The 72,089-nt window shown below is 41.5% G+C and overlaps 3 protein-coding genes across 3 annotated transcripts in view; 1 reads left to right on the top strand and 2 right to left on the bottom strand.

Annotated features, from left to right (window-relative positions):
- Nucleotides 1-15,675: 15,675 nt before the first annotated feature.
- CCDC170 (coiled-coil domain containing 170) lies at nucleotides 15,676-51,412 on the bottom strand (the record flags this gene model as incomplete). Its single annotated transcript, XM_084261046.1, has 12 exons — nucleotides 15,676-15,876; nucleotides 21,205-21,441; nucleotides 22,300-22,542; nucleotides 23,627-23,800; nucleotides 25,465-25,665; nucleotides 29,963-30,280; nucleotides 34,216-34,401; nucleotides 36,166-36,310; nucleotides 40,457-40,713; nucleotides 42,171-42,350; nucleotides 44,224-44,355; nucleotides 51,053-51,412. The coding sequence occupies 12 exons, from the start codon at nucleotides 51,410-51,412 to the stop codon at nucleotides 15,676-15,678; spliced, it is 2,634 nt and encodes an 877-aa protein (XP_084117172.1).
- A 10,584-nt stretch (nucleotides 51,413-61,996) lies between these two features.
- On the bottom strand, nucleotides 61,997-67,681 carry ARMT1 (acidic residue methyltransferase 1; the record flags this gene model as incomplete). Its single annotated transcript, XM_084262519.1, has 5 exons — nucleotides 61,997-63,050; nucleotides 64,047-64,212; nucleotides 65,722-65,963; nucleotides 66,495-66,600; nucleotides 67,632-67,681. 5 exons carry the CDS (start codon nucleotides 67,679-67,681, stop codon nucleotides 62,283-62,285), a joined length of 1,332 nt encoding a protein of 443 aa, XP_084118645.1. The 3' UTR covers nucleotides 61,997-62,282.
- A 3,221-nt stretch (nucleotides 67,682-70,902) lies between these two features.
- RMND1 (required for meiotic nuclear division 1 homolog) overlaps nucleotides 70,903-72,089 on the top strand; it is a gene marked incomplete at its 5' end in the record, with an annotated part of 21,433 nt that continues 20,246 nt past the window's right edge. The window contains one exon of the mRNA XM_084261836.1: nucleotides 70,903-71,430. Coding sequence (XP_084117962.1) covers nucleotides 70,903-71,430 — 528 coding nt within the window. The remainder of the gene's footprint in view (nucleotides 71,431-72,089) is intronic.

Here is a 72,089-nt window from a genome sequence, read left to right on the forward strand (position 1 = left end):
GGATGTTAAAAAAGTACATAGTTTACCTATTAAGACAGAACATCTAGTTGGCATAATCATTTTACTCGGGAGCTGTGAGCTCCTGAAACTTCTACAGAAACAACAGCTACACAAGGTCTTGCAATACAGTTTGCTCCCTGGTATGAGGAACACCACAACAGACACAAAATCCCCCCTCAGGGCAGACGCAGCATGGAGAGGATTAGATCAGTGGGTGATGCAACTGTTCAAGCTGACTCCGGAGTTAAACATGTGTCCAGCTGATGTTATCCCAGGCAATTGCATTTAGAGAATGACTTTTTAAAAATTACTTTCTTAATATTAAATAAAACCCAAGAATATGAAGGAGTTTCTATGCGCTGATGAGTTATCCCTACGTAAAATCCCTTGCATAGCAAAGTTACTCCACAACTGTCCCCTGCCTGTGACACCCAGTGCTGGCCCTTTCCTTCCGTAAGCATCAGCCATGAGAGAGCATCGATCAGCTCTGTTGCAGCAGGTCATGCAGTTGTGTTCCCTGGGGCATCTCTAGAGAGAGTTAAACTAGTTTAAAAATCTTTTCCAATTTAGGTAAAAAAAAAAAAACCTGTTAAAAGTTTTATTCCATGATCTGAAATGTAAATCTCTATGAAAAATAGTTGCTTGTATAAGGAGCAGTCTCCATATTCCTCTTTTCTGCTCATTTTGGTTTTATTCAGCCAGTTTTAGCATCAGGAAGAGTTGTTTGACTAAGCAAAAGTAAACGACATTTTAAAGGGATTAAAACATGCCATTTAATTTAAGACAAGTTTGTGGCTGTCACAAAACCCAAAGACCGATGAACTAGAAGTATCACTGGGAAAGCTGATATTGATGTTTCCACCATAACATTTCATCAAAGGCTTTGTAATTGGTGTGCAACAGATGCATCTATTAAAATAGTTTCTTTTCCTTTCAAAACAACAAACGAGCTTATGGCTGCCCAGGTCACTCAATTTGTGTACTGACAGGCTGGATTTTCAATAGTTGACCTTTATCAGATTGGCTGACTGACAGCGATTTAGTCGGTCATTCTGTTAAAGGTAAATGCATGTTTCTTGGCCCCAGAATAAAACTGTTAATTGTTGAAGGGTATACCAGGCCCTTTTCTAGTTCAATACCCTTTTGTTGTAATCATCGTTGCTAGAATCAAGTTTGTTTATCTTGATATTTAGCTAAATTACTGGCAATAAAATTAAAGTAAATTTAGATCAATAATCGCGTTAAGAAAATTTATACCAAAACTATAAATAGAACCCAGTGCTATGGGCTGTTTCTCAGAGGGACTGCAAATGCAGGCTACTCAAAAAAAGAGTCTACTCCACTAATCACTGTGCTATTCTTACTAATGCCCACGTTTTCTTAGCACAAGGAACAAGACTCCACAATGGAACTCTTTTTGATGCCTACATTGATTCTTAATATAGTTTGATGCTTTTGTCAGGATAGACTCACCTGGCCCTAACAGGGCAAACTCTGACCTCCTTGGGACCAAATGCCTTCAGCTCTTTGGGATGTCGCTTTCGCCAGAGGTACACTCGCTAAGGGACCAGCCACTGCTGGCCCATGGTGCTGGATTCACTTCTTTGCATCAGGTAGATGGTCTGAACCAAACGGCTGGTTGGCATATGATTTCAAGTACGTTGATCCTGTAGTTCTGTGATAGCGACCAACTGATTGAATTAGTTCAGCAACCTTCTGAAGCACCAGCTGAGCATCCTCAGGAGTACCGACACGAGACTGTTAAGCAACAGCCTCCAAGTCTCGCTGCGTGACAGCAGCAGCACTGGTAGCGTTTCAAATCCTGATTCTTTTAGCTGGTCTTTATTTATACAGTCAATATTTTCCCATCACTTGTTCTGAATTTGCATTGTGTCATTGACAGCTGCTGCCTACTTCCCAAACAGTAGCATGGTGCTGACTTTGTACCTGCTACTGGTTTACTTGAGTAGAAAATTCCCACAAACAGGTGCATCATCTCTGGAAACATATCAGGCAAAAGAGTTCTCAGACTTTTTTCTACACAGGCAACTTCTACATTGAATTATGCACTGCCATTCATCTGCCTAGATTATGGCTGACATTATTAGCACATTTTCCTGCTTCGCTATAGCTCTTCACACTAGTCCAGCTAGTAGAATATGATATCTGGAGTAAGTGCCTGTATTGGTTTCCTGCTAGTATTCAGTAACAGACTAAAGCACACAAGTACATGTAGACTGTAACATATGTAACATGCTAAAGAAACAGCACTTGAAAAATTAAGGGATTTTTGTATTTCACTTGCTTTGGACTAGCTAGACTTCTGAGCACAGGAAAGAACACCTAGAAACAGTTAAATAAGAAATCCCACAATAGCCAAAGTATTTAACTTATTGCTGGAATACAGGTTTCTTCAATTTGAATTTGTCAGCTTGTTTTGTTAATCTTTAAAAAGCTGAAGTGTTACTCTGTTATGAGTAAGAATTTTTAAATAACTACAAATGAATTCTGAACTACAGCTTCTAACTGTAAAGCTGAGGGTACAAACAGCATGGCTAGATACTGCTACAGCTAGTTCTATTGTTCAAAAACATTACCAACCTCAGACAGATCTCTAACCCATAATTAGGCACTTCTGGATGGAAAAACCCAAAATCCATCTACTCCAGTCCCTTTCTTGTGACAGGAACGATCAGATCCTCTCCAGGCGTGTACACATCTGTCCCACGGATAGTCCTGTCACCTCTTGGTCACAGCCACTGCCACGAGTTCACGTGACACATTTTCCCAGCCTAATGACCATTTTGGTAAACAAGCCCCTCCTTTTCTGACTGTTTGTCACTGGCCTACCAGCATGCTCTTTAACAATCTTTATGCAAGCTGTTGCCATTTCTCTGCTACTAGTCTGTTAAAGAGAAACAAGAATTAACCATTGGCTAAATGAATTGCCTTCAGTGGGAGGAAGAAAGCAAAATACTGAAAAATCCCAGTTGTTTCAAGCAGGCATTTATCTGGATTTCAAAACCAATAAATAAATAGGCATGTAAATATGAAGCTTTCAAAAAAATTCTGAAGGCTGTTTTCTGGGTTTAAGAAGGCCTGTAAATTTCTTTCTGGCATTACCCTTAGAATTCCTTATATAAGGTTGTACTTGGTTCAGATGTATTGCAGACTCTTTGCACATAACAATGCTTACTGAGTCACCTTTCACATGGTACAGAACTCACCAATTCATATTTCTTAGAAATTATATTTCTCTATCATTTTGTCCCCAATTTCTTGCCTGTGACAAAATACTCCTTTATGCTAAACTGCGAAACCTGTGACCATTTTCTTCTTTTAGAAGCATAAATAGCATTTTTTTTACATAAACTGGATTTTATCGTGCCTCCTGTTTATATTTCTGATTCTTCTGGGCCTAGTGATGTCAATAAATGCCCTCTATTTGAGATTATTTACAAATATTTGTGACAGTGCTATTCAGATATTTTACAAGGACGGGTGAAAGCCGTGTTTAAATTGCTAAATGCAACCCTTGCACAATCCCAATTCCCTTTCTACGTGGCCCAGCAAACAGACTGGCGTTTAAGTGATGGCATTTGGACTGCAACTGCACTGAGCCGTTTCACCCAGAAATGCATCTTCTTTCACTGAAGCGAACACATAGGTCCTTTAGCAGTTGTTGAACTGGAGGTTTTATTGTAGTGCAAGGTCTGTGCTCTGCAATTTTTCTTGTCAGGAAATGCAGCTGAAAGAAAAGCCCAGGCAAAGCAGAGAGGGATCAGATCCAGATGCTGCACAGATGTGTGGCTTCACATCAGGACAGAATCAGAGGATGCAGCGATCCATCTGCCTTGTACTTTGCTACATTTTTCAGCAAGTTACTTCACTTTGTTGTGGTTTCTCTGTAAAGACAGAAACAACATGGCAGCAGTCTGTTGTCAAGCACTTCTAGATCCTGCCATAGAGAGCACTGTCAGAGCACAGCCTTAATAATTACTCACAAGTAATTGTTAATTGTTTATTTGACTGCAATGTATCATAGCCAAATTATATTTGTAGCTATAATCAAAGACTCACTAGGTTGGAAAAGACCTTTGAGATCATCGAGTCCAACCATACCCGTCCTTTACTAAACCATACCCCTGAGCACCTCATCCACCCGTCTTTTAAATACATCCAGGGTCGGTGACTCAACACCCTCCCTGGGCAGCCTGTTCCAGTGCCCAAAGCTATTGTTAAAACATTTGCAAAGAAATGTGTTTATTAGAGTAAGTCAGCATTACTATTTTATCATCACCAGCAAGACTGTTACTTGCAGACAGCACAGGGGGTAGTTTCATAGTTTCATAGAATCATAGGATGTCATGGGTTGGAAGGGACCCCAAGGATCATAGAGCTCTATCCCCGCCCCCCCACCACCAGGCAGGGACACCAACCTCCAGCCTGGATCTACACAAGGTTAACCAGGGCCCCATCCAATCTGGCCTTGAACACCTCCAGGGACGGGGCATCCACCACGTCTCAGGGCAGCCTGTTCCAGCACCTCACCATTCTCTCTGCAAAAAACTTCCCCCTAGTATCTAATCTAAACCTTCCTTCCTTTCATTTTAATCCATTCCCCCTTGTCCTGCCATTGTCTACCCTTTTAAAAAGTTGATTCCTCTCCTGTTTGAATGTTCCTTTCAGGTACTGGATGACTGCAATGAGGTCCCCCTGCAGCCTTCTCTTCTCCAGGCTGAACAAGCCCAGCTCCCCCAGCCTCTCTTTGTAGGGAAGAAGAAAGAGGGAAGCCTCTCTTTCTGTTCATCACATCAGAGCGATTTTGTATTCTGATGCTTTTCCTTATTACATCAATTTAATTTACATACAGGCAGTGGTGCTAAACCTGCATTTAAGGTCTATAGAACAAGGCACCTATTAAGAGGGTACATTACCATGGCACTCTGTAGCTACAGACTTGGTCTCAGCAGGTTCTAAAAAGCAATTAAGTTGACTGGAAGGAAGGTATTATAGCAAGTGTCACCCAAGTCCCTTGTAAACCTCTATTCTTCTCCAGGAGAATAACTGCAGCTTCCCAAAGCACAAGGGGGAATGGCAGAGGCTTGGGCAGTCGTGTGGCTGCCGCAGTCTCTCACTCACGTCCTTATGAAAATAGGGATGCTATCATGAGGAGGGGTTCTCTGTTTAACGCTGAATAACAAGGTCACCAACCCATGCCTACCTCAGAAAATGCAGAGTGGTAAAACCAAAGGAAGTGCCAAATTCTGGCTACACCACCAGGACAAGCATATTGCAAAATGCTGATTTAAAGTGTCCCGTGTTCAGAAATTTATTCTCCAAGGTAACCCAATTTCACTGAAAGTAAGTGGTCACCTATAAGAGGCTTTTCAGAACAGCTTAAGCACGGGTTCTTTTGACATCAAAAAACCTGCAATTTTGGGGGATGTGAAAATTACAATCCATATTAGAAATAAATGTCATTACATTTTCTTTAAAGCTAAAAGCAAATCTAGAAGTAAATAACATAGAAGAATATTTCTGATTTTTTCCTAAAGAAAAAAAAATCAATTCATATTAGGCAGCCTCTCATGTAACCAAGCATAAAATCATAATACTCTAGTGCTTCACGTATAAAAATTTTAAAGACATTTCTTAAAGATGGTTGGGCAACTGTAATTACCTTCCTTTAAAGCAGGAAATAAAAACTTCTATGCTTAATGTTTCCAGAACTGGAGCCTTGGGCCACAGAGCAGAAAGGAACACTCTCCTATTATAAAAAAAAAAAAACAACAATAGCTTGTAAATGCATTTTAGGGGGTTAACTATGACACAGATGAAGGCCAATGTAAAACTCCCATATTCCTACTCATTCTAAAGTATGATAAAATTCTGATATTCCAAGTGTTTGGCAGAATCTGATTAACACAAGTACTAAATTATAAAACCTGTTTATAACTAAATAGCTGGCAAACTTGCGGGATTTGGGGTGGCAAAGGGGAAATATCTAGTTACTAGAGCACTGGGATTTGTAAAATAGAACAATAAAATATTTGACATCCATGAAATTTTCCTTTTCAAAACAGTAGTGCAAACAGTAATTTTACATTGTGTGGATTACACCACCGCCAAATGATGTGGTAATTGCCCATAATTTTTTTATTCCTGTAAGAAGCATTGATTTATAAAATTTACTATCTTGCTCTGTTGAGTAGAGTCTTTGTGATGGCATAGTACTCATCTTTCATTGAATACACACAGAAAAGGCTTTTTAAATCCCATTTCATTTAGAAGCTACAAAACAAGTTTCTCTGTCATGTGGAGGAGACACAGAATTCTCAGCTGCTGTCCAAAGCTGCACTTCCTCCGATCTTCTGGGCTTAATTATGTACTGAACAGAGATCCTTTGGTGAAGTGCTTCATCCACCTGAAGCTGTCTGAGCTCACAGAGAACTGGACCCAAGTCAAGAGTGACAACTTTCTGCGCCTGCTTCTCTCCACCTTCTCCCACCACTGGAATGGGAAGGGCCAGGAATTATTCCAGTGGGAAAAGTGGCTTTTTTTTCATGATAACTCTTTTTCATGGAGAAGGCCACCTTGTGAACATTTTGCAGTTTTCCAGTATTTTAGCTGTGTCTCTGGGAGGCTCATCTCTTCCAATGGCCAAGCAGTGGAGGACAGTCAGGGACCAGCCACCTTGATGGGGAGAGCCAAACCACGACACCCTGTTACCACAAGGTGAAACTGCAGTTTTGTCACCTTTGTCACCTTTAATGGGTGAAAACGAGAAGTGGGAAGGATTTCCCATTGTTTCCTCACCTTCTCAAGATGAAACACTGGTTGCCATTATAGTAGGCAAGAAGCTGAAACACACTAGGAGTGTGTTTAACCCCTCCTCCCCCCCTCCCCCAACCTCCCAATTTTGACAGTACTGCTGAAGTCTGCAAAGGCAGAAAGCAGATTATATATTCCCCCTCAGTCTTAGACACAGTCTCCCTTCCTTGGCCTTCCTCCTGTCTTAGGAAGCTCCAAACAGCTCCATCCACACCCACTGCCTGCTGCTCACTTCCCATTCCTCAGTTCTTCCAAACCCCTATTCCTACACTCCTACCTAGCTACTCTGCTTATTGCTTATCTCCCATGAAACATCCTTTCCCTTCTCTTCCCCATGAAACCTCCTCTAACTAGCGCCTTCCAGGCCTCATCTCTTCTCCCTTGTGTCTCTGAGCCGGACCAGTCCTTCCACTCCCACTTGTTTCTGGTGAAATGAGCACTGGGAGCAGACAGAGAAAAAGACAGACAGCACTTTGCTCCAGCCCAGAGCAGCCAGGAACACTCGTTATAAAGAAGGTAATTTTTTACTCTGTCCTGAATCACTCCAAATTGCCAGATTTTTATTTATGAATATAGGCAAATTATGGGTTTTCCATTAGTCTTGTTCTCAGGAAGGACTGAACCATTTTGGCTTCAACTTTCAAATGAATAAATTCTGTCAGCTGTCATGGAAGGCTTCACTCCTGCAAATAAAAACAAAGCATCACATTGCAATACAGGCAATGATGCTAGTGCTACAGACATATATCAACTGAACTTCCAAACCAGTCAAGAATTTCTTAGGAAAACCACAGAAGGAACATTTTTGAAGAAATACAACCTCTTCTTCGACTTTCAGGCCAGGAAGACACTATAAAGAGCTATATTAGAAGCATTCAAAAGCATGCTGCTTAAGAATAAAAGAGCTGTTGTAAACAACCGTTAGCCTAGCTGGGGGATTTTGAATCTCTGATACTTGCTGGCACAGGCACTGCCATTCGTAGAGCTTCATGAGACTGAAAGGCATCTTACCTGCCTTGATTCAAAGTCCAGCTGGGCAGCAGTCCTTGGGCACTCCGTCAGCCCTTCCCTCTGCTGCAGCTTCCATTTTTCCCTCTGCAACAAGGGCAGATTTCCAAGGGCAACTAGCTCCTCTTGTTTCTATCCTGAAGCTCATCCACAAGTCAGAAGAAGTTTATAAAGCTTTGCAGTTAAGATTTATCACCAGAGACCTAGTCTGCGCAACTCTGAACCCATAACATTATTTTCCGTTTAGGTCATTAGTCTAAATCCATCTGTTTACTGGTTGCTTTTTCAAATATTTATTCTTTTTTGATTCCTATGCTCTCCACAGCCTGCTGTCTTGAACTGTTGAGATGAATAGTTGCTGACAGTAAAAAAGGGAAAAGATCTCCAAGTATATTTTAGCCTCTTACATCAATTCAGCTCCGAGACTTTGTGAGATGCATCTCAAATACTCTCTGTCCCCACCTCCTGTCGGGCCACCAAATGTCATCAATACATGCTCAAAGATGAATCCCTAGACGTTACACGAGCCACACTACTTCTCCATTCCCGATGGACACTCCTCTGTTCAACTGTTCTCAGTCCCTATTCTTAAAGGCGGCCAGACCTAGCTAGCAGTGTCACAAGCCCAAGTGACACCACAGCATCTGCGATCCCAAACAGTATCACAGTGATTAGGCATCAATATTATTGTGATAATCTCAGCACTAGTCCAGGAGTGTTCTGCACAGCCTGGCTTGGACTGACATCTAAGGAAAGCTCTAAGGGACTCTTATGCCATAACCTGCCAGATTCCTTCGTTTCATAGATGGCTGTGGTACTTCTACAAAAGTGCTTGCAGCCTGCTTCACAAACAGCCGTACCTGCACCTGTCTGCTTCATCTGCTGCCGTCATTTTGCCCTCCTTGTTGCAGCTCCACCTCCCCACCCACAAAGCAGCCACATGGTACACATCTGTCCCCTCGTGGTCACACACCTGGTGCTGCTGAGCTACCTCATAGGATCCCTTTAGCTTGACAAAAACCTTTCTGCTCTTTCTCCTCCCCACACAAGCGCATACTTACTGCTCCCATCCCAGCAGATCCAGTAAGCCACCTAAAAGAGGTATGAAAAACATCTTCAAGTATCTGCAGCAGTCTAGTCTGAAGTCTTCCACAAGAGAATGAACTGTATCTTGGTGTCTGCTGAACTCCACGCCACACCGCAAAGGTCCAGTCACACCCTGGCCAGACGCAAGGAGCGTAGAGCAGGAGAGGACTGGAGGACAGAAAGCAGCAGCAGCAAAGCAAGAGCGTGGGCAGGTTTCTCCAGCTGCCCAACCCAACTGAGCTGACGCTGGAGCTCCCGGCAGGGGACAGGCTTGGAACCTGGCTGGATAAAGAACAGGGCTGGCCACAGAGATGTCGCTGCGGGTTAAGCGATCTGTGAAACATCAACGTGAGAAAGATATTGTTAATGACAGCAAAGTGAACAGAAGCACGTGGAGGTCAAGGGAAAACAACAAAGGGCTTCAAAGAAAGGTCTAAGAGTTGCCTGCCAGTACTGTATTTCTGCTTGCCCACTGGGATGCCTGCTGGGGTAGTAAGGAGTCTCTGACCACCCCTAAGGGCGAGTTTTGGTTATATTGCTACTTTGTAATTTATACTACACACTTTTACACTGTTACTGCAATATGATGGATACACAGATGAAACATTTTGCAGTATTTGTGCAAAAGCTTCTTACTCCTTCACTGTGCTGGCTTGAGCCCAAGAGGAGTCTGGCTGTCAGTCAAAGGGGAGGCTACAGAGTGCAGACTCTCCTTGTCGGGACCAGAGGTGCCTCTTCAATCTGCCCAGACTTACAGCCCCAGGGTTGCAAGGCTCCCCCTAACACCCAGCCACAGACCGCAGAGCCGCTGCGGTCATGCTCTTCCTCACAGTACAAAAACATGACCAGAAGGGGAAAAATCTGAGTCAGCACCACTGGCATGTCGCTGCTTTCACAGCAGCTCTGGGGAAGGTCTTCCTTCCAGCATCCCACAGCTACCACCACCTATTGGTTTTGCAATCAGAGCTCCCAGAACACAGCCTGAGGAGCAGAACAGCATCCAGGGTCATGGCTGAGGAGGGCACTTGGCAGCTGATTAGGAGGGAGCTAACATGCAGGGGCATGAGCACTCCCAGACAGGCTGCCCAGATGCAGACCCAGACCTGGGCAGCCCTTGGCAGCGGGCTCTCCTGCCTGCAGGGCTGCTCACTCTGCACAGGTGGAGGTTGGCTACAGCACCTGGCAGGAGCAGTTACCCACAGCAGGCAGCATCCTGGTTTTGGAAAGGGAAACAAAGTTTTTTGTCTGGATTGAATTCAGGCCTCTTAGCATCCTAAAGAGCATTTGTCACAACTATAGTGTAGTAACAGGAATATTTTGTAGACCAAGGGTTTTTGTTTTTTTTTTTCTCAGATTAAACTCCATTTAGTGGTCTATTTAAAAATATTATCAATAATAAATTGAATGCTTGGGTTTTAACCAAGCACACACCTTCTCCACCCAACACACTAACACTCCACTTACAAAAAATGGTCTAAATCATCATTTTATAAGCACGCCTGCGTACATGTACATATATCCAGAAATCTATTCCCAGCTCCCACTTGACCAGACTTCCTGTGCTCTGGCCCCATCCCCAACACTATCAGAAGCCATCTGACAGTTGGTCTCTCTACCTGGGAGTTAACAGTTTGTACCCCCTTTGCTCACATTGCAATCGTCTTTTTCTTATTTATCCAACTTACCAAAAATATAAGTAATCACTGGGAGCAGGGAAGAAAGCACATCTCAACTGTCTCATTTACTGCCTTCCAAAAAGAAGTGTTGTTCTTTGTCTCATGGCTCATTAGCTGACACCAAAATCGCCCCAAAACTTGTCTATTTTGTTCAAGCAAATTGTCTCATTCTGTAGATCTTTTATTTCTGACTCAGTTATTCCCGAGTAATTACAAGCACAGCCTAATAAAGTCATCCTCTTTTTCTTCCAGGAAAAAAAAAATTAAAAAAAAAAGAGCATTGGTATAGAAGATTCTTATTTGTTTTGTTAGAACAACAAAGCAATCTGAAATCTTCCATTTGAAAAGGATTATGTTGGAACTTTCTTTCCAATTTCTATTCTGGCAAGCTATCTTTTTTTTTCTATTTATCACACAGTTAACTTGGTTTTTTCTGTACTTCAGGAATATCAAAGTTCCCTTTTCTCTAAATTCATATAGAATTTCACTTCATTGTGTTCCATTCTTCACCCTTTTTCTCTTTGATGGTTAAGAGGATTGGTCAGCAGCTGTAGTCTTAAAAAATACTTCTATTTCATATCACAAATTTTGGGAGAATACATAATCCAGCAGTCTTTTTCTCTAGAAATGTGCCTAATTCCCCACCTGCTTTTCTTTATTTAAAAATCTATTAAAGTCATCCAAGTTTCCCATCCCCTGCACCATCATAAAATGCAAAGCCATCCAGTGGCTGAACAGCCCTAAAAAAATATGGATGCTGCACATATTGTCCACAGGAAAAAAAAAAAAAAGAACGTGGAAGAGCAAACAAACTGCTTTATACAGCAATAATAAACTCTGTAGCAACATGAGTCAGAGTAATTTAATATGATCCATCTTTATGCTTCCAAATTGTAATTCCATAAGGCATTCAAATGAATTTGCAGTTCATTTCTTTGAAGAACCATGATTCTACTACATCACTGTTCCAAAGCAGGGCTCTGCCGGGTTTCACAGGAAGTGTTACCACCAAGATGCTGTACGGACAGAAATCCACTTGCATATATTTTAATACACTCAGAACTGTATACCACTTATTTTCCCATGTGCATTGCAATGTTATTGCTACAATGTTTCTGTCATGTAGGTTACTTCCTTTCAATATCTACAATGTTTTAATTTGTTCAGTTCTGCCTTTGCTACCCCTGCCAATCTAAGGTAATGAAGTTGTCTTCAGCAGAGTTGCTTCAGCCATTATTTGCAGAAAGAAAATCTAGTCCCTTAACTGTACTGCTCTCATTTCCCACTTACTACCCTTTTGGGGTTTTTTTAATAGGTATTCTGTTGATAATTCAAGAATCCTTCACCACAATAACAGAGTAATTATGAACAGGTGGAAAACTCCTAATCCCATACCTTCAATTAATACAAACAAACCTTGTAAAAAAGAATCTACTGAACGAGGGGCATCTGCTGACACAGCATTAATACATACTTCAAAGTTTCTATCAGATGTATCTCATGTTGAAGGCAACTGGTTTAAAAAGAACCATTGGGGAAAAAAAGAAACATTGGAAATCTTGAAAACCTTTGTAAGCCTGTTCTTTTCTCTTTTTTTCCCCCAAAAATAAAGACGACCAAGTTCAATGCCACACGAAACAAACCTTGAAAAAAAAGATTGCAAGTCAATTTAAACTTTGCTCATGGGTTAACTAAATTTCATGGGTCAAAAATCACCTGAACTTTGTTCATGTCAAATTACTACTTCACTTTCTTTTTTTATTTGCTTTGGCTAAATGAACAAAGATGTCAGTGCTCTTCCAGAAATAAAGCAAATACAAGGAATATTAATAGACAGCTACAAGGTCTTATTCTTTAACTAGCATTAAAACTTAAAAAAATACAGATCCACTGTGTCAAAGAAACAAAAAAAAAACACCCAGAAAAAGGCATTAGGAAACACTTATTCCACCTTTCTGTAGACTTAACACGCATGGCAGCCATCAAGCTTTGCTACCAACTTCATGTGAAAACCTGCCTCCTCCAAAGTAATTCGGGGCACTTTGCTGGTGGCTTCTGCAGGGCCAGAACCCCACTGCTGGTGGCAGGACACAGACCTGCCAAGCATGGCAGGAGGTTTTAAGACTCCTGGTAGACATAAGGAAATCATCTCACAACCATAAATTTTGGCCAGATACCCACACTTTATGACTGGGACTCTCAGAGATTATTTCTTAAAGCTGATAAACGTATTATCTAGGCCGAGCAGACATCATTTTGTCATGCAGTTTATTTAACTTCCAAAATAGTGTAAAATATTCATCATATAATATCTACTACTATGGATGAAGAAAACAGGTTTTATTTAGTAATAATTGAAGCAGATGAGAAATGCCCATAGAACCAGCAAAACACAGGCTGAAACTACTTGTACTCTCTCATGAAGAATTACAAAATAACATCTATCCCCACTTTCTAAATTCCCAACCAACACACCATGCCTTGAAAATTTACATTCCAGTCTTTTACTTTACTTTGAAATGGCTGTGCTTTCCTAAGTTTAAGTCTATTTAATTCATTATTAGCTTTTTCTTCTATTCCATTATTAAACTTCAACTGGAAAACAACTTTAACATTATAAAACAATAAACTGATTTTGATCCAGGTTGCCACAGGAAGGTAAGAATATATGATTTACTATACCTCCTCAAATGATGGATTTTGCAAAAGCTTGGATATATTTTACTGAAAAGTCACTGGAAAATGATTCTTCAGAGGCAAGTGAAATAAAAGAAACCTGTAACGCTTTCAGTCCCTGCCAGATACCAAAATTACCACATTTACTTGAAAAAGTCTCATTTTCTGTCGTGTCCTCAGATTCAGTGAGTGGGTTATCATTTGCTGAGATACTGTAGAAAGTCCAGAAATGGTCAGACATAAACAGGTAAATCATCTTTACTGTTCTAAATTTCCATACAAAATTTATAATGGGAAGAGACATCTAAAAACACAGAATCATGTTTGAGTGTGCTATTAAAACTGATTTATTGTTCAAATTTCTTTAAAATATCATAAAATTTGAAAACACTCAGGAAGGGTGATAGCAGCTTTTATGACTAACAGGTGGTTCTTGACACCTTATCATTGCTTTTTCTGAAAATGAAGGCTTTAGTAATTCAACTATTTTCTGCAGCAGATAACAAAAAGTTATTTAAAAATACTGAAGTCAGAAGAACTTCCTTGGCCAATGGATTAACTAAGCAAGCAAGCAATACAGCAGCTGGAAGCAAATTTTTCAAGGCATCATGACCAAGGGCACCATGCAATCTTACCAAACATATCTACATCAGGCACATGGCTGGACCCTTGTAGTTTTGCATGGCTGGGTTCTGGTGGAGGAGGGGGTCTGCAGGGACAGCTTCTACAGGAAGCAGCCAGAAGCTCTCTGCAGGCCCAAGAGAGCAAACACCAGCCAGCTCAAGGCCTGAGTCATTGTTAACCAAGGCCGAGCCCATCAGCGATGGTCACAGCACCTCTGGGAACCACATTTTGTAGAAAAAACCCCACAAGCAGACACTTTTTGCCACCAGAGAAGGGAGTGAGAAGATGTAGGAAACTGTCCAGACACCGCTGTCAGTGAAGGGGGGGAGGAGGTGCGCCAGGTGCCAGAGAAAAAGATGCCCCTACAGCCTGTGGAGAAATCCATGGTGGAGCAGGTGGAGACACACAGAAGACGCTGTGACCCACATTGGAGCAAAGCTTCTGTGACTACTTGTAGCCTGTGGAGAGAGATAAGAGATGAGGAGATGAAAGAGAGAGCTCTGTGCTGAAGCAGGTTTGCTGGGGAGGGAGTGGGCAGACTTGTGAGGATCAGGCTGGAGCAGTCTGGGCTTGAGAGACTGAGAGACATTCTATGGTTCTATGACTGCACCACATAGAAGTGACCCACACTGGGGCATCTGGTGAAGAACTGAAGCCTCATGGTAAAGGACTCACTTTGTAGAAATTTGTGAAGGACTGTCTCCTGTGGGTGAGACCCCACATTGGAGCAGGGGAAGGGTGTGAGGAATGCCCCCCACCCCCCCAGCTAAGAACAAAAACAATTCATGAGGAACTGACCAAAACCCCCATTCCCCACCCCTACACATACCACAGTGGGGGGAAGGAGTGAAATCATGACTAAAGTGAAGGCTGCTAAGAAGGGAGGGGTGGGGGAAGGTGCTTTAAGATCTGGTCACGCTTCTCATTATCTAACTCTGGTGTCACTAGGTGTGTGGTGTAGTATAATAAATTAGAAAGTTTTCCTTCCTTTATTCCGTGTTGAGTCTGTTTTGCCCGAGGCACTAATTGCGAAATCATCTCTCCCTGTCCTTGTCTTAACTCCTAAGCCTCCCAAGACATATTTTCTCCCCTGTCCAGCTGAAAAGGGGAGTGATAGAGTGGCTTTGGTGGGCATCTAGACTCGAGGCAAAGCCAAACCACCACAACCCCGTACTGAAAGGGCATAACTTTTTGTTTTGGCACAAGAGCAGATGAAGGAAAACAAACAAAAAAAACCCCCCTTTGTTCCAAAATTGTGATAGCCCTCTGTCTTACTTGCAGCTAACTGTCTTGAAGTTAAAGGCCTTATGCATAAAAATGCAGGGAAAGGTCCTATTTTGCAAGAGGAACAGCAGCAGGACAAGCCCACTTATTTTCATCCCTATCACCCAGAAGGAAAGCACAAGGAACATCACCAAAGCTGACATTCATTAGCAGATACTTCCCAAAACTGTGCACCGACCTCGGGTGGCCTGTGCCTTCGATGCCTCTGCAATGAAACTGGAGGGCCACACATTGCTCACATATTGCCTATCGGTTTTGTAACTGAAGTATTACATTGCCCAGAGATTTTCTGTTTGCTGTCTCTATGCTGCTGGCTTTCCTCCATCCAGGAGGCTCAGCCTCCCTGGCGAAACACTAAAAATCACCCCGTGTCTGTATCTGTCAGGTAGGGAACAGAAACCTACACTCCCCTATGCACCTCTAGCAGGCAGGGGAGCACAAAAGAAAGTTTCACTTAGTTCTGTGTGTCCTCACAAAAACAGGTACTTCAGTGGAGCAGCAGCACGTTCCCCTGCGAGTGTCCCTCTGGCGCCCTTGCCGCCCCTTTGAGGCAGACGCAGGGGAAGCAGTGGTGCTGATGAGAGTGGATCAGCGCTTCCAGGCGCGTCAGGATCTCATAGTCAGGAAGAGCCAGGCTGGCAATGTTCAGGCCCAAGATCCGCGAGACCACCTCTCGGAAATCTGCCAGCTGGAAAGGCAAACAGAAAGGAATCACTAATACATTAAATACCAAGCAAAGGAGCTGCCTGGGAAAACACACACATACATGCCTACATGCAAACACAAGCATTGTATTGACAGAGGAAAATATAGGGACTTCTGCTGTTGCTCAGTACAGAGCACTGAAGAGGAGGAAGCAGCCTTTTTGGGGTGTACCTCAAATAACAAATCACATAAAGAGCTGAGGTGCTGAGGACCCTGAACACAAAACAGGTTCAAGTGTTCCTCGGTGTCTTTCACAGGCACATCTTCCCTGCTGACTCAACAACGAAAACTGAAGAAAAGACAGGACGAGGAGTCATAGTTGACCTTGATAACTGCAAACTATAAAGACAACAGGAAACTGCTGGGCACATCCTGCAGCTCAGGTTAAGGTGCTGGTCCCAGCCACAGGCTCCTGACTACTGCCTGCCACCGCTCCCCTGTGCTCTCTTGTGGAAATCACAGCAGTGAGGAGGAAGTTGGAAGAAAGGTGAAAGTTTGGCACATCCTTTGGTCCAGCTTTGGCTTGGAATCAGGATGCAGCGAAAATTGAAGATGCATCCTGAGAAATGACCGTTTTTGTTCTGTGCACAGCTGCTGAAAATATATCATAGGAAGGGTATTTGGCAAAGTAATTAAGGAAACCAGCTTTTTCTCTGCAGTTCCAAATAGACAGACATCCACAAGCAATTATCATCACTACTGACCTTGCCAGCAACTAGATTAAAAGCATAAGATCAGATGAACGTGAATGCTGATTTAGTCTTCTCGACTCACAATATGGATCATTATAGATCAAACTTCAGTGCCTCTTTGACAGACAGTGCATTACACAGACCAAGTGAGCAATGCCTTAATACCCCTATTCATCAACACAATTAAGAGAGGGAAATGTTCCTATTTGAGGAAATATGCTTGTCTCACTATCTATTTGAACATCAAAGTCCCCATGCCCAAGCATGACAGAGACACAAATGTCACAGAAACATCAAAACCCTCAAGAAGCTGGACTCACACTCTGGTGTGCCAGCACCCTTGGTTCCACCAATCATGCTGACAGCCAATGGTAAGGATGAGGTAAATGCACTCCTGAAACACATGTGCAGCCCCAAAAATACTGCACAGAGCTCCAAAGCAGTTGTAACATCTGTAAGGCAAGCTGCAAAAGTCTGGAAAACAAGGTCTCCGTTCCAAGACTTTGCCAAAGACAAAGGTAGCAGGGCTGGAATTTGCTTCCATACAGCCTTTATGTTAAAAGGCCAAAGCAGCCCTCTGCAAAGATCCAGTCTTTGGGTGGATTAAACCCCCACAAGATGCCTGATCCCCTGTGGGATTTCTTGCTCTCCTAGCTTTGCTGTTGCAAACTGTTCAACTTAATTACAGTAAATGCAAGTAAACCAAACTACTACAACCATTTATCAAGGCAGATTATTGATCTGTTAGGATTTTGCCAGAGGGAATGGATACAAATTAAAACATCTACACCCTTATGTCACCCTCTATTAGCGACAGGAAAAGCGGGACAGAGCTATACTATGACTATTTAATGGAACAACACTTAGGAAAAAAAACCCCAACTTTTCTGACTATTACTGTGGCATATAACGTTCCGTGCAGGCAGTGCTGTAGTTGGGTTGACAGTAAATTCTCCACAAAGAGAACCATCACTCTTGGATTCAAAAATTCCCCACCAGAGGACATAGATTTGAATTTCAGGAACTCCAAACTAAATCAAGAAATGATGCACACTAGATAATCTTTAGACTGTTATTGGTCCTCTCACATGGAGCAAGATCACAGGATGGTAGGAGTTGGAATGGACCTCTGGAGATCTCCTAGTCTAACCCCCCTGCTGAAGCAGAATCACCTAAAGCAGGTGCACAGGACTGTGTCCAGGCAGGTCTTGAATATCTCCAGAGGAGAAGACTCCACAACCTCTCTCCTGAATGAGTCTAGAAAAATATACTTTTGCTCACTCTGAGGAGAAGAGATGAACAACCTGGGGACCTTTCTTCCTGAAAAACTCTAGTGCTGTTTATTTTATAATGAAGGTTAGAAATTTGGCAGGAAAAAATATGTCTTGGGAGGAAACAGAGCATCCAGCACACAGGAGGAGGTAAGAGTCATATTGAGAAAATTATTCCACAGAGTACTTGTGAAAAACACACAAATGTTAATTTTTACTGCCTGAACCCTCAACATTGCAAACCACTAGAATTCTGTTAACAGTGTTAGCTGGCCAAATTTTAGGAACATGGGAAAAGTGAGGTAAGTGGGTTACAAAGTGCAGAGTGCTCAAGCATACCATAGCAATAGCTCTCAAGCTTTCTGTGCTAGTGAAAGAAAAACATCAATTTACAATTCACCAGCATCTGCAACCACCAGCATCACAGGAACACTCTGAATACCTGCAAGCAGAGCTATACTCCTAAACTAGGAGCCAAGCTGTTTGTAAAACTAAAGCCTGGTACTTGCACAGTGCCCATTAGCAGTAACGGCATCTTTGAGAGTATGAGAATTGCCAGTAATATTCATAGCACACTCTCCTACATCTTAAAAGCTTAGCTAGCAAAAATCAATCCTTATAATTAAGCTTCTGTTGCTAAATCAGAGAATTCTTTATAAACTCTCTATCTCACTAACACATGAGTTTTCTCCAGAGTTCTCCCAAACCATTACCCAAGGAGAATTCCTTCCTTATACCGAGCTCTGTATAGTTCTTCACCTGCTTTGAACTTGTTGTTTCTTGGCAAAACTCACCAAGACTAGACTTCTCTAACTCTCTGTAAAAGCTAGTGAATGAAGATATTAAATACTTCTCTAAGCAGCTGTGCATATATTTAAACTAAATATAAGCACAGGCATGTAATCTGTCTACATGTGCATGTTAAGAGAAGTACTAGAAACTGAAACTGCCATTACCTGATGGAGGAGCTGATGTGGCCACATTGACCACTTGCACGTGCACTTGCGTGTTTTTTCCAGGCATACTCCCCTTTCCATGGATTTCACTATGTGTAATGTTAAATCACATCATAACATTGTGTGGCTGTTTTCCATGCTGACAGAATTACAAGTACGCAGAATCAAACTACTGCCAACTGGTTGAGACATTGATTTGTCTTGTGATCGCTATGGAAGGCAGAATATACCCACATGAAGTAAGTAATTAAGACTGGGTTGAAATAATTTACAGTTAACTCATAATTGGGATTTAACACAGTGTTTCTGGTTGTTCCTTGCTCTTTAAACCTTTAATTTCCTCTATATTTAAGAGGAAATTTCGTCTTAGCCTTTCTGTGTTTAGTTCTTCCCACCACACACACCCTTAAGAGAACACAGAACCACAGCATCAGAATTGTTAGTAGCAAAGCCGTCTGAGCAGGGTGCAATAACAATGCCAATCTGCTCTAGTCAGCTGTGGTGGCTATAATGAATAACAAAGCATGCATATCCTTGGGTTGACATATAAAACCATTTTTTAAATGATGCTGATAACATTATTAAAATCACACTGCAGACTGAAAACCAAAAAGAGGTGAAGCTATATATGAAAAGTCAAAAAAGTAGAGATTACTGGAATGGATATATATGAGAAATGAGGTATATTGGAATTGTACAAGAGCAAATGCAAATTTACAGATATCCATACTGGATTTCCTCTGACTGTGGGGCGACCAGAAAGCCTTCCTGACTTCATATATCATTATTGCATATTTCTGAATATAAATAGGTATCAGCATAGCCAAGTTTCATTTTAATCGAACTAGATAAAGAGCATGCGTGACGACTGCTGCTAGTAGGATGTTCACAGGAACTGATAATATCAGTATATGACCACTGCAGTCAACATAAAATTTTGAATATATTTTATTTTTATATCCATTTAGTCAGGTCCTTATTTGCAGTGGTACTTGGAGTAAGAATATAAATGCAAATGTTTTGGTTGAGGTTTTTTTTGTTGTAAGGATTTTTTTCTAATCTTAGTTTCCCCCCTTTTTTTTTTTCCCTTTCTATTGGAATGACTCCTCCTACTTCCCTGTAGATACAGTGTGAAAACAAAATTTAGTGTCTGTTTTACTTCTGCTCCCACCTCCTAATATATTGGGTTAATGTTCTAAATTGCATTCATTTCCTCTCTCTTACTTCAGATTAATTTTACTCACTGGATGGAAGGCGCAAAGAAAGTTTATCACGAGTACTTACTGCTGTAGCAAACCCTTGGATTTGAATCTATAGTGATGTTTATATTTTATTATTTTCCTCCTTTAAATTATGACTATTTTAGAAATATTAACTGCTATTGAAGAAAGCCTTAAATAGAGAGTTGGTGGCGCTTCTGTTAGCTTCTAGTATTTCAGCAGAACTATTCTGTTCTTAATATCGCTGTTGCATTGTTTTTAAAGCTGAAACACATTTTTCACCCATTCTTTTTATAGGTTTTATATGTTTCGGTGCAAGATTTTTTTAAAAGTTGCTCATGGTAGGCTTGCAGCACTGTATCCATTTAGATAGAGAATATACATGCATCTTTTCCTCCCCCCCCGATCTGCCCTGGTGAGGCCAAATCTGGAGTACTATGTTCAGTTCTGGGCTCTCCAGTTCAAGAAAGACAGGAAACTACTGGAGCAAGTCCATCGGAGGGCTTGAAGGATGATGAGGGTACTGGAGTATCTCATACAAGGAAAGGTTGAGAGAGCTGGGGCTGTTTAGCCTGGAGAAGACTGAGGGAAATCTCACCATGAGTTATAACTATCTAAAGGGTGGCTGTCAAGAGGATGAGTCTAGACCCTCCAGTATTGACCAGTAACAGGACAAGGAGCAATGGGCACAAAATGGAACACAGGAAGTTCCATCTCAATATGAGAAAAACTTTTTCTGTGAGGGTGACTGGAACAGGCTGCCCAGAGAGGCCCTGGAGTCTCCTCTGGAGATATTCAAGACCTGCCTGAGCAACTAGGATCTAGGTGACCCTGCTTTAGCAGGGGGGTTGGACTAGATGATCTCCAGAGTCCCTTCCAACCCCTATGAATCTGTGATTCTCCAAGAGGTAAAACAATATCTTACAATGAGCAAAGCAAGCAACACCTGTATTTTTTATGCATAGCATATATAACTTGAAGAATAGCTTTTCAGAATCTGATAATAGATCTCAGAATCACAACTACCCGTTTGGCGTAGGAGTCTGAGCTAAATTTTACTTGTTAAATAATGTTCACAAAAGTTTTCAGCACAGTTGTATAGCTCTTCCACCTATACCATCTCTTTATTTTCAAAGTGATGCCTCGCATTCATCAAATACCTATAGACTTACCTGTCTCTCTCTTTTTCCTAATTCTGCAAGTGATGTTTTAAGCACCTTCACCTCATTGGTAACTGCTTCTAACATACTTTTGGTTTTATCTTTATCTTCAGCAGCTTTACGCTCCTTTAAGACAAGTTCTGATTTGACAGAGGTAAGTTGTTTCTCAGCCTTTTCCTTCATTCTTTCCAATTTGCTTTGGGACTTACTGAGTTCTTCTATTGTTCTGTTCTGCTCCAAAGTTTTGATCTGCAATAACATAATGATATTTTGTCATCATTTTACTTCTAACATAAATAATAAAAATACCGTGAGTAATCGTGAGTAACCACTTTAATGTGGCTTCTTATGGGATCTTGATGAAACCACGTGTACATGTGAACTGAAAATTTATTAGAGGAGACTAGTCAATTTCAACTCAAAGATTTTTGTTTCAAACACAATTCTCTACAGGTTTCACAAAAAGATAACTGGACAGACAAAAACCCACAGTGAGAGTTCACTCCCTGCTAACCTTGGAAATACAGTATGTAACGGAGTTGCCAAATGTTTTGCTGGTAAAAATAGTTCCTTTGGAACACGCACCTCCTTATCTATTTCATGCCATCAGGCACAAGACAAACTCACATAAAGTCAGTCTGTCTTTCCTCCAGCAGCGAGGAGCTATCGATGACTGCAAACTACTTGTACTCGCCTGAGATAAAGCAGGTGAATTACTGCTGCAGTGCAATAAGACACTGGAACAATGAAAATGCAGCACCTTGCCAGTTCAAAAGGAAGAAACCCTTTTTCCCCACCCAGATGTATTACAATGGATCTTCTGTGAGAAATGTATGGGAAAAGATTACAGCCATATCAACAGGGAAGAACGGGATGCATAGATTTTTTCTTACATTAGCCTGAAAATTGGCATTGTGCTTTACAGATGCCACTCAGTGCATCAAAACAAATGGTGAAATACCCAAAATAATGTAATATTATATTTGCTTTCCCCACCTAGATGATTTGAGCAGTTGTCCATGAACACATTTACTGTAAATTAACTCCAGCTGTATCCTGCTGCAATAGAAAAATGGATAGAACCACAGACATAACCTTTCAACTCACCTTAAGCTCATTGGTTTCAGACAGCTTGGCTTTGAGATCAGTATTTGTTTCTCTTGCCAGATCAAGCTGCTTCTGTAACCTCTCTATCATCTTATGTAACTTTCTGACAGTGAGATTGGCCTCATCCCTCTCCACAGCTAAGGCTGTCCTTGCTTGCTTCTCTTCTTCCAGCTGGGTTATTTTCTGCCGCAGAAGGTTCATGTGTAGCTCTCTGCTTTCAAGTTTTTCTTTCTGAGTCTTCAACTAGTTTTTCAAACACAAGGAAATGAATATGAGACACACAATGCTACTACACAGATTGTTTTGCAAATTTAATCACCACAGTACATATTTAACCTGAACTTCCATTCATCTCAAAAACTCTGAGAAAGAGTAGAAACACATATACTCTGGCTTGATACCTCTTATATTACCAAATCACTGTGCTTCTCCATCCCTGAATTTGTGCACTACCTGCATCCTATTTGAACATAGGTACTTGTACATCATTCATACTCTTCAGGCAGTCTCGGATTGTTAAGACAGTCACATGCAAGAGAGAAGAGATTCATTAAGGAGACAGTGGTTTCAGTGGTGGAATTTTAAGGTATTTCTATCAGTTAAAGCTAGTGCACCAGGTGAATCAACAGAATTAAGAAAATTTTCATCCACTGCTCCAATACAAAGTCCAGCAGCTTCATTTTGTAATTTTGGTGCTCAGGGAGCTACCTGTTTTCAGTTTACCTGAGCAGAGCTGCCAAGCTTTACTCTAGAACATTTGAATATACATCCTGCTACAGAGGCAGTTGCTTCCAGAAAAAAAAAAATGTCATTTTAAACCTTAAATAGACATAATTCTAAGTTCTAAATCATTCTAAAACAAGAAGACTCTACTCTGCCATAGAAATTTGAACAGATGTGGTCCTAAAGGAGCACAATTCTTGTTGGAAATACTGATGTTCTTGGTGAAGGACAACCAATGTCCAACTACTTTCTAGAGAAGTTTGTGTAAGATGTCCCACTTCACAGTACATCCTTTTAAATATCAATGGTAGTCGTTTACAGAAGTATAAAGCAGACATACATATAAACATGCATAACTTCATACATTTAAGAAGTTGAGAAAAAGCAGTATCACATATTTGACTGGTGAGTTTAGTTGTTTTAATAAGCAGTCCGTGCAGTTTGCTAGCATTTACTATCTTCTTTTTCTGTAACAGGCATCTTTGAAATTCTTTGCGCATATATGAAGGTCCAACCTGCTGCCTCTAGCAAGCCTCTACAGAAATACAGCCATAACAATGTTTATCTTTGAAACAAGCAGTAGCAGTATGCCTTTTTTGCCTACCTTCCTCCTCAGGCTATATGCCATGGTCTTGTTTTCGATCACCGCATCACCTTCCAGTTTCACTAACTGCTCTACGCGGGCTAGAATCGCATCTGCGTTCATATCAAATCCCACCTCTGCAGCTACACTGTCCAGCTTCATCTTCTCATTAAGCTGCTCCAGAAATTCCAGATACTAAGATAAGATGTGGAAAAATGGGTAAAGAAAATATAAAAGTTCAATAAAAATCCTGAAGCAGAATTTAAAAGCAATTCCCCACATCAGCAACCAGCTATACATAGTCAAGTCCATGATCCACAGGAAATAATGTGCTGAAAAGGTTTGTTTACAGTACACACTCTTAAGAATTGCAGATTCTCCATTTGGTCTTTTTTAGTCACATTTGTTCATAAATCCCCAGACCCACTGTATTTATCTTCTCAAGGCCAGATAGGGTTTTGCTCCTCTTCAGTAAGAGGAGCACTAGGTATGGGTGTCTGCTTCTGACTCTGGTTCCTCTCTGTGGCTCTGCTGCTTGTTACGTGACCATACATTGGCAGAAGTTAGAAAGGACACCTACATGCCAACTCATTGCAAGTGCTGTAATGGCCCACTGCTGTGAGCTCTGAAACAGATAAAATTGGGATGCCATGAGCAAGATCCAATGTAGTCTGAGGAGATGCAAGAATATTAACGTGGTCAGTCTTTTGCCCTTGTTTGGAACAGCAAATTTTAGAGATAATATTTAAAGCCATTTCAAAACCAATAACTTATTTTAATTGCACCTCCATCTGGTTTATTGATGTGAACACAAAGATATCAAGTATTATTTCATCTGGTTTTTCCTTCCTTTTGTCCTGCTCTGCTAATTCTTTAAAAACTGCATTAGTCCCCTGGTCTCAATTAGCTTCTCTTGCAAAACCCAAAGCTCTTCTCACCAAGAACTATGTTTGCCTTTGTTTACTCTTACTTCTGTTCCAGGTCATAATCTTTGCAAAGAAACAACAAAAAACCCACCCCAAAAAAAAAAAAAAAAAATCCAAAACACAACACACAACCCACTCCCCAAAAAAAACCCCACAACCCTACAACAAACTAGTCCCATAACTGTTGCTTCAGCCCAAGGCAATAAAACACAACAAGAATCTTTTTGTTTCATGATGTTTCTCATTCAACAAGTTGAAACCAGCAGAAACAGAAAACACTGAAGTTGCTTGTTAACAGGAAAATAATCTCAATTGCAGCAGAGAAATTAAGAAACCAGAGCCACATGTTGTCACAGTGGAAGCAGAGGGGAAGGAATAGCTCCATTTTCCAGTTTGCTCCAACAAGTTTGTCTTTTTAGTTGTATCACATGGCTGGTTTAGCTTTCCAGGTACTATGTCATTTTTCAAACTCTCAGTGTGTGGAAGTGTTACAGGCTGAATGTGTTGATTCATACAATTCATTAAAAAAAATCCTGGTAACCTTGACAATCTAAGGATATAAAAGAATCATGGACTGAGAGGTCTTGAGAGACTGCAGACCAGATGATATATAAGAGAAAGACTAAGATCCAAGAAAGCTTTGAGATCAGAGAATCCTTGAAGGACCTCTGGTGTATTTACAGACACTTCTCTCAATCTGGGCTGTTTTGGAGCTTTTCCTCCAAATATTAAACGGATTTTGAATTTAAAAAGAAAAGAATAACCCCTTAGCTACTTTTTCCAACTAAAATTGCTGGTCAAAGCAATCCTACATGATGCCTGGCTTTGCTAATTTGCATTACTTGCAGAACTTTGAGTAATCCTCCAGCTGATTAATGCAATACAATTAGCCTTAGTGACCTTTATGCAAAATAAAATAATGCATGCAATTACTTTTTGTTTCTCAAGCTTCAAACAGTCTTGCTGCAGATCTATGGACAGTAATTCCTCTTCCAAGTGTTTCAGTTGATCCTGGAAAGTGTCAGAACATTTTTCAGCTTTTGTGCCCCTCTCCAGAGCTTCTTGGTACAGTCTGGTCTGTTTTTCCAAAGCTTCGGTCAGTTCAGCTATTTGGATTTGAAGCTGAGATATCATCTAGTGAGCAAGCAAACCAACAAAACATATGGGGTTATATGGGTGTGGAAACGTTAGATAGATATGAAAGATGTATCCTCAAGTTATTAGAGAGGGTAAAATATCTCTCTTTAAAATACACGCATTTAAAATGGCAGAAAGAGAAAAATCTGCCAGGAGGGGTGACAGTGAGGCCCCCAGGAGTGAACTGCAGAAACCATATTTAAGATGAAGCTACTGATGAAAAGGAGCTAATATCTATTTAAAAAATGACAACTAATTTAGGCACAAGTTTTCAAAGATGCTACCAAACCAGCAGCACCTGGAAATCAAGTAACAGTCTTTAAAATAAGCCAGTAAAATCACTAGTTTGCTGAGGAGCTGAGTGGATAAAGCAGGTAAGTTATTTAGAAAATAAATGCAGCCCCTAAGTGAGAATGGAGATATAGATAACTGTCAGAGGAGTGCTTCCTGATTAACTTTTTTTTTAAAGAGTAATTTAGCCAAAGCCCAAATGCAAAAGGATAGAATCTAATAACAAGAAACTACACTACTGCAGCCTGTCCAGATCCCTCTATGGAGCCTTCCTACCTTCGAGCAGATCAGTACTCCCATGCAATTTGGTGTCATGTGCAGACTTACTGCAGGCACACTCAATTCCTTCATGCCGATCATCGACAAACATAGTAAACAAGGCTGGCCCCAAGACTGAACCCTGGGGGCCACCACCCGTGACCATCCACCAATTGGATTTAACTCAGTTCACCACAACTCTCTGGGACTGGCCTTCCAACAAGTTTTTTACCCAGCAAAGAGCAAACCAATCCAAGCTCCAGGAGAATGCTGTGGGAGACAGTATCAAAGGCTTTGCTGAAGTCCATCAACAGCTTTTCCCTCATCCACTAAGCAGGTCACCTGGTTACAAAAGGAGATCAGGTCCTACAGATCTGACCTCCAGAATTTCCTGCACCAATGACTTGTGCAGCTTGATCAGCCAGCATGTAAAAAAATGCTTCCTGCTTTTTGTTTTAATGTGGCTACCAAATAATTTGAAACAAAGATCTTTTGTTTTGTTACAGGAAGTTGCAAATACTCATTTCCAAAGGTAGCTCCTCCCTTGGGGAGAGCAGAGAGAAATAATCAGTAGTAAAATCTTCCTGAGTTTTCTTTTTCTCTTGTGCTAAGCTTTTCTTTTCTTCTTGTGCTAAGTCAGAGGCATGTGTGAGCACCTCACAGCACACCAGAACAGAAAGTGGGCTACAGCTACGCAGTCAGCAGGGAGTCTCCCTCAACAGCCCAAAAGGCTGAGATGGACACATGGGGGTCTTAAGATGAGTTGCAAACAACAGGGTGTAAGATGAAGTTACAAGGTGCTTCACACCATAGTGGCTTCCCCCCTTCCCTGCCCTTTTCCAACAAAACAACTAAACATTCTCATCTTCTTAGTATTACCTCAACAATCACTAAGCTATACTGTTCTGATTTGGTAACATTTTGTCTTAAACTCCACTGTTTTATATGAACCTGTATGCACACACACACACACACACACACACACACACACACGCCTAGTACAAATCATTTTTAAGATCCCAAGCAGCTGAAAAGCATTAGAGCTGCCACATCTCTTATCACGGTGCTTATAACTTGTATTTGGCATTACTGCATTGCACTCAGCATCCAAAGCTGAAAAGTTTTTGTTCATTAAGCCTTTCATTTCATGGAAAGCTCTAGACACTCTCATGGGCCTTCTCAGTACCTTGTGAAGACTCTTTTTTGAATGAAATTATTGTAACTGTGTGTGGTACTCAGAATGCACACTCAGAGGCATAATTATGGCTTTCATTTTCTTCTCAACTTTTTTCCTAATAATTTGTCACATTCGTGTTGGTTGTGGGTTTCTTGGTCAGCCCTGAGCCAGTACATTAAACATTGACAAAACCAGAGTAATACATGTAATTTCCCAAACTATTTTCTACTCTATTATTTTTTTGTTTGAAAGGATAAAGCAGATAAAACTCTAAGCCTCAGTGTGTCTTACGGAATTACCATAAAAATCACTGAGAAACGAGAACAACACTAGTTTTTAATGGGCACAGTAGTAGACCTTCATTGATTTTGGCATCAAAGAGCCCATATACCAATATGCAATAACAAAAACTGATAAGATAATATGCAATCAGATCAAAAGATCTGGTAGTAGTCAAGAGAAACCGTTTCAGGCATATGAATTTAATTTGCCACAACAAAACTTGTCAAACAGAAAAGACCTGAACCCAGAGACCTCATAACTAGGGCTGAGCTCTGTGTGAACTAAGAACATTTCCTTTCCCCAGACTCCCAGTGCTTGTGAATGTGTCACAGATACTAAATGACAGAAACAGCCAAGAGCTGTCCATAGTAAGATGTGTCTCATCCAAACATAATTGCTGAAAAGATCATTAGGACACTGATTCAAAGCAGTTGCCTAACCCCACGATAGAATAACTGTCACTGGACACTGTCAGAGTATTTGCTGATTTTTTCAAATTAAAATACAGTTTTTGCTAAAGTTAATGCTGAGGGCTAGGATACAGACTGTCACCAACTCAGATGCCTTTTCAAATACCAAAATCACCATACTTAGGAGAAGTAATTTTCAAGAGCATTTGACTTCACAGAAAATCTGACTATAGCAGTTGCAGTCAATAGTTCTCACAGGCCTTCTAAACTTTTCATAGCTCTGTGTTTGACAGATGAGCCCTCAACACAAGGAGGACATGGACCTGTTGGAGGGTCACAAAAATGATCAAAGGACTGGAGCACCTCTCCATTGAAGATAGCCTGAGAGAGTGAGGTTATTCAGCCTAGAGAAGAGAAGACTCTGGGGAGATATTCCAGTACCTGAAAGGTGCCTGTAAGAAAACTGGGGAAGAACTGTTCACAAGGGCGTGTAGCACTGGGGCGAGGGGTAATGGATTTAAACTAGAAAAGGGGAGATTTAGGTTGGATATTAGGAAAAGGTTCTTCAATATGAGGGTGGTGGATCACTGGAATAGGTTGCCCAGAGAGGCAGTGGAGGCCCCATCCCTGGAGATATTCAAGGCCAGGCTTGGCAGGGCTCCGAGTGACCTGATCTAGTGAAGATGTCCCTGCTTACAGCAGGGGGGGTGGACTAGATGACCTCTAAAACTCCCTTCCAACCTTACACATTCTATGATTCCACGTGCAGAGGTCAGCCAGACATAGCTGCCTGAGCTTGGATGTAAAGTTAAACAACTTGCCAGTTCATCTAGTGTAAAGGATCCTATACACAAAGCTTCCAGAAGAGTTGCAGTGATGATTTAAAAATGAAACCTTTTTACTTAATAGATACTTAAATTTCCCTTTCTCAGTAGCTATTAAACATCTATTAGCTATCAACATCTTAAAAGTGAGTGTTGTGTACCAAAACACCAAATAGTACAAGCACTCATGCACATAAAATCCTCACTAAATTTCAATTTGAAAGCATTTTGCATATGGAAACAACACTCCATAACATATAGTAAAACCGTCAAGACTTTCTACATTGTTGCTGCCACACTTCCACTCCAGTGCATCACTTTCAAATGCTAATAATTTTCACAAATTATTGTTGTCATTGAAATTAGGTATACTGATTCTGAGGGGAGCTGATTTGTATCTTTTAACATAATATTTAATCAAAATGCACAGGGAATACTTTCAAGAGCTATTTTCAAGATACTGGCCTTATTTAGACTGCATTCTGGCTCACACCTTCTGCCTGAGGTGTCTATCTGTACATGCAAACATACCTTTGCAGACACTACCTGCCAAAGCACCTCAGGCCCGACCATCAGAACACCCAGCTGTCTTCCTTGTGCCTTTCTCCTGGATGGTGAATGGTTACCATTTCAATCATGCTTAACTCTAATTGTAAAACTACTTTTTTATGTTTAGGTGCAAGTTTTGAGGATTGAAGGGAAAGACGTTGCCTGGGGCAACTCATCACATCCTTGAAGTCATGTTGTAGCAGCAAATCCATGCTTGTTCCACTAAATCACAGCAACCACACAGACACTTTTGATGTCCACTAAGTGAAACCAAGTTTCAGTGCCTTACCTGAATGACCAGTCCATGCTTCCTCTTGTTAGTGGCATCTATTATTAATTTTCTACCTTATAAAACATTGATGCTTTTCAACTATTATCTCCAATCCATAGACAACAAAATTAAAGGTTCCTGTAATTTCAAAACCTAAGCAGAAGCCAACACTAACAGGTGACTAAAGAGAATAACTATACACATTGCATGAGTACAGCAGTTGCTTACTTACTATTTCTTTACTCTCCCCTTTGCAATTTATTTCTTGGATCCTCTCCAAAATGGCTTTCTCAGAAGGTTTAACTATTGCAGATCCATTGCTGAGTAGGGTAGCAATTTGTTCTTTAAAAGCCACTAAGGCGCTTTGAGCAGTTCTGGCTTCTTCTCTGCTGCTCTTCAAGCTTCCATCCAGCTCCCCAGAAGATATCTTCAGATAATTCAGTTCCTGCTTTGAAGCATCCAAAGCTTTCTGGTTAGCAGTCAGGTTATCTTGGAGGTTTCTGATCTCCATCTCCAAACTCTGTCTCACGACTGTAGCACTGTCAAGATCCTAAAATACGTGGAAAATTAAACCAGGCTTTTAAAATTTGTTATAACCCTTTTCCTCCATGCACAAGGCAGGGAATAACTCAGGAACAGGTACTGCAGATAGAGAAATTAGGACCCATATTGGTCATATGGGCTCAATATCAGGGCTTCCTAGGACACCCACTGGAGCTGATGAGAGCCCAAAGCCTGCTGTGCTTACACTACAGACACATCTTGCAATGGCCTGCAAGAAGCAATACATGAATAAGCTTCTCAAGGTAAACAAAACCCAATTTCTTATTGTAAAGCTGTTATCTTATTTTTTCAAAGATAGTATGACTTAGAAAACAAATGGTGACATAGCATAACACAAATAAAGCCAAAGTACTATACCCTGGTGGGGAAAGAATAGAACAGAATAGACTATTTCCACTGGAAGGGTCCTACAGTGATCATCTGGTACAACTGCCTGACCAATCCAAAATTATGTCAGAGGATGGCACATTTACAGAGAGCAACCAGACTCCTTTAGAAGTTTCAGTTGTTTAGTAGAGACTCAGTAAGTGGACTGATAAAAACTGAGACTGTGACACTGGAGTTGAAGAATTGTTTCTGGAGCATATGTGAATATGGTGACCACTGAGGGGTCTCTCAGTGTCTACATGCGCTTGCTGTGTAGCACAGTAAGTCATTTGTATTAATGGGAAATGTGATGATCAAGTAGTAAATCTGGGGCATTTATGTAGATCAGCAGTGAGGATGGACCCAAAAAAAAGGAGCTTGGGAGGCACCCTCGTAAATAAAATAAACATGCAATACTAAAAATACTAAAATTTTTAAATAGCTTCAAAAAGGAAAACATGCAAACACATAAGTGCAAACAAACCAAAACAAACCCTGTCATTTAGGAAATTATTTGTTACTACCCCTTTCTAAAGTAATTGTAGAACTCTCTTGGAAACAAGTGTTGGCATGATTCCTTGCCATTTTCTCTTTTTTATTCTAAACAAGTCCTATTAATAGAAAATTCCCACCTGTGCTTAGAATTACATTATGGTAATTACAGCAAAGAATAGAGAGTGGTTTCTTTCAATTACAGTTTTCAGCAGTGTGTATTTTCCCTTTCAGAGAGGCACTGCAAATGTAGCTTGCCAGTACTGGGGAGCTTACCTAATTACAATCTTGTTTCAAATTGTGAACATCTGCAAACAAACACAGTTGAATCAAAAGCTCAAGGTATAAAATAAGGAACTGCAAACCTGTTGATGCCTGAACATTAAAAAAACAAAGCATGAAAACCCAAAACCAAGCAATTTACAGAATGAAAAGCTGTAAAACTCAAAACATTAAAATTCTGAACAATTCTAATTGAAACCTCTCTTGAATGGAGAGCATTTACAGTGGCTAGCTTCAGCAGAGTCAGCCAGAGCACTGAACAGTATTAGAAAATTTAGGGACTGTGACACTAGAAGTGGTATCCCTTCTATACCTTAAATAAATACCATATAGAAATTTATCAAATACTAGAAAGAAGCTTGGTTAGAGCAAATAAGACATTTTTAAGGACCTACAGACATTCTCAAAGAATGTTATAATCCTGTAATTATGATCATAATCAGTATTCACTGTCTGGTCATACAGAAAGAAGTAACAGCTGTTCTCATTCTCAGTCTAGAAACCTGGGCAGTATTTAAGAGTTATTTTCCATCAAATGCCAATGTGATATAAAGCACTGCCAGAAAAAAGGTACACACAACATTTGCAGAATTCCAGGAGCAAGCTCTTGCAATATTCAGAATAGCAATAAGTTCAAAATTTTAAAAGAACAGTAATATGTTACAACAAAAGCAGCTTGGTGGCTTGCTTTTGTTACTTTACACTAGTCTTGAGACTCTCTTAGTTTCTGCTGTTGGCTGTTGTGACCCAGTGAGGCTGAGAGGTGAACAGACAGAATTATCATTCACTTGCTAATGCTTGAGTCACTTGCACTCATTCTGTGCTGCACAAACTCTGCGACAGGCAACTCCATTAATTAAAGCTCAGAAATCAGTCCAGAAACACAGTCAGGTGCATTTGTCTCTTTTGGCAGGGCTACAGTATGGATTTCTGCTCTTTGCCTGCACAAGGGAACATCACATGTACAACTCTCTTTGTGTGCCTCAATGGTGCAGCAAAGTATATGACAGTCAAACCAACTTTATACAACTGATGCCTTTCCTAATAAGACATCCATCAGGGGAACAGGGGACACCACACATCCTCCTCTAGATATGTGGATTTAAAGCAGTTTGGAGGTTTTTACTTAATTTTTTTCCAATATTGAATTTCTTAATATGCTTTTGTAAATACAAAACCTTTTCAAAAGATTCACTCGGTATCTGCAAACCTAAGTAGCTACACTGAAAGAGCACTGGAGGAACCTGCAGCTCCTAGATAAGCCCCGAGGGCACACAGTTCATTTGAAAAGCAATACTAACGATTTAGCAAGACAGTTCTGTAAAATGCCTTAAGAAACATATTCGGCATATGCACAATAAAGACAGGAAATATTTTCCTTACAACTAGCTCAACTTTGGAAATGTTTTTGACACTCAGAGGAAACTTGAAAAACAAGTTGCAAACAAAGCTCTCATTTTAAAACCTCTCCTTATTCTGGCGTATTTAGCAAGCAAACTCCAGGCTGCTTACTCACACACCTGTGTTTGAAGTGAAGTACAAAACCAAAATGTTCTCAGAAAGGACCTCTTTAAGCTTTTGGTGCAGGTTCTCTCTCAGTCCCACTTGAGTCTTAGAAAATTCTACACAGCTTGGTAAGAAGTATTTATGGCAGTAAGTAAAATTTATGACCTTTGTAGTGCTTATCCTCCCTGCAACAAATTCTTTCTTCTCCAGAGCACACTGTCAGCTATTTCTCATCTCCTAAGTATTTTGTACACAACCAAACCAGAACACTACATCCTTTAAAGTGTATGGTGGTGGTTTTCTGATCAGGAAAAAGTAATGTTGGGGGGTGGGGAAAATGTTATCTTACATTGGAAAACTTAAGGTTGCCTTTATGTTAAGGATTCCTACAAATTCCTACAGCATATTTGGCAGTCTAAGTTTTTTATTTTTGTAAGTTCTGGCCATCAGTATCTGGGGGAAATTTTCACTATAGTTTTAGTGAAGTGCTCCATTTCCACAGTCATCACTGAAAGTACAAAGCAATAAGAAAAGCTGCTACAGAGGCTCATTTCCTTCATCCATCTTTTGCAATGTACTAAAACTCTTAATGGTGAGTTCTTCTGGAGCAATTACAACCTTAAACCACATCCTTTTCCTTTCCAGATCATACCTAGGTGAACTTACTGCCTACAACTTTTTGGGTATAAGCCCAAAAGAGTATTTACAGTTATAAAATACAAGTTCATAATACAATGAAACATGATAATCTAGAGCATCTGGAAGCCACGACTCTCTACTTCTAGTTCCTTAAGAGAAAGGATAAAATAGCACCCTATCAATTCCTTTCAATTTCTCATTAAGATTACTTAAAAACACGAGTAGAAGAATCCTCAGAAAACTTGCAATATCAATTAAATATTATTTAAAATAGCATTTGTTCATTGTTCCATACTTATGCCTCAGATACTAACTATATAAACATCTGGGGTTTTAGGTGTTTGTGCAAGCACAGCAAGTATGAAAGCAGTAAAAATATAAATTTGCAGCCATCATTGGAAGATATCAAATCTAAATCAGATTTTTATACACAACATTATTAATTTCTGTATATCCTGAGGCTTTCAAAAAGTTGAGAAAAAACCTTAGAAAATATGTCCTTTTTAGGAAAGCCCTAATCACCAGAAGTCTTTCAGAAACATTTTTTTTAATCATTCAACTTCTGCTAAAATTAATTGGAAATTTTGAGAAAACATTTGAAAACTAGACAAACATACACATCATGCAATTACATACCTTACTAATTTTTTCCATGTCTTGATAGTACCCTGCTGCCTTTCCCTGCTCCTTGGTCACTTCTGAAACAAGCCTCATGATAGTTTCTCTACTGGCTTTGGACTCCTTCTCATGGACATTGATAGCTTCTTGAAGACCAGTGAGCTGGTCTTTTAGTATCAGATTTTCTTTACAGATTTCAGACAACTAGAGAAATAACGCAAATATTAGTTTGGTTCTTTAAAAGCACTTAATGACATATATTCATCCCAGTATAACAGCTCCTAATCATCCTAATAAAGACATGGTGTTTCTGGTGACCCCTAGGTCAGATTTAATATTGCACTCTACTGTTATTTTCTAAAAAGAGTAGAAAGACAATTAAAACAAGAACCATATTCCCACCAGAAACCCACACCTTAGTGTAGTGTGGTTCAGATTTACTCCCACACAACATTTATGATCTGTTCAACAGCTGTAGAGGTACTGTCGCTGCCTATCTGGGCTTGACATGAAGCAGGTCAGAAAATGAAAACAGATCATGTAACTAACTTCATGTGAAAAGCAGACCATTTTGGTTTAGCTTGTTAAGATTTGTGTCTCATTCAGAACAAGAAACCGAAAACTGCTTGAAACTTTTTCAGCTTGGGGAGGCTTGAGTTAGTAACACATTTCATAAGCATATTTGAGGGCAGGGTCAAGTACCTGGTGGGCTGCTGTTCTGAGCAGCCGACACCTTGGGAAAAGGAGCCATTTCCAGGAGATTCTAGGGTTCCTTTGGTACAAAACACTATTTCCAAGAAGTGGAATAGATGAACGTGGGCACTTCAAAGAGCGCACAAGGTAAAAAATGTACCCTGATTCTATTGGCAACGTGTTTGTTAAGACTAAGCCAGATTGATTCTGTCTTAAATAAAGCCACAATGGGGAAAAGAAGCTAAATGGACCTTCCATGACCCCAAGCAGAAAAAAAGAGTTGCCAAGTATTCCTTGAGCACACAGTTTTCCATGCAAATTAGATTCCTAACAAGATTTACTGTTAAAACAAAACAAACTTGTTTTAAACTCTGGTTATATCCTTAACATAAAGCATGGAAGAGGCACAGCTTAATGCCACCATCTTTGACTAATTACAACTAGACAAGTTTGTTAAAGTATTATTTCAATTTCAATGTGCTTGTAATACTATGAAGGCAAGTGCCTTAAGAAATCACTGTGATATGCATCTAGATAATCACAGAATGTTAGGGGTTGGAGGGGATCTCAAAAAATCATCTAGTCCAACTCTCCTGCCAGTGCAGGATCGTCTAGATTAGGTCATTGCATATAGCCAGAACTCTTATAATATGAATGTAATGAAACAGAATTTTACAAAATACACCTCTTATGCTCATGTGAAAAATAGGGATATCAAAGACTAGACAGAACATGAGAAAAATACGTGAAATTAGGATAAATTGCCCTTCAGAACCATTGATAAAGGTTGAAAGAGTATACTGACAACTTTCTTAAGCTTCGGTTTCTGGAATTTCAGAAGTGTTCTGAAGAGAAATAATAACATTTTATGAGTAAGTCTCAAACCCACCACACAGTTATTTACAGCATTTTGCTACAGGGCACAGTAACAGTTGTTTCAGGATATGCCACTTAAGGTGTTTCAGTCATGTGGTGACTCCCACTGTTGATGTAGTCAGGAAAGCTTTCAACCAGGTATCTAATCAGGGCTGTACTTGGGAACTACAGGCTAATAAAATATTGGTGCAGTCAGGAGCAGAATGAGTTCACTGAGGTCTGTTAGTCTTCATCACCTTTGAAAATCAGCCCAATATAAAAAATAGGACTTAAATAATAGCACTGTCTGCAAATCATGATCTAATTCAATGATTATCTTCATCACCTGCTGTATTTTTTTTGACAACCAAGTACTCTTCTATTAAATTGCTGTACAGATATGCTTGCCTACACAATCACCTTTGACATTAAATGTTCCTGTGGTTCCTCTTCTTCTCTGATGTTTACATCCAAGAATCCAGATAGCTGTGTAAGGAGCTCTTCATACTTTCTGCTGATTTTAGAAGCTTGAGTCATACTTTCTTCACACTCATGCAGACATTTTCTAATCAGAAAAAAAAAATACACTCATCAGGATGAATGTCCTCTGAAACAGAATTCTAGGCAAAAGGCATGTCAAGATTATTGCTAGCTTTTGCATACCACAAAACTAACTTTAAAATTTACATATAACTCTCTAAGTTAGTTAATACATACAACTTTTCTTGTTGGGTTATGCGTAAAAATTCTTCATCTTTGCTTGTGGTTAGCACTTCAAAGAATCTTCTGCAATCCTTATCTCATTCTCAACACAAGATTTCAATAAAACACAAGAACCAGGTGCCACAAAAACAGCACCCTAAAGATATTAGAAATGGAGGCTGCAAGCAAAAGCTTAGAAAAAGGGGGAGAGAGCAATCAAATTATAGTAAAAATATGCTAGAAGCTCTTCTTATCACCTCTGTAACAAAACTGACAGTGCTAATCAACAGACACTGGGGCAAGAGAAGTCCCTGTGGACTAAGGGAAGTATAGGACATCCAGAGTACCTGCCCAGGGAAGTTTACCAGTGGAACCAGAGATGAGAGACATCGCTTTGCTGTGCATAACACTAGCCATGAAAGGGATCAATTAAAAAATTAAATATCAAGGGATCACTCTTCATAGAAACATATTCTGTCATCAATTTCACCACTCTGCGACTACTGTGCAGGTACATATACCACATAAAACATCTCTTAGCCAGCCTTAACACCACCTATCAGTTTGGAAATTCTCCATAAGAACAACCACCCAAATAGCAGTTCAACTTGTTGGCATAAACGGGGTTCTATCCCTCCTGTTGCTGGGGACCAGGGCAAGTCCAGCAAACGAGCACTGATACAGTCCGTATAGGTAAGCAAACACATAGATTCAAGTCTTGCTCACTATGCTGCAACACCAAGCATCACTTCTGAAAAACTACAAAGAAACAGATTAACAAAAATAGCCAGCCAAACAAAGCTCAATATGACCATTAGTGCAATCCAAGTATCAACTCCAATACCTCTCAGACAACACCCATGAGAGAGGTACTCAGTGGTCGAGTACAAGAGACAAAAATTATTGAGCTTCTAAAGCAAGTTCTTCACAAAGATTTGAACATTAGAATAAAACAAGATCTCATATATCACCAGACAACTGTCTAGAGCAAATATTTTGCTGAAACTCTTCTGCTTATCAGACCATAGCATTCTTCTCAGTTTTCAAGGTGGGCATGCTAGTCATTTCTGGCCACATTCTTTCCCTTAGGTTGGCAACTGAACAGCTAACAGAGCATCCCTCCATAACCAAAAAGCAACATGAGGCTCCTATAAGAAAAGCACACTGAGTACAAATACAGTCCATTAAATGATTATAAATCACAAAGCAAAAGAGCTGGTCCATGAAAAAATTCAACATGTCACCTTACAGAGAGATCAGCACAGTTGTTTTCAATGCTGCAAAGTGGAAGAGAGCAGAAGAGTAAGAGAGGAAGGGAAAACATTAATTACTGCTCTGGCCAGGACAAGGAGAGGTCCACGTACTACTGCACAGCACAGGCTGTGAGCCAAAAGAGCTCTGTCTTCTGCAGCAGGCACTGGGCCTTGGAAAACAAGCACCTCACACCTTCATCACCTCTGGGGACCTTCCTCTCCTCTATAGGCCCAGCAAAACTTAAGCTGGGAGACAGTCACTAAACTGCTGTCCTGAGGAGGGAGGAACATGTCAGACGTGAAAAGGATGAGGCTCCAGACAAGCACATGCACACCTAGATGTTAGAATATTGTATGAGATTGACCACCAACCCTGCAAACTGTTCTATGGCTCTGAAAAACTGAGGCACACCACACACAGAACCTTGCCTGCTTCTAAAAATAAACAATCTGAAGTACAAAGCAACAAAGCACATACTTGTCAAATCTACGAATAACCTAATTACCTCCAGCAGGGCCATAAAGGTGTGAGCACCTAGAAAATAGGCAATCAGCCACAAAAAAAAAAGTAGAATGGAGCTCCTTCACAGTTTTGCTAGCTCTTCAGAACTAATGAGCAAAGAGAAGGGGATGAAAAAGAAAAAAAAAAAAGAAAAGCAGCTTTTCACAGTTCAGGCTCTAAAAATACCTTGGCAAAAGACCTGTTGAGTTGAAAAGCATCATGTTCAATAGAAGCATAAGCTTTGAAAGCCAATCACAAAATTCATTAAACTTCTTTTACTATACAGGTAGGTATAGAATGTAAATGTGCATTTCATGCCTACTGGCTCAACCTTCCCTTTCATTACTGGTTTTCAGTTTAAGTCTTTAGTGAATAGCTAATTAGAACCAGTCATGTGCTACTATGGTGCCCAGGTTTAGCAAATAAAGTTCATTAAATTAACACAGTGACTAGTACTACGGCATATGAAACTATCAGCTGAGGATGAGAAAAAAAACTTTGAAAGCATGTGCTGCAAATTCATGCCCAATCCAACATGTTTCTTCTTTCCAAAAGAGCAGAATTACCCTCCCTGTGTCCCTTCTCTGGAAGGTAACAGCAAACCAGGCCTGGGGTTGGTACAGCTGGACACCAAGCTTATTATTTTATTCAGTTGTCTGATGGAGCAGTTCCCTGGTCCTGATCACCACACAGAAACACAAGTAGAAGTGCTGACACAATTCTCATAGGCAAAACAGAGCAGCACTGGGAGTGACAGCACAGATTTATGCCACAATAAATGGATCATGTCACTGTAACCATGGGATAGCATGGTGTACACTATTTTGGCAGTGAATCACAATAGCAGGACAGCAGGTTGTTCTTTTTTTTTTTTTTTTGCTTTCTCCCTCTGGCCCCTGAAGTAGCATTTTAAAGGATCTCAACTGCCATTATCTCAGACACAGCAATATTTTCCATGTTGCACAATACATTTCTTGGCTTCAGTATCTCCTCACTAATACTGGGATCATATCTAAAATTTCTGACAATCAACATCAGCCCTCCCCAGGCAGGGCTTTTGGCAAATCAGCTTGTAATAGACAAGTGCACCACAATGGATGTCTCTAGATTTTAAAATAACTCAATTATCCACTTCTAATACAGAAAGCCCACAAGAGCTGTGCAAAATACTGATTTGGGAAGCACAGACCTCCAGTAAACACTCACCTTGCTCTTAAGTAGACAATATTACAAGAGATATGAATATTAGCCTTATAATGGTAGGGGGAAAATCCATTATAAAAGTCTATAAAGTGTCTATTAGGATAACACGACTGACACTGATTTTGGAATTTGAGAGTTCAGAATATTTTCACACCAATTTTATCTGTGATCAGCCACGACAAACGATGAAGAAACGTCTCCATCCCACAGACCTGACATCGTAGCAGATACGCAGAACTGACAGACCTGTGCTCTGACACACTACGCTGAGCACAGGGTAGTTAAGGGTACCAGTCTTCTGCAATTGGTATGCCCGCTTGAAAAGAAACAAAACAAAACAAAACCAACCCCACAGCAATCTCCAGAAGAACACAGAAGAAAAGTCAGACAAAGCTAACTTACTGAAAGCTGAAGAAACATTAACTCCTCCCTTCAGGATGCAAGTAACTAGGAATTATACCATGTTTTCTTTATTACACTGCTCCTAACAGACAGCTTTACACAAGGGAAGCCAGTCACTTGACAATGCTCTGGTTACAGCTGTGATGTGGAAGAGAGGAAAAGAGACTGAGTGCAGCACAGTCACTCACCACTGCACAGCCCACGAAGCATGTCAAGAGGCAGGTAAATGTCTGCAAGAGACACCATGTGATAAGGATAGACCAGGGCACTAGACCATAGTCGCAAGTACTGCCCATCATAAGCGTGCCACAAAAGACACAAAGTTTGCCTGGGTACCGTATGTGGAAATACCTGCATGAGGAAGCCACACCTATCATTTCTACTGTGTTCAAACAAGTGACTCAAATCATCATTTCTCCTCTTGAAGGAGAAAACTCTCAAAACCCCATTTATGGGCTGAAAAAAAAAAATCAAACCAAAATTCAAGTGTCAATACCTTCCATACATTCGGGGTCAATAGTTGTGCAAGGCATTGCAACAGAATTCAGGCCTGCAACAAAGTCCATCTACCAATGCATTCTTCTGCACTGACAGCTGCACATTCTGGCATCCCAAACAAAATAATATTCTCATCTCACATGAATCTTACTTCAGTTTGGCATTTTGCTCATGAAGCTCCTCTTTCAGCTCCAGATTTTCCTTGAATGCCACCTGAGCTGTCAGTTCAGCCCTGGTTTTAGAACTGGCGAGCACACCTGCCTCTTCTTCCATTTCCTGAATCCGGGTTTGCAAAGACAGAAGGCGAGACATCTGCCTAGCATTGTTCTCCTTGTAGCTTTCAGCTTCCGCCTTCAGCTCTTGAAAAGAGGCTTCTTTAGAGACCATTTTGGACCTGAGTTGAAGAAGCTATCGACAGAAAAGAAGAAACCCTCATTAAAAAAGGAAGAATATTTTTTACCAGGCTGAACTATGTGACTGAACTACAAGCTTAGCACTTGAACCAGAAACACACTTTGGAATAAGAGAGTCAGTCTTCTGACACTACAAGACTGCAACTTTATTTTTTTTCATATAGCTAGGAAAAAGCAATGGAAGAAAGTGGGTTGTAAAGCTGTTGTTGTGTAATACAATACAACTTTTCAAGATAATCCCTTACAGGAAAATACGTTTTGTTACAAAATTAGAACATAGAAAAAGCCCACCTCAAAATTCTGCTGCCACAGCCTTAACTCACCTCCCACACACACCTGCATTAGAATACAGTCATTAACACCACTAGTTCCTCCTTTTTTTTTTGCCTGCCTCCTCCCTGTTCCCAATTCTGGTGCACAGTTCCACAGATGATCTGTAGCTGTGGGGAAACTGTAAGAGCAAAGCATCCTGTTTTATGAGGGTGGAACCTTTTGATGATTTGCAGCATATTCAGAGGCAAAGAAATCTGAGAGTTGCACTGTAGGCAAGCTCAACTCAGTTTATGCAAATAGTTATTTTTTGTTCTGATAACCCAACGAAATGTATCTGGATTTATACAGAAACCACAAGAGAGCCTTTTAAGGAAGGGTGGGAGGAGGAACATCAGTGCCAAATGTCAAGGACCTGTTCCAGAGATGATGCTAGAGCTTCCCAAAAGTTCATGGAGTTCAGTTGTTTTTCTTTACTTTCCCCTCTTTGAGCTAAAAATACCATTTTTCATTGAACTATTTCCACTGCAGGCTTCTACAAAAGACTGAGCTTGAGGGAGACACATCAGACAGTTTGTGTGTTTTACTTTGTTAAAAGGCACAAGTAATTTAATGTGGATTTTTGCCATAAGAAGAGTTAAGGCATGTTTCAGCTTTCCTGACAATTCCAATTATAAACAGCAAGATGCATTATGAAGCATTTATCTCCTGCTACATAAAATTAACAGGCAAATAATTAAGGCAGAGAGATTAGCTGCTCTTTATGACCCATGCTAGGGCTTTTAACTCGTGGCAAACATTTTAAGGCAATAAATATTTACAATATTAAGTTGCAATTCAGGATGTCAAGAAATTCAAGGCTCTGCCAGAGACTTTCAGTGTGACCAAGCCCAAAATACTCCCTGGGATTCCAGGAGGTCAGCAAGCTGACTGAACAGCAACTGCCCTGCAAAAGAGAGGTCCCACTTCGCCTGTCCTCTCCCTTGCACCAGCTCTGGTATTTGTCTGACTCCTCCACAAACAGCTTAACTCTCAGAACTGACAGAAAATAATTCACTTTCTACAGGGGAGGATGAAGGGGAGCTGGCCATATCAGAGAGAAAAGGGAAACACCGAGGAAGGAGTCAGGTGGGAGGATCGCTCTTCTGCAGCAGCATAGTCTCTGATGTGCTTATGCTTCACCTGCAAGCACTGGTTTATCAGAGACTTCGTTGCTGACATAAAGCAGCACTGATCTTGAGAAAAACAGCTCTGCCTTCTCCCAAGCTCAGGGACATCGATTCCATCATACTCCACCTTCTTCATGCTAGCAGAAGCACTTACTGGGCTGCAAGGTGAAATAAAATCAGGAAACTGATCCAACTGAAAAAAAAACAGAAGTAGAGCTTTTATTTTTCAGTTGCATCAGTTGCCCAACACAATGCACCATAATACTACACATACATCTGTGCCAACACAAGGGATGGGGCAGTGTGGGGAAGGAAATGAGCAGCTAAGGGAACAATAGGATTGCTTTGCTTGGCCACTGGACCAAGCTATGGTAGGTTAAAGTGTTCACAACCTTAAAATTTCTCTGTGGTTCACCTCCCCGTCTGCAAAATATGATATTTTTTCCTCTGCCCATTGTCTCTGTGGTCAGTTCCAATAGCAAAAAAAAAAAAAAAAAAAAAAAAAAGACAGCAAGAATAATCCCATATCATGAGTTACAGAGCTCTCAGCAGAACAGAGCTCTGACCTCAGCTGGGTCATGAAGGTCTTTATTAACAAGAGCATGAACAGCTGCTTTCTTGACCATCCTGCAAGCACAGTGCTGAGAGAATGTATAAATCAGTCAGTCATGCTGGCAATAAAGCCATTCAACATTTCCAATACTAAATTCTTTCTAAGAGAACATGAGATTATGTGCAGCTTTTTAAAATTTAAATTTAAAGTACTAATCCTGGGCAGACATTAAATGTCTGGGACCTCTGCAATAATTTCAGGATCAACTGATCAAATTCCAGTTCAGCCAGTGGACATTTATCACTGTAGTTCTGGCTCGATACTGTATTAACAATCCATTCTCCTATCATATTACATGTTCTTGCTTGATTCCCATACTCAGCTATCCACAATTAAAGAAATTTCCTTTCGATGAAAGAGCCTTTTTTAATGTTCCAGTGCTGTGTAAGTACAAAGTGCTTTACCATGGGCGACAGAAATACATATTTGCAAAATATACAGATGTTTAAACTGCTGGATAAATGTTCACAGGTTTCTGTTGAACTTTGAGTATTTATGAATGTATATAAATGTAAGCATTCCATGCCTCCTAAAGGCAAATTCAACTTCACTCTAAAAGTGACCACTTGTGGCATTGCTGAATTTGATCAAATCAACCTTATTCAGTCATACGTTTAAAAAACCCAAATCAACATGTGAAAATACAGAAACTCTAAAAATTATCCTCTAATAAATCCTGTCTCCTAAGAAATACCACCCACACAGCGGGAACAGCAGAAAGGGATGCATCTGATGTTATTCAGTGCTCTAGTGAGAATGAACTTCTTCAGCTCAAACACTTCTTCACCAGTGATGAAAGCAGAGAAAATCTGGGGAGCTGTAACTTTAGTAAAATAGAGATATGGGTGAGGATGGGCAGAATCACTAGGTTGGAAAATACCTCTGAGGTCATCATGTCCAACCATACCTGTCCTCTACTAAACCACATCCCTAAGCACCTCATCTACTCGTCTTTTAATGGGTACAGTGACTCAACCGCCTCCTGAGCAGCCTGTTCCAATGCCTGATAACCCTTTCAATGAAGAATTTGTTCCTAATGTCTAATCTGAACCTGTTCTGGTGCAGCTTGAGGCCATTCCCCCTCATCCTATCACCCATTGCTTGAGCAAAGAGATCAGTTATATCTTATCTCACCAGCAACAACAGGCTATCAGAATTTTTTATATGACAACAATTAACTTTTAGGTTTGATTTTAAAAGACTGCATTTAGATGATGATAAAAAGCTAGGCTGTTTCAAATTTTTCAATTATAAACTCATAATCAGTTCTTCAACAGAAAAGCAAGCAGAGTAAAAATCACATTGAAATTCTAAAAAGAAGAATGTTACAACAAAAGTTCTGTATCAAAAGCAAGAAGTTTTGGACTTTTGACAAGCTTTCTATTTTCTGCAGAAAGGGACTGTAGAGAACCCTCAGGTATGGAGAAGGATTTGAAAGTATTTTTAAGTGTACCTCTGACTGGGCACAATCATACTTCACTGAAAGTGCTGCAAGTTCACTTTGAGCAGCTTCAGCTGCAGCTCGGTAGCAATTCAACTGCTCTCTAGCAACAGGCATATCCAAAAGAACGTGATCACGAGATTCCTGGGAAGACAGCATGAAAACAAAGCCATATCACATTTTTTGAACATTTTTCCATCAGTACTTTTTTGTTTAAGCTATGCAAGGGCATTTATTCCAAACATGTTATTTCCAGAGTAACTCATCCTTACTTAAAAAATAGGTTAAGCAGTCACTTTTCTACCAGCCACCACTTCCATTTGCAAGATCAGCCATCAACACCAGTATGCCAGTACATAAAATATTCCCTCCCAACAACCCCATGGCCGCCTCCTATTTTCAGCTCAGATTATTTCAGCAATTCCTACATGTTTAGCAACACTCAAAAGGTCCCCCTCTTACAGATTTATCCAGCCATTCTGACCCACATAAACTTTAACCCTAAGGGAGTCCTCAGGCGGCTCTTAGGCATGGAGCCACTTTGGGTTGTAGACTTCAGTTACATTGCCTCCCTCTCACTTTCAGTTTGGAAGAAATTGTGAAGAAAACAAACAAAAAAAAAGCAGCAATGTCTGTCAATCTTCTCTGCACCATTCGCAGTTTTGCAGATTTCTATCGTATCTCATCTCACCTCCACGGCCTCTATACCATGTTGAAGAGTCCATTCCTACTCAAACATGCCTACCTGCTCCTAGAAGTCATTTATTGGCTTGCCCATTTCTGTTTTTACTTCTAACCTGCAAGGCTAAATGCCCTTTTGAACACCTTCACTTGGACATGACTTCAGCTTTCTGAACTGTGCTCTCTCATCCCCAGTGATCACCATAGCGACGTTCACCCTTTCTCAAGCCCTTCTGGATAGATGGCAAGCACTGGCTCTGTGCTGCACACTACTCGTACAACATTCAGCTGTGTCTTTTGGACTCTTTATAGTAAGTTGTCTCATTTTTGTCAGTAACACTGTATGTCAGTTATGTATTATATTACTGTATTGATGTGTGCTTAGAGAAGAAAAAACAAACACAACCACTTATGACATAACAGAAAGGAGTAGTGTAGATGACACCAAATTGGGAGGAGCTGTTGACTCCACTGAAGGTGGAGAAGCCTTACAGAGAGACCTGGACAGAGTGGAGAGCTGGGAAACCACCCAGAGCATGAAGTTTAACAAGGGCAAGTTCTGGATCCCGCACCTGTGAAGGGGTAACCCTGGCTGCACATACAGACTGGGGGAATCAGATGCTGGAGGCCAGCCATGCTGAGAGAGATTTAGAGGTCTTGGTCAACAGCAAGTTAAACATGAGCCAGCAGTATGTCCAGGCAGCCAGGAGGGCCAACTACATCCTGGGGTGCATCAAGTTGGCACTGCCAGCCAGTCCAGGGAGGGGTTTGTCTCACTCTGCACTGCACTGATGCAGACTCACCTTGAGTGCTGTGTGTGTTTTTGGGCACCACAGTACTGGAGGAACACAAAACTATTGCAGAGTGTCCAGAGGAGGGCAATGAGGATGGTGAAGGGTGTGGAGGGGAAGTCTTACAAGGAGAGGCTGAAGTCCCTTGGTTTGTTCAGCCTGGAGAAAAGGAGACTGAGGGGAGACCTCATCACGGTCAGGTGGCTTCTTTATGAGGGGGAGCAAAGGGACAGGCGCTGATCTCCTCTCTAGCGACCAGTGATAGAACCCAAGGGAACAGCATGAAGCTGAGACAGTGGAGGTTTAGGTTGGATGTTAGGAAGAGGTTCTCTATGGAGAGGGTTGTCAGGTACTGGAACAGGTTCCCCAGGTAAGTGGTCACAGCCTCAAGCTTGGCTGAGCTCAAGAAGCATCTGGACGACGCACTCAGTCATGTGCTCTGTCTTGGCTGTCCCTGTGCGGGGCCAGGAGTTGGACTTGATGATCCTTGTGGGTCCCTTCCAACTCAGGATACTCTATGATCTCAAAACTGATTAAATAAAAACATTTCAAAGCATAGCTGAAGAAAAAAGCTCCCTGTTCAGCAGCAATAATCAACATAAGGAAACCCTTTATAGCTGGAACTTCTGAAACCTACATTTGTCATACAAACCTACATTTTAAAATGAGTGCTTTTAAGATGCAAATACAGGTCCAAAAAGGTTTTAAATAGGTTTGAATGAAGCCAGGTGCAAAAGTCAATGGGAATTAGCATTTCACTCATTTATAACAGCAGATCTCTGCATCCTCCAATGTTGTAGGAAATTTGAAGCCAATCACACACAGTGACACCATGCTAGGAAAGTTGATACGGTTGTCACACTTTTGGCAGGGAATGTGCATGCTTTAATACTTAAGTAAATAGTGTTCTATGTTTTGCCAGCAGCCATTCACAATTTTGATCACTAATCACACCTGTAACAAAGCAATTAATTTAGCACAACTAGTACAGAGGTACAATTAGTAACGCAGATGTGGCACTTTTGAATCTCTGAAAAGATTAAGATTTTTAATGGTTTTTGAGTACTATGCAGTTTATACTGATTATTGATCCAATAACAACAAAGCGTTAAGAAAATAAGAGGCAGTAAACAGAAGAAGCCTTAGTATGTTATCACTCAGCCTAAATAATCTAGGTTTTGGGTATTTCTCCCATTCACGTTATTAATTGTTTTGATCCCTTTCCACTTAACTGCAAGAAAAGGAAGCTTTAATTTCACCTCAAATGCTACACAGAAGTTAAAAGTATATTTACGACACTTAAGAGTAATACCAACTCAAGACCTTTGGCTTTAATAGCAATAGGCGTTCTTTAGAAGATCAACAACATAAGGTCATTGCTGTTACTGGGGCAGGGAAGGGGGTGAGTGTTTTGATTTTTTTCCCAAATTACTAGCTTTGCCTCGCTGGAACCTGATTCTGAAACAACAGAACAACATTCAGTACTTTTATACCTCACCATGTCCTATGAAATTGGCCAACTATTGAAGTCACTTGCTCCTGTTCTGCTCTTGTCCTCTTTGATTTCCTAATGTGTTTCTTATTTCAACCCTGGCAAATGCTGCTACCACTGCAACCCCATTCCCCCACCACCCCCTTCCCCAAAATATACGTTAAAAAGCATCTCTATTGAAACCAAGAGAAAGCCTTCAGTAAGCCTTGAAGCGCTGACCGCTCACACTAACTGCCCGGAGTGACTTGCCCCACTGCACACAGGGGTAGACGGGCACTACCCAGGGCAGGGATTTCTCCTTGTTTGCAAAGCACCTAAGAGCTCTTAAGGGTTGGCATAGCAAAGATAAGGACACATGAACCTTTGTCTACTCAAGTCTTCCTGTGCTTCTACAGAGCAACTGGGGGAAGGGGGGGCGGAGGGGTGGGAGGTGCGATGGAGAAAGACGGGTTGAAAATTTAAATAGGTTGGCAAGATGATGAAGTGACATTAACTTTTTTCACAGGCCTGCTTTAATAAACTGAGTCACAGGTTACTATGAGCAAGTAGGGACTAAAACCAGAACACAACAGGAAAATTTCTCCAGTAGCCCATGAGCTTTGGTGGCTTCCACAACATCCAAACCCACATCTAGCCAAAACAGACATCTTAACTTTGACTTTTCTGGGTTACATTCACAGGTTCAGCTACACTGTCAAGGGATTGGACTTGATGATCTCTTGAGGTCACTTCCAACCCCTCCCATTCTGTGATTTGTGCAGTGATCGCTTCCTTTTGCTGCTGCTTTTCATGTGCCTTATTCGATCTCTCCTTTTATCCTGCACCTCTTCTACACTGATAAACTAAAAAAGAAATCTGAGCAATAAGCACGTGATCTATTGCAAGTGAACTACATCTTTTTTTACCTCTAGGATGTTATGGAAACTAGTGGGTCCTTCTTTACACAGGACTTGGTACACTGGCTGGACTCAATGGGCTATTCAATAATTTCTGCAAATCCCAGTGCACTAAAAACAAACACAACAAGATAACCCAAATCTGTAACATTTCTTCCCAAGACAAAATAATATTCATGGGTGTATAAATGCATAAAAAATGTAATAAATTCTGAAAATATGATGCAGCAGCATAGTTTATTATTTGCTGCAACCAGAATCAAGGTGACATCCAACATGAAATACAGGGAAGAATGTGCAGCTAGAAAGTTTCCACACTTAATTTATCTCCCTAAGAAATCACCAGGAAACTTTAGTCCCCAAACTTGCTATTGGATCTGTTAGTGGCTAAGGTGTTCTGCAGGACAATGGGAATCAACAGGAATTCATTGTGTATGGGCTGAACTGCTGGAAAAGGAAACTTCAAACATCATGTTTTGATTGTAATTATTCTGACTACAGCTAGAGGTTTAATATTAAAATTTTGCCATCCACAAACTAACAAGGTTAATTTTCTGATTAAACAATCACAACATCTTCTAATAAGGCCATTTTCAAAACTGTCTTGTATAAATTGATTTAAAAAGAAAATTCTACTTCCCAGCATGCTGGGAATATTCAATTTTTCATTTATTTTTAAAAAAGAATCTATCTTATTATAAAGACAGACAAGTTTGAGAATATATTTTCATAAAATCTTCAGGATAAAAGCAAATTTTACATAAATAAAGTTACATTGAAAATTGGGTGCTGGGTTAGAGATTAATTTCCAAGTCATACATGAAAACAGACTGAAATGAATCGGTGTCACTTAGGGGAAAAAAAACACCTGTTCACAAATTACCCAAAATATACATACAAGATGGTTAAAGTTGACTTCCAGATAACACTTTGCCCAGTTTGCCTATCGGATATCTCAAAATATGCGTATTTATTATGCTTTATTAATATAAATCAGTATTTCCAATTAACATTTCAAACCCACTTGGTTCTGTCAGTCTGTGTCACATTATAAAATGGCAGAAATAGCCAATTACTTTTGATCACTTCCCACTCAAGTGAAGTCCTCTTTCTCCTCTCCAATTTCTGCCTATAACTAGACCAAACTCATTGCTTGCAGTTTATGGATGCAATTTTGAACAGTTCTTTTGTTGTCATTGTTATATGCCCATACAGATTTCATGCATTAGTGTACTGTTCTAGAAACACACAAAACTAAGTGAAGTGTTCCCAACGGTGCAAATAAATTACCAAAGAGATTTTCTAAATTCCTTTCAGAAAGCTACCGCTTAGCTCTACCCTCCTCCCTTTGCAGTAATTGCTGAAAGGTATTATGGAAAGATGAACAACTCCAGAGTGAGGTTTGTTTTTTTTGTTTTTTTAAATCTACTAAAGAGGCCAATTTTAAACTTGATTAATGGGCCCGAATGAAAGTTTCATGACAATCAAAATTTTAGTCTTACCCTCTACTACTATAAGAAGTGGTTAAAGCATTTTCATCTTTCATTTTCCTCTCTGTTAGGATGAGGTGACTTTGCATCTAAATGTAATAAATGCATTTAATACCATGAAAGACAGCAGTCATCTCAAAGCAATTGCAGAGACACAACCACCACCTGTTGCGTATATTACTTCACATGGATTTTGTTTTACTCCCTCCTTTGCCTGTACAGCTAAATTAAGGAATTTGGCTCTCCCCTGACACTTTACCTCACAGCTTTTCCAAAATGAGTAATAAACACAGCAGTGCCTTCTTATCTCACTACAACAAAAAGGGTAATTGTGAAGACAAAATTTAGGAGAAAAACGTGACAATTCTAAGTGCTTATTGAGAGATTTTTGCAAACCACTTCTGGTTTTATCAGTACTAAATAGACTTACATAACTTAAGCTATTCTCTTACAAGAGAGATGAAAAAAAAATGCAATGCCAACACTCCTGTAGTTTTCTTACAACACACACTACACTACAGTCAATAAAGGGCAAATATTTTATTTATGTTTAAGTGTGTCAGTATATACACAATTAAGACTGATTTATGAATCACAAAAGTAACATTCACAAACTAGTCATCTTCAGGTGGGAAGGATGTGGAGCAAGTTACTGTTAGCACTGCTTAGTTTACAGCATTAACAAAACCTTTGCCATCAGGTCAAAGCAGTTCCATTTAACACAATGGCAAGTCAATTTTGCCATGACAAAATGCTAAAATTCTGCTTTTTTTTTTTTTTTGTCTCAGAACAATATAGCAGAATCATAAAACTGATGTTCAACTATTGGAGATACTGAGCTGTTCACACAATAATAAATTGTGTATCCTTTGGAATATGAAATTGTTACAAGTTTTCTACTATATCTTTAGCACAAGAGTTTGATCCCTCTAAGCAATATCCTCAGGCACCTCCTTTAAATTCACATCAAAGCCAGCAAACCACTTTCAAAGGAGGAAGAAACATAAAGAAGAAATTCTCAGATAACCATAAATTCCTACTCCATGAAAGATACTCCCTTCTTCTACACTTAACTAGAACACACTTTCATCCTTGGCTTTGTAAAGATAAGCTATAAGGATCAGCAAAGTTCATTGCACTTTGTCTACCACCCGGCACAGCTCTGCAGCTGCAGAAGCTGCAGGTTGCTTGTTTGGGGAAGGTTAGGGGGTTGGGTGGGGGATGTTTAAGCAAAAGAAAATTTAAAATGTAACTTGCAAGGGGAATTTATAGTCAGACAATGTCATTCACCATCCACAGAAACAGCCAACAGGAAGCCAGTGAAGACCAACAGGAGGGAGGGGGGGACTTCTCCAAAGCCAGGGCTGTCCTTCTCTAACCGGAGAGCTGAATAAAAGTTTTTTAAAACCCCGACACACACACAAAACGAGCCCCTCTACCCTTTCTGCCTTCCCCTCCGTCACTCTGCTACCGCCGAACTTTGCCCTGTACCGGACAGGGGGACACGCCAGTCTTGGGGCTCTCACGGGAGCCCGCGGGCGCCTTGCAGCGGCCCGGCCCAGCCCAGCCGGCGGCAGCCAGCCAGGCCTGGCCGCCGAGGCCGCGCCCTCCCCCGCGCGTAGGGCCCTCCCCCGCGCGCAGGCTGCCTTTCCCCGCGTTCTCCCCCCGGGGACGCGGTGCTAGAGCAAGCCGCCGCCTCCCACCCACTGAAACCACCGTCGCCCCCACGGGGCCCAGCCGCTCCCCAGCGCCCGGCGGTACCTCCCCCGCCGCGCTGCCGCCCCCGTAAGCCAGCCAAGGGGAGGCGAAGGCCGCGCGGGGCCCGCCACTGCCGGCCCTGGCGTCGCTCATGGCGGCCACCGTGGTGCCTCTGTCCCCGTGGCAACGAGAAGCGGGAGGCGCGGCCAGCGCCCTGCTTTGCCCGAGCAGTGAGGCCAGTTCCGCCCGGGCGGGCAGGCCGCGGGGCTTCCAGCGTGGGGGTCTCCTGGCTAGGGAAGGGGGTAGACAGCGCTCCGTGCCTGAAGGTGAACCGTCTTTAGAAAGGGGTGCTCACAGATAGGGTTCTTTCCACTTCAAACGGACATTACACAACAAAACTTCTATAAACTTGAGAAAATTACCTCAAAGTCCTCCTCAAAAAAGCCAAAACAGAGGCAAGAAACGCAGATGAAATGCGAACAGCAGTACACTCACATTCAGGTAGAGGTTTCCTCCTCTTCTCCCAAAGCCTGCAAAATGAGCACCCCCCACAACCCAGGGAGAACGGCTTGCCTCCATTACTGCTAAAATGCCTCTAGCTGAAAGGGAACCTGCTGCTCGCCTCCTTTCCTAAAAAAGTAGATAAACATGGGAAGAGAGGAACTACAGCTGGCACTAAAAAAAAACCCAAAAAACCAACCACCCCCTTAAGGTGTATCTGTGCTGCATGCTGTGTGCTTTGAACACCCTGTGAGCTGCTTCATCAGGCCTGCCTCAGTGCAGTACTGCACCATTTCTGTACTTAACTTGCAGGTCTAGAAGTATCTCCCCTTTCCTGACAACACTAGCTTATTTGTATTTCCAGAGAAGAAAATGGAAGAGAGGGATAGTAGTTATAAATTTTTCCCTCCTCTGGGCACCTGATGCCATTTCACTGCTGCTGTCAAAGACAGATGAGACCCCTGCCCAAGCAGAAGGGTGGCAGTCCGGATCATCACCCTACATCGCTTAAAGCAGTGAGCTAGGTACCTCAGCTGGAATCTGCTACTAAACTCGTAAAGAAAAGGAGGAAAATTGCTTAATGTGAGGAAACAGTAGTGGGAATGGTTCAGGGAGATGGAGACCCACACCAAGCTGAGGCTGTGCTGCACGGGGCGGGGGGGGGAGGGGGGGAGCCACCAGCCTCCATTTCAGGGAGTGTCTGGGGAAAGACATAATTGCCATCAGTGCACGAAGTGATGGCGCTTCATGCTCATGGGCAAAGGGTGAGCTAACAGCAACACAGAATTGTTATTCTTGAGGACTGTCTACACAAATACTCTTAATTGTTTCTGCAGTAGAGGAGCAAAATGAATAGGGCATTTCTAAATCAGTTATCCATTGCTGACAGAGCAGATGAGGATGCAGAGAAGGTGGCTGCGAGCAGTGTGTGCTGCTGGCATCTCTCTGAAGGTAGACATTCCCCAAACCCAGTGACTGCTGCCTGGAAGGACACAGACCCTTGTTTTGCAGCACTGAACTCTCAAAAGGAGCCAGGTGAGAAAGCAGCTAGAAGTAAACAGAAGGAAGCCTGGGCAGAGGGGAACCGCACACCCAGGCTGTCACCTTACGGCTCAGAGAGAAACACCCACGCGATCCCTAGTTCCCAGTTTTATTTCATTCAATTCCCAAGCCAAAGTTTATTCCAAAGTGATACAAAGTTCAGTTAAGACAAAGCCTTCATGTTTTTATGAGAATAAGGTTCCTGACTTTTTTTTTTCTTTCCCTGTTCTAAATCTGTGACTGTTCTATTACACAAGGTACCTCAAATACTATCCTGATGGCTAGGGAGCCACACCAGCAATTTCAAACAGAGGACTCAGAGTACTGGATGAAAGTTGCTACCACTGCATGGTGCAGAATGCCAATCCAGTGTAAACTCACTCTGCAATTCAGATTAATTTTTTGGCAGGTTAAAATGTGTACTGGTGGCCTCACATAAAACCAGCTAAAATCTGACAAAAGTTTTAACTCTCTGCAAATTTGGACAAAAATATCATCCTGGATTTGTCCAGCATTGGACTACAGCCTAATCTGTCCCACCACTGCAAGCAGCACACAGCAGGACTAAACAACTGTGAGACTTTGTCGTAACTTTCCTAAGCTTGTGCTTGAGCGTACTTCCCCATCACTAGTCCTGCAGTGCCACAGCTGGTTCAAGAGCTATACTTCAGCCACTCCTGTGCTGCCCGTGAGGGAATGCTTATACAGCTTTATCTTACTGTGAACCTATATAAAGTTATTTGGCTTTAAAAATTATTAAAAAAAAAGTTGAATCTGATGAACTGTAGTGAGAGTAACAACAAAAGGGGTAAGGAAAAAGGATGAGAAGCAGAAATATCATATAGCACTCTGAAAAAGAATGAGGCAGCATGAAGGGGTGCAGTATATTTGTATTATCTGTTAAACTGGCACAGCTACCCACTCTTCAAGCCTTTTGGCTATGAAAAAGTATCTTATTTCAGGATGTTAACACTTTAAAGTGCTTTAGGCTTGTTTGCTAAATGCTACAGGTAGAGTTCTCAAAATGACTCTATGGTTTGGTTTTTTCCTTAGCAGGGGCAGGAAATAACAACTTGGGAAGGTTTACTTCAGGACTTAGAGCTAAAAATAATTTCAAGGAATCATTTTCATGAATGAGATTCTTCATGTTGTGTCACAGAAAACAGATGGACAGGATGTTCTCAGCCTTTCTAAGAACGACGCAGACTCTCTTGAATCTATGTACCTAATGAAGTCACTTTAACTCTTAAAATAGAAAGTAATAATTAAAAAATTACTACAATCTTTCCCTTCCTTGAAAGAGCTCAGTGTTGACAAAAGATGCTAAAACTGATCTGGGTTATGAAATCTCAATTCCAATAACCAGAACGCTCAAAAATCAGACCTAACTCTGAGACAGTTCTGCAGGTTCTGAAATACCTGCTTCTACTTGGATTACTGTAAGTAAATTAGAAGGGACATATCTGAATAATTTCAAAGCTAAAAGACACATGATGATGTGGATAGCTTTCTTCTCTCTTGATGAAAGAGATATTCTTTGTGGGGTGTGGATGGATGGAGAGCCATTGTTCCTTGTATCCCTTGGCTTCGTGCTTCTGGGTGCTTGAACTAGAGATTCCCTAGCAAGTGACACAAATGAGCTTAGATTGCCTTTCAACGTGCTTAGCATGCCACAGGTTAAAATGACTTTTCTGTATCAAAATCTGCATTTTTGCTAGCAAATCAGCCTGCAGACTTTTGAGAACTTAATAAAAAAAAAAAAAAAGCTGTAATGAGTGTCATAAAACAAGAGCCCCGTTAGAGAAAAAAAAAAAAAAAAGAAAAAAAGAAATAATAACAGCAGCAGCTTACTGGGGCCTGCAGGAGCACTGCAAGGACATTGTAATAAAGAGATGCTTGGACATTGTAATAAACTTCATCTCAGAAAGAAGTGCCTAAAGCACTATTTCTTCAAGAAAAAATTCACAAAGTCCTTAGAACCAAACCCATTTTTGAGAATGGAACAATCAGCTCAAGGAAAGATGAGCTCTTATTTGCATTACTTGAATTGCTTTTAAATATTTTCATATATTAAAAAATATATGAAAATCAAAAAGCACTGTGATAAAAGGCATCTTTCAGCATTGTATTTTTAACCCAATTTCAAACCAAACAACTATAGTCATACTGTTTAAGCAAACAGACTTATACTTCTTGAACATTTCTTTTTTCCCCAAGTTGTTGACAAATCTTAAGCAAATCTGACAGAGCTGAAGTCAGAATGCAGCTTGATTTCCTGCAAATATTGTGAAAGGAGGACAGCCAGGTACAGACTGAACACCGAGACACCCCAATGGTATGGAAAGCCCACGGTGCACATCTGTGTGTTATTACAATCCGTGCTGAAGCTTGACTGTTGTTTCTTCGGTGGGGTTTGGTTTGGTTTATGTTTTTGTGGAGGGTTTTATTGGTTGGTTGGGCTGGTTGGTTTTCTTCGAATGCCCCATCAGGAAGTGAGGGGAACTACTAGGTCTTCAAGTGCTCATGGGGCAGAAGCTAGAGAGAAAAAAGCTTTTGCTTTGTTAGTATTACTATGCCCAGATGATCTTGTAATTTAAATACACCATAAGGATCAAAAGACTGAATCAAAACATTTCAAGTTTGTTTTGAAAACAAAATCTCTTTTTTTACTAACACTATAAAAAACTTTGTTAATAACCTCAAGCCATCAGCACCAACGACGCACTGAGAAGGTGAAGTATTTGTCTTTTATCATGGACACAAATTCCAAATGATTTCCTGAAAGTGTATGTGCAGTTCAGACACTCATTACCTAAAAGCAACTATAGCTGAGGTAGAAAAGAACTGTACACTTGCAACATTAAACAAGATGAAATTTATTTCTCAAAAAGAGATTTCAGGGCAATTTTAGTGTACAGAATTTCATTATCCACAAATTTAGCTAGAATAACTAACAGCCACATTTTTACAACTATTTGGCATGGAAGTCATGGGCACAATTCATTGCTTGCCTTCCAAAGGTACCAGCTCCACAAGCACAGCATGTCCCAGCACCGAACTGTGCTCCTCCTCCTCTGCTCCCTCAGATCATTAGCATCACATCTTGTAGTACAGAAAGTTTTCTTGAGGTGCCTTATCCTCAGTTTACCTACTTCAAAAAATAATGAAGAAATGAAGACATTCCTCCCTCTTTTTTTTGCCAGCTGATACAGAAGCCTGGCTCATGACCAGCAACAGACAATTAGAGATCCCAAACATACACTTGAAAACACAACTTCAGTTAATAAAGGCAACTGCTACCTCCCAGAGGTAACTTCGTAACACATTTACAGAGTCAAGGTGGAAAAGGTGTTAGTGCAATTACTTTATCAGGGAAAATTAGGCTTATATAGGAAAGCTGAGAGACAATCTCACAAATGAATACAATTAAGAAATGTGTAAATTGTGTCTGATACCAGTTGCGAATCTAATAGCGGACAAGCTTGAGAAGAATTAACTGGTCTGATTAAGTCTAATGCTGTTCCTCTGCCTAACCAAAACAGGAGTCCTTTTTTCCCCCAAAATATCGAGTTTAACACTGTCTGCACAGCACATGAATTTGCACAGCTCAGCTAAGCTACTGGAGACCTCTTGTGGGGTCAGTAAATCTTCTGGAGGAAATAAGCAAGCTGCTTTTACAACCCTGGACTCTCCCCACTGGGACAGAGAGGGGTGATGAAAATGTAGTATGTACACAGGGGAACTAATCAGACTTGGGAAAGAAGCAAGATTTTAACACAGCATCTGTTCAAGCATGATTCCCACCCCCCTATTATTCAGGTTTGAGCAAGTCATTTCCCAGAACCACTGGGGGAAAAGAAATCACTTCTGAAGAGGTTTTCCTGAAGATCCCTGATGTAGCAGTGCAACAGTTTAGCCTGCCCACGAGCAGACGTTAATATTTTCAGATGACAAAACAGCAGCCAAACCGTTTTTTACGATATCATTACTAAATGCCTTCTTATCTTGAGAGGTCAGAGTAACCATGGACCATAAGCAAAGTGTTAGTTCTGAAACAGAAGGCGACCAGCAATGATGAAAATGCAAAGCTTCCTGGTGTAACACACACCGGGCTCACACTTCCCAAAGAATATATGCCCAAATTTTGGAAATTACAGTGCAACTGTTTTGCTTGTAAATTCAAGCATATCCCAAATACAAGCTGTGTTTTAGTGAGGGAGAAACGAGAGATGGACTAAGATAACATCCAAGTAAGCAAACATTTGGTTAAAAATATGCACAGATTAAGGTATCTCCATCTATGGTTATGGAGACACAGGAGAGAGTGGACACAGAATAAACACAGTAAACATTTTTCCTGTGCTGTGTGACAGAGGACAGGTAATAAATACATCATGTGGAACAAGTAACATCCAAGTAAGCAAACATTTGGTTAAAAATATGCACAGATTAAGGTATCTCCATCTATGGTTATGGAGACACAGGAGAGAGTGGACACAGAATAAACACAGTAAACATTTTTCCTGTGCTGTGTGACAGAGGACAGGTAATAAATACATCATGTGGAACAAGTAAAGTATTTTAATCCAGAATGCAAATACCCTATTTCAACAATTGTTGGGATTTAGAGGACCTCAGCAAGATGTGTAAAATAAAGTGATTTAGAGATATTTTAATTGCAGCAAGTGTAAAGTACTTCCAGGTTTTTTCCAAGAACACATGAAGCACCTATCAGTTTGGGAAGCGATCCTGATAATGACATCATCAGCTGCACCAACCTTAAGAAGTAATTACAAGACACATTTTAAGAAATTCACAATGTTTTTTAAGGTTTTGAAACTTGAACAAGAATATTGGTAATAAGGTAGAAACTTCCCTGTCTTGACGAAGAACAACATTTTATGACACCCATCTCTCGCATCTATGTATTTCAGAAGCCCATTGGATAAATATGGTTTACAGGGTTTTCCAAAATAACTGTTTCAGAGAACAAAACCTTTAGGAACTAAGACCTGAATTATTATTTTGAGTTGGTTTTCCCAAAGACTGAAGTAGTGTAACAATGTTTGATTTTTGTACAAAATTATAAAGTTTATTTCAATATTCTTCCAGCAGTTTCCAGTCATACAATCAACTTATTTTCCACACCAGCTTATCTTAAGAAAGCTTATATACATATGGTATTATTGTGTATATATAGACAAGCAATTATCAAGTATTGAGACAGACATGTACTGGTTTTCACTGTGCCTATGATGTTACTTTTCTTCCTGTTTCATCACAAATGAAAATCACTATCCAAAAAATCATGCACTAATACAGTTGCTCAAAAGACAGAATTTCAAAACCAAAAAAGTTAAAATACATTGGTCTGTTGTGGTCCTCAGAATTAGTCAAAATGCCCTTCTTCTGCTGTGAATATTCAAACAGCACATGAAATTAAACTCTCAAGAATTTTGGTATACAAATCAGTAGCTCCTGAGTTACACTGTACAGATGTACAGAAGCTACTTTCTTGAACACTCAAGAAAAAAGTGTATTATAGCATATGCTATATGTTGTAACATACGCTTTCTGCTAACAGCAAATTCCACCCAAGCACGGTAGGCACATGCTGCCATTTCATGAAGCTGCATTACACAAGTAATTAATGCTGAGTATCCACAAAAGCACTTCCTATTTTCAAGTAAACTGTGGCTAACCCAAGAGCAGAGCACAGTGCCTCATCAGGGTATCTGCCTTCACCACTGCTTTGTGGCATGGGAGAACATAACACTAGCATTACAGTACTCTTTTTTTTTTCTCCACAGAATAAATCCAAATTTTACAAATATATCAAAGCATGCTGCATATTCAGTTCTGTCTATAGAGAGCATTTTGCAATTGCAGCTATAGAAGTCAAGCAGTTAAGCTTTTTGGAAGTTAGGCTCTGCATCCATCATGAAGCCATGTAGTCACTCTGTGTATCATAAACTTCTCTTGTGAAGGGCAAAAAATGAAAAGCACTCACATAATAAACGGCAGAGCTTTTCTTTTTTCAGCATAACATCACGCCCTGTATTAGTGTTCAGATGCTAGTCTAAGAATTACACATCTTACAGAGCTCATGAAACCACCAACTTCCTCACAAGCATTAATGTAACAATCTCCAGTGAGGTGATTCAGTACTACTGAGCAAATACTGCTGCATCGCCTCAGTCAGCAATGGAGGGTTTTGTAGGAGCCTGTTTACAACAACTTCAGAGGATTAATTTTCACTGGTTCACTGCGAGTTCCCAGAAGTAACAGCTTGAAAGCAACCTGGGCACAGACAGATTAATAACCAGTGAAAAAATGAAACCAAGTTTCTCAGCACGTCCCAGGATTGTGTAAAGAGGCAAAGAATTCTTCAAGGGTGGCCTCAGTGAAGCAATCCTTTCTCTCTCTTCTTGTCCATTACTCACTTTTAAACCTCTGCAACAAATTAAGCCAACACCTTACAATCTCCTCCTGTGGCAAAGCAGATTTTTCCCCTCAATTTTGCCTCTCTCAACAAGGTGGGACATTTTATGTAACTTTTATCCCTCCATTCTTGACCTGAAGTTGTTGGTTCAAAGTGCATTTGAAACAAGTTAACAGCTGTTACAGATGAGAAACCAAGGCTTCGGTGCCCAGATCCATGGTGGTTTTTATCTATTTGATGAAAGCACCAAAGCTGAAGTCCCCCTGAGCTTTCTCCAGTCCAAGAGACCTTCCACAGTCTGACCTTCAGCTCTCTTGACTGGATTTCTAATTTATGCAGCTTAAATTAGGTGCCTAAGGATGAGTGTGAATTCATCCTTTAGGAGTACTAAACCTGAGATACAAAGGAGATGAGACACTAAACCCAAGTCTCAAAAGTAGATCTCTACTTACAAGATCACACTGAAATTCCTAGCATCTTAGTTTTTGAATACTTGACTTTGCAACTTTAAAACACTGATGTACTTTCAGCTGTAGTAAGAAGCACACAAACACAAATAATCAAAGTCATCAGCGGTTGGAGCATGTTTATCCACAGTGTAGATCTTTATTGTATGAACACAGTAAGCAGCAGCTGATCCTCTCCACTTCAGAGGACATGCTTTGCCAGTGATTTCACTGACTAGACGGAGAATCCAGATTCATGTGCAAAGCCTAAAACAGGTTAAAAAAAACCCCTGCCCCACCTCTCCCCTCAGGCCTGCCAAACTTACCCTGTCTTAGGCTAACTGTAAGTGCAAGTCTTTCTACTACACAGTCATTTTAATTCCTTTGCCATAGCATCACTTCCAGAACATACCCAAAATAAGGCCACTTTTGTGTCCCTCTTTTCACTGTACTAGACGTCTGTAGAACAGAAAAGAAAGTTTCTCTACTGTCAACTTTTGTTCTCTCTGACATAGCCACTGTGGCTACCAGGGGCAAATTCACCTCATTTTAACAGCTCTAAACAAGATCTTAACCCTGTCAGACTCTATGGGTAATTCTCAAACCATTTTCTAACAAATCTGTGGTTAAATCACTGGCATTTGGGAGCAGCCCTGAGGAAAAGGATTCGGGGGTGTTGGTAGATTTAAAACTCAACATGACCCTGCATGGAAGCCAACTGTACCCTGAGCTGCATCAAAAAGAATGTGACCAGCAGGCTGAGGGGGTGATCTCTGTTCCTCTGCTCTGGTGAGAACCCACCTGGAGTACGGCATCCAGCTCTGGGGTCCCCAGTACAAGAAAGACATGGAGCTGTTGGAATGAGTCCAGAGGAGGGCCACAAAGATGATCAGAGGGCTGGAGCACCTCTCCTATGAAGACAGGCTGAGAGAGTTGGGCTTGTTCAGACCAGAGAAGAGAAGGCTTGGGGAAGACCTTATTGCAGCCTTCCAGTACCCAAAGGGTGCCTACAGGAAAGCTGGAGGGGACTCTCTATTAGGGAGTGTAGTGACAGGACAAGAGTTCATGCATTTAAACTAAAAGAGGGGAGATTTAGACTAGTTGTTAGGAAGAAATTCTCCCCTGTGAGGGAAGTGAGGCCCTGGCACAGGCTGCCCAGAGCAGCTGTGGATGCCCCCTCCTTGTAGGTGTTCAAGGCCCAGTTGGATGGGGCTTTGGGCAACCTGGTCTGGTGGAGAGTATCACTGCCCATGGCAGGGGGTTGGAGCTAGATGGGCTTTGAGAACCCTTCCAACCAAAACCATTCTATGATTAAATCAGTCATGTATCAAGGGTCTTAATCCAAACCATAAAACTACTTTAAGACTTGTTATCTTTTCCTTTATAAATTCATAATGCATTTCCACTTTCATTTCACTTCACTATGAAAAAACACTAAAATATCCCTAATTTTTTTTAAAAATTCTGAGTAATTTCATATCAGAGTAGAATAGAAGAAATTGACACCCAAGAAATCCAATTAGCTGCAACCTGCATGGCATATGCTTCTCTAGCACATACTTACAGCCCCAGTTGCACTATTTCCCCCAAGAAAATTATGGCACCCTTCTTAAAAAAATAAATACATTTGTCAAAGAAAGTTATCCCAATGGAAAGAGGGCAGCAATACTTAAACCACAAACACTGTTGACAGGCCACCTTTAATTCAAGTCTGCATTAAATCTAAAATCAAATTAATGTAACCAGTTGGATTGGTTGGTTTTGGCATTGGGTTTAATGTAGGTTTTATGATTTTGATGATACAGTTTCTCAGATAACCACTATCTTCCACACTCTTAAAATGAGGTTGTCCTTTCTCCCATTAATCTTCCTACCAGATGGGACAACTCCCCTCCCCTACAGGCAAACTGGCTAGCAACATCCACTTGTATCTTAAAATTAAAATTTAATTTTCAAATTCTAAATTAATATTTACAAGGTATCACACCCAAGAACTCAAAGTACAATACACTGAAAATGTCAGAGGTTATTTGTGTGTGGACACAAGAAGCAAGTCAAAACCAATTTATCCAATGAAGGCCTGGTAGGAGACAACTCAATTTTCAAGTTCTAGAGTATAATCCTGCAATGGGTTGCAAAGAATGTATCTGGAATTAATACGTGCATTTCCTAAAGCGTTAACTTCCATGCAATGCATGGCACATGGAGCACAAATTATCCTGAAAGAAGTAAATAAACACTAATGTGGGGTTGAGGAAATGTTTTCTGAAGCAGATTTTTCATTGTTAGCCATGAACTCACTCTCACTGATGAAGAAAATAAATATATTATGGACTAAACATTCACTTTAAACATCTGCTGACACCGGACATTATGAAAACAAAATACATTGAAATGCAGATTGGTGTATACAAAGACAGTTTGTAAACTTTTGCACAATATTAAAAACCTTTTGTGGAACAAACCCAACAAATCACTTGGGAGGACAAAGTGCAAACAATTAAGAATCTCTGCTGAAGCCAAGCATGGAACAGTGAAAGTAGTTAAGAGCCAGACTGGATCTCTCTCCCTCAGAATATCAGGAACCATTGAACTACAGAGGAGCAGCAAACTGAATTACCCCGTATTTTCCACTTACCATCCATTCAGGTTCAGAAGCCTGAATCTGTTCACCTTGTCCGGGTTTTAAGCCAACCTGAGTATCAGATTTCAGTGTTCTCAAACTACAGAGAGGTGCAGGATGAAACTTGTTCAAGGCCTGGTGAAACGGAACAGTATATTCCCACTTTCTATCCCCTGTTAACTTTCTATAGTTTAGGTCACCTTTGAAAAGAAGCAAGCTTGACTTCTGTAGATCACCATAGAAATCAGGAGCAACTTCAGCCATACTAGAAAAGTCATGTGGCAAAGTCCAAAACATGTGATCACGGTAAACCCAAACTCCCTTTTTCAAATTGCCCTCCCAGTTTATCCCACATCTAGACATCCACATATGATTAGCTGACTGCAGCTGTTTAATGGTCCAGTTAAAATCATGCTTGGTGGTGTCTGAGACATACCATGGAATACTTTTTCCATGAAAATGGACTTCATCAGCTAGCTTTGACGATAACAGGAAGTCAGCCAACACAAGATCACTTACAAGTTCAAATCCAGCATTATCCAGGATTATGTCAATTCTAACATTACTTTTTTCTGTAGTTCCTTTTTTGGCATTTACAAGTAGTGACCAAAGTTTTTCCATATCGTTCACTAAGAGGTAAGGTATCATGTTTTCCAGGGATTGTAAAGGACTAGATTTCTGAGAGCTGGCTTTTCCAGCTGAAAAAGAAAGGTCACACTTATTGCCCCACAACGACACCTAGAAGGAAGAAAAGCAAAAACATCTGCTAAATCCCACTGCAGTTAAATTCTATACTTCACATACACTACAGATTTTGTTTGTCTGATTTTTATTTTATGGACATGAAGGCTCTAACTCCACATCTTCCTCCATGATTTAATAAAATTCAACTTTTTGTACAGAAATCTTAATATAGGCAGTTTTTTTGTGGAAGCAACCAAACAATGCTCTGTATTTATGCAGGCATCGGAAACATGCACCACAAGTGACAAAGATGGAAGATTTAGATCTAAGTAAATACACTGATCACAAAGCTTAAAACCCAAATATTCTCCATACTGTAATCCAGAGTTTTTCTGTGGGAACACAGGAAAACAGCAATAAAAGCAGGCTTATTTTTTCATTTTGTGCAGCCAAGTAAGAACTTGCATTTTAAGTACACAGTAATGAGGTCTTTATAAAGATTTATCAAATACTTGGTGTGTACTGTTGCCAGCTAATGGACTTATCTGTAATCCTATGATATTTCATATTCTACCCAAAGGCATTCTTTTCCAAGAATAATGCAGTTATAAAGCTTTTAAACCACCTCCAGTCCAGACTGGCTTCTTTTTTTTTTTTTTCCAGTCTAAACATTTTTAGTGTGTCAATAAAATGATCTGTTTTGAAATGTTATAGTTAAATAAATGAATTTTTAAAAAGAGACAACTGGTACTGGACTTAGAATGGCTTAGAGACACTCTTTCTGAAGGAGAATAAGCTGGGTTTTCAAACACCCAATGAAGAGCAGCAATATGATGAAAATGTCACATTTAATACAAGTAATGAAAATTTAAATATTTCTAGAGCAGCAGCCATACAGCAGTACAGCTGCCAGGAATCCACCGCTTCTTTGCAAACCAAAGAGCTACAGTTTAATTTCCCTATGGCGTTCAGATGCCTTACAAATTCGAGTTTCTCCTTGTTACATAAGAGAAATATTTTAAAATTTTATGTTAAACACTTCTAGCTTACCTGCAGTAGCTTAAAAAGTTCTTCCTGAAGTTGCTTTTCATCTAGATCCTTGATGTTTTTAAGAAGTTCCTGGAAGTAAGTGCATAAGGCAATAACAGCCTCTTGGGATTCAAAGAAATTTTGAGCCTTTCCTTCCTTAAATACGTCAAAGTTGTCAATAGGTGGGCTAAAAATAGGAGGAAAAAATATATTAACATACTTGTCATGTTTCCCATGACAGCACATGAAACACCTGAAAATGCAAGCTCAAAGCTCAGCTTTTTTTTGGGCTGTACTACAGGCCTAGTTAGTTTTTCCATTTCTGATTTCTCATAGTAGATTTTCACACATCTCAGGAACAGCCTGATACCACATCTCACCAGAACAGACAGTGTATGAGACACCTTTATATTTCTAGCAATCTATGCTGGAAGTGAGCAAGTGCTTAGTCACAGCAGTTCTGGGAACTGCACATACAGACACAACTTTGAACTCTGGTCTTCAGACATGGAGAATTAAAACTGTGACCCTGGAGTGAACTGAAGCAGTCAATCTCTGGCCTGATTTAAAGCATGCTTGTGTGTGCTGCAGTGTACTTCTGCCAGTCTCTTACAGGGGGATGAGGTTATTCTTACAAAAGGTTTTAACTAGGACTTAGAAAATTAACATGACAAGGATGACACAACAATCCAATTCTGGTAATACAAAAGAGGGAGGGATGTATCTACTAGGAGACATATTTGCACATACAGCTTTTGACATATGATTGAATTTCCATCCAAGCATACACTTAAAATTAGCTAAATAACAAGAAATGAAGAAACCTAAAGCTTACCAATGACAAGTATCTGCTCAGTTTAAGTGCAATCCAGCAGATCCATCTCATATTTGGAATTTTTGCTCCAAGTTCAAATGATGCAACATACCAGTAGAAGCAGAGTCCCACTACTCTGTGTGTGTGTGTCTCTCTGTAATACTAAGGGCAAATCTGGTATGTTTGGAGCTTTCCATTATTATTTTTTTTTTTTTGGCAGCAGCAAGAACTTAAAACTGCTCGTTCCTACCCCGTTACATTGTACTGGCACCTCTCCACAATACCAGCGCAACAAGTTTTTCCTGCCAAGTTATTTTTAACCAGGATCAGTTCCCAAAGTTGGATGCAACACATGGTCTGCAAATAACTGCTGTAACTAAGAAGATGGTGTAGAATGAACAACAAGGGCTGCTTAAGCTGGGCCTGGTGCTACAAGGGCAGGTCTCAAAGGGCAACTTCAGATTTTGAGCAGCAGAACAAGTTCATAACACTCAACGGATTAGTGGCTCTCACATCCTGTGTTTTAGGTTAATATGTGTCTTAATAAATAATTCTAGACTAACAAATCTTTTAGAAGTGCTACATAACTTTTCCAGATCGATGCACATAAGTCTGTGAGAAGGTCAAGCTTAGGATTTTTTGTGTAGAACAAGTCACAGAAACTGAAGCATAAAAAACCCTATGAAGCTTCAACTTCTGCTTTGTGGGAGAAGAAAAAGCATTAATTTTAAACCTGAGGTGTGAGACAAGGGAAAAGAAATATGGTAAAAGCTTTAAGATTTTCCTTTTTTTTTACTCCCCAGCTGTATTCCCTTTCCCTGAAATAAAAATGAGAAAGAATCACATTTTGCAGAGTAATACACCAAGCTAGCAAACACTTACTTCTGTGCTAATGCTGCATGAATTCGTCGGTACATGTAACACTCTACATACAACCAAGGGGACTGAAACCAGCTCGGCTCTCCATTTCCATTTGACAGGTTCCGCTGGTAGTCTAGGTACTGATTCCACAGTGCAGCATCAGGCAGCTCATCTTCTAACAGGGTCACTGGTTTGTCTGTCTGCAGCTCATTCCGCAGTTTGGAGAGGAAAGATATAGCTCTCTTCTCTGCTTCAACACCCTTCTGAAATAAGCAGAGAACAAAAGTCCCTACTCTGAACATTTATTCCTGTAGAGACACAGATCAACTTTTCATGGAAGATGTTAAGTGGCTAAGTTTTAATTGCCAAATTCAAACCCCCAACAAATCAGAGCTTGATTCAACCAAACGCATTTTGGTGAGCAAAGCTCATTTTACAGCTGACATCCTAAAACGAATCGCACACAGGACGACTTCTTTTTAGAGTGGACTTTTTTTAATTTATTAGGGGATAAGAGAGTATTGCAACATTGCCGTGCTCGCAAGTTGCTACAGCCTATTAAACACTGCATCAACACAAAAGCCTGGAAAAGTAAACTAGCTGCACAACACACAGACCAGGAAAAGGTTAGACAGAAAGGTGAGCTACAAAATGAATGAAAAATAGCTACAAGAAATAAATTATAATAAAAAAACCCCACAACAGACAAAAATGTTAAGAAACCAGTAAAAACAAGCCAGAGAAGGGGTTCGGGAAGGGGGAAGAAATGTTAGGCAGAAAGACCTCACTCTTACCTCACCATGTTCTTCAAAAAATTCATTTTTATGTCGATGCAGAGTATCAATAACTCTTGTGAGAATCTGGGGCAGTCTGTCTTTAATTGTAAAATAGGCAAAGGATCTAAAAAGGAGAGGAACACAATTTTATTATTGAGAAGAAATGATAAAACTTCTTCTGTTTTGTTTTTTTGTTAAGTAACTGCAAGGTCTTGAAAGTAAGATAATGTGCCTTTAAAGCAGTGGACATAAAGAAACACCAAAGAAACCTCAAAGTGGTCAGGTTCTTAGGCCTACTTCTGAAGAAAATGATAAACAACCGTCTTTTGAAGGGGAAAGAACACTAAATTATTGGCCCAGCCGGAATTACAAAAATTGCAGTTAATTTCTAGGCTAAAATGCATTCCCTAATTCCTCAGTTCCCTGGATGTAAAGTCAAGGAAACTCAAAACTAAAAGCATAGATGTTAGTTTAAACCTTAAGCGTATCTCCTATGGAGATATGGCCTATGGAACTTGATCTCCACTATGTATCTGCTTCACATGGCCTGCAAACGCTGTTTCTATGCGATGAGGACAATGAGCAAAACGTGACCAGCCCTGCAGAATGCTCGAACCCGCCTCGAGGAACGGTTTTTATTTGTGAATTTCTACCCCGCGAGCCTGAGCCCCGCTTCTCAGGGACTGGGAGCTGCGCAGTCACTAGCTACCGCAAAGCCGAAGCACACCCTGTACCCCTCCCAAGCCCTAGTCCGATCAGTAACAGCAGGGACAAGCGCAACGGCGAGCGGGGACGAGGTTGGGAGGCGCCGGCCTGAGGAGGCGCCCGCCCCTGCGGCGGCGGCACCCGCTGGGGTGGGGCAGCGCAGAGCCCAGAGCCGGCAGCACAGAGCCCGCAGCGCCGCCTCCCGGCGACGAGGCCCCGAGCCGAGCGGGCGCTTCCACGGCGCGACGCCGGCGTTGCCCCCGCCCGCTTGGGTAGGCCCAGAGCCGGCCTCAGGCCCCGCCCGGCGCTTACAGCTAGGCCGGAAGCCCCGACCGAGGGGCCCGAGACCGAAAGCAGCCGTTCCCCGGACACGGGGTAGCAGCCGGCCCCTCAGCTCCCTCCTGCCCCCTATCCCGCTGCCGGTGACGAGCGCGCCAGGCCGTGACGGACCCCTTAAACCTGCCCGAGAGGGAGACCGGTAGCGCTGATGCCGCCGCCATCTTGCTCCGCCCCCGCGAGCCGGCGAGCCACCCCCCCGGAAGTGGGACGCGGCAGCCGGACGTTATTGGTGAGTCAGCCGCGCCCGCCGCGCGGCACGGCGACGGACGGGCGGGCGGGGCCTGGCGGCCCGCGCGCCCTGGCGGAGCTCGGCGGGCGGTGGGCGGGGCCGTGGCTCGCCGGCGGAGAGCGGCTCGCCCCCTCCCCCAGGTCAGTGCTGGCGCGCGGCGGGAACCGCCTCGCCCCTCCCGTCGGCGGCGGCGGGCGGGCGCCGTGGAGAGGGGGAGGGGAGAGGAGGGACGGTGGCGCCGCTGCCCTTGGCGGCTCCCCGCCGCCGGTCGGAGCTGCGGCGGGAGCTTGAGCTGCGGGAGGGAGCTGTGTAGCCCCTGCTGGGACATTATATTGCCCCCCGGAGCGGCGGCGGGGGTCGGCGTCACGGCTGCCTGCGGGCTGGGCCTGCCGCGACGCCTGCGGGAGGATGTGGGCGAGCCGCGGTGGCCTCGCCCGATCATCTCGCCGGCTCTGATCGTGCCGCGAGTGGGAGGGCCCCGCGTCCCCTGCGGGCACGGCCGCAGGCCGAGCGAAGGGAGACAGTTTCGGGGGTGCAAAAGAGCCCTGCCCGCGGGAGGGAGGGGGCAGTTTCCTGCCCTGTCCATCCCTTCCCCCTCTGCCTCCGGACTGCCCCTGACGGAGCAGGAAGGCAGCCGGCCGCTCCCCTGTTTCCCTTTCGCACTCAGGTACTTCGGCGCCGCAGCCTGCCGGCCGCTCCGAGGAGCACTCGGCGGTGACGCCGCTGCGGCGGAACCCGAGCGTTAGGGAACATGGCGGGAAGTGGGGGAGGATGAGGCCGGGCCCTCCGCGCCGCGCCGCCCGGCCTGGTGGCTGTGCCTGCCCGCGTCCGCTAGAGGCGCTCGTCAGCCGCACGGCGGGGGTGCGAGCGCCTCGCTGCCTCTTTGGGCTGGGCCGGGCGGGGCTGGCCTCCCTCTTCCTGCGGAGGCGCGGCGTCTTCTCCGCCCGATTGGCGCTCTGGCGGCCTGCTTCCCGCCCTCCCGGCAGGCAGCCAGTGGGAGCGCGGCCGCTCCCCTCCCCCTGCACATACCGGAGGGTGCGCGCCCGGGGGCGGGGCTGCTGCCGCCGCCCTTGGTCCCTGAGGGGAGGGAGCCGGTCGTTGCCGCCGAGCGGGGGCTGGGAAGCAGCGCAGCGCGGTGGCGGCAGTGAGGCCGCGGGAGTGCAGCGCCCTGCTGGTGGAGCCCTGGGGGCCGTCTGTCCGCAGCCATAGCGCGGCGGATGAGGCCTAGGCGTCTCGCCGCTGCGGAACCCGCAGCGCCCGGCCGGGAGGACTGAGCAAGGCCGGTCTAATCCACCGGCGTACTGGGCCCGATTTGTTGGTGCGCCTCGCCGGCTTTTCCGCAGGAAGCTCGGCGTCTCGCCTGGCGAGGCCTAGGGTGTGAATAAGGCGTGCCTTGTGTTAGAGACTCGGGGAAAGAAAGAGCAGTGGTGTTCCTGCTGGTCAGAGGCGGCACCTGCTGCCGTCCTGTGCTCGCTGTTCACCAGGGTTATTTCTTGGAGTGCTCTGTTCTGCACTTCCTGGCTGGGTGCCTCTGCTGATACAGATCTGGCTCTGAGGCTCCTCGAAGGAACGATCTCTCCTTCATTGTAACTCGCTGTAAGCTCCTGCAAGTGAAAAATCGCCCCTGGGATCACTGTGATTTGACACAAGGTTTTGATGGCTGTGTAGGTATAGATTTACCTGGCCTTTGTGAGTCTCTTTCCACCAGTTACCCTGCACTTCTGGAGACTTATCACTGTCCTGCCTCTCAGCCATCTTGAGTTGCATTTGCTGAGTTGTTCAGCTCTTACTTATCCAGAGGTAACAAGCCTTTATGCAGGTGAATGTGCCTTGTCCTGGGCAGAGTCTTCTGGGCTGCTTTTTAAATACAGGATGAGTCCAAAATCAAAATAATAGTTTATTCTAATAAGTATGCAAATAACAGGGTTACCAATTGGGCAGAAAGCTACAAGTGAAAACTATATAAATATAAAAAATGGCCCAATATCAGTCTGTGGTAGCCCAAAGATGTTTTCTGTCTTTTGTTGGTGCTGGTTTGGTTTGGGGTTTTTTTTTTTGGTGGAGGGGTAGGTGGGCTTTTTTGTAGAATTGAATGCCTCTTTCCCAATAAGTTACGTCAGGATGAGGTTTAGGTTTTGGGTTTTTTTTCAAGTTGTGCATGTGTTGCGTTAGCATCTAGGTATCCTTGCTGGGATGATTTGCTCTCACAAGAAAATACTTACTTGAACTATTACGTTAAATGTATGGGTGTTACTGAAGATTCTTCTTTACACAGTTTTTGAAAAATCCTCTGAAATTAGCAGTTTTTTCAAACTCTATAACTTTATGACCTTCTTTTTTTTTTGGGTTAATAACTTGGTAAAGGTTGATTTTTGTTCTTAGTTAATGAAAGCACATGGGGGCAGGAACTTCATGCTGTGAATTTCCAGCAAGTGAAACACACCCACTGTCTGCTTACTGTCTGTGAATTCTTTAAGATTTACTTGATTAGCTCGTATACAGCATAGCATAACATCATAAGCTTGTTCTTAGAATAACAGAACAAAGACACTGTCATATTTCCATCAGGCCAGGTACATCTGCAAGCAGGCCTACAGCCCCTGTTGCAGCTGTACGAACTAGCAGGGTCAAGACTGTAAACCTGATTCAACTCTTGTTCTAGTTGAGATGAACAGATGGAGCTGGATCTGTGCTCAGCAGTTTGCAGTACAGCAGTTTGAGCTGATGCTCATCAGTGTGTGGATTCTATAGGCAATGTTCCCATACAAGCACATAGCAATCAGTTAGTTTTATTACGTACAAAATAGCAGCCTGCAGAGTCTGATGTCCTCTTTAAGGTGTGTGCTTGCTCATGAGTAATTTCGTCAGAAGGGTTACTGAGAGTGCAGACTGCTACGCAGAATGAGCAATGGAAGGAAAAGATGCCTGCTTGCATATTGACATAGCAACCAGTTCTACTTTTTTCACCATGTGTTGCAAGCACTCAGCTCAATAATGTGTTTTGATCTTAATTAGAGTATTTCCATAGCACTGGAAAAAAGCCATTTAATTCCACCGATGTTTATGTGCTTAGGAGTACTAACACGTGCAGGAATATGTCACCTTTTCGATAAGGGAAAAATAATGTATTTTATTTTTTCAAAGAGTTGATGGATGATTTTGTTTGTTTTAAGTACAGCTCTGAGGGAAGCAATGAGACTGAAATTTCTGCGCCTTCAGACTGGATCTTTCCACACTTTAACAGCAACATGCCAATGCCGAAGCATTAATACAACTGGACGTCCGTTATTGAAGCTGAATAATGAAGCTGATGGAACAGCAAAATCTTGGAGTTTGTGTGCTCTGAAAACTGCTGCCCCTTGTTTGACACGTCAGTGTGTGCAAGTCAAGAGTTGGCATCTGCCCCAAGGAAATACAGCGGCTTTGGGACAAAATGCTTATCAGCGTGGGGAGGGGGTTTTTCCATCCTGGAAACGTTTTGGTGTGGCGATGGTGGAAAACTACAAGCTCAATACCGAGCATATTACAAAGCTTATGGACAGATCATCAAGATCTTACTCGGTTGTATCAGCTGGTAAAATTATCCCAAAACACGGAAACCAGCCAGTTAAGAGGCCACTGAAGGCACCAAGGACCAAGCAGCCATCCAGAACTAACCAGCCACTGCTTTCAGACATGGAGGTAAAGTAAAACTTACAGTCTGTTTAAGACTAAGGGAACTTCATAAATTTAATTTAGATTCAGATTTGGGTTTAGATTAATACTTTAATGAGATTAACACATTTGTGGTGAGGAGTATTTCATTGTTTACCCTAGTGTGCCCACAAAGAAGCTAGGACCACAAACAGGAACAAGCTTGATAGGAACTTCTGTATTTGGTGTTTTGAAGATTAATTAGCAACATGTAAACAAAAATGGAGGGAAGATAAGTGGTTATTAAAGCAGAAAGACTAAATTAATTAAAAATAATTTTAAGCAGTGCTCTGAAGTGACATTTAATACTGAGAAACGAAGTCTAGCTTTCAGAATAATTTAACTTTACTTAGGCATCCTTGCTTGTCCAATTCTACAGGGAAGTAAATAGTATAAAGTTTGTATTCAGATTAAGTTTCAGATGGGAAACAGAGGTGCAGATGCACCTTGATCTCTAGGCACCTAGGTCTACAGGGTAACTGCAGCAACAAAGTGGTTTGGAGAAAATGAGATCTGATTAAGTGGAGCAGTGTATATTTGTGTCTGTTTCTCCTTAGGATGGTTCTTTGCAAGCCTCAATACTAGCCAAGGCAGACCTTAAACAGACCTGACTATAATAAGAACTCCAGGGAAAATCCTGGTGTCAA

Source organism: Gallinula chloropus (assembly GCF_964237585.1).
Source record: "Gallinula chloropus genome assembly, chromosome: 3".
Taxonomy (NCBI): domain Eukaryota; kingdom Metazoa; phylum Chordata; class Aves; order Gruiformes; family Rallidae; genus Gallinula; species Gallinula chloropus.